The 61,865-nt window shown below is 43.5% G+C and overlaps 1 protein-coding gene and 1 pseudogene across 27 annotated transcripts; one reads left to right on the top strand and one right to left on the bottom strand.

Annotated features, from left to right (window-relative positions):
• Nucleotides 1-2,390: 2,390 nt before the first annotated feature.
• Nucleotides 2,391-26,554, bottom strand: LOC129017849 (polycomb protein SUZ12-like). Of its 27 annotated transcripts, none has more exons than XR_010124639.1 (7): nucleotides 25,488-25,649; nucleotides 24,503-24,674; nucleotides 22,309-22,355; nucleotides 22,155-22,219; nucleotides 17,077-17,176; nucleotides 8,989-9,098; nucleotides 2,391-7,302 (listed from the first exon to the last, which is right to left on the bottom strand). XR_010124639.1 is itself a non-coding variant. In XM_054458651.2 (4 exons), exons 1-4 carry the CDS (start codon nucleotides 25,412-25,414, stop codon nucleotides 9,040-9,042), a joined length of 456 nt encoding a protein of 151 aa, XP_054314626.2. In that variant the 5' UTR covers nucleotides 25,415-25,481; the 3' UTR covers nucleotides 2,391-9,039. The 27 variants fall into 27 exon arrangements, 9 of the variants coding, with proteins under 9 accessions (XP_054314626.2, XP_063512136.1, XP_054314636.2 ...); XR_010124640.1 differs by lacking the exon at nucleotides 24,503-24,674 and adding an exon at nucleotides 20,883-20,937; XR_010124638.1 differs by lacking the exons at nucleotides 24,503-24,674; nucleotides 25,488-25,649 and adding an exon at nucleotides 25,980-26,553.
• A 199-nt stretch (nucleotides 26,555-26,753) lies between these two features.
• On the top strand, nucleotides 26,754-61,331 carry LOC129017848 (U3 small nucleolar RNA-associated protein 6 homolog; annotated as a pseudogene).
• The last annotated feature ends 534 nt before the right edge of the window (nucleotides 61,332-61,865 follow it).

Here is a 61,865-nt window from a genome sequence, read left to right as displayed (position 1 = left end):
TTGAGAGAAGAGCTACTCTCACCCCAGAATGTGTTGCATCTTGCTTGTTGGAGTCTCTAAGGATTACCTTATCAAGAGGCACCTTTGCTTCATTCCTCAGTATTAAATGTACAATTGATACTGACTTAACCCATTGTGACCTGACTTCTATTTTTTTCCTTTTTTTTAAAAAAAAAACTCACCTGCTAAAACTTCTGGAGTGACCACTGTTGAGTTTCAATTGCCAACGTTTCCCTAGACCTCTCTTTCTGTAGTACCTGGCACGTCACCAATCTCATCTGCAATTCTCTCCTTTTGGCTTAATGCTCCCTTCTGCTGCTTCTCTTCTTCCTCTCTGCCTGCTCCATCTTCCTCCCTTCATCCTTAAATGGTTGTGCTCCTTACTAACCCCTGCCTAGGCTCTCTGTCCCTTGTCGTATCCTCTCAAGGTGGTCTGCTACTCCCAGGCTCTATCACACATATGCCGATGGCTCCTAGCGCTGCCCGTCCTTGTTAGCTCTGGGTACAGCTGCCCTTTGAAGCCCCTTCCACCAGGACATCACACAGGCACCTCAATCTCAGTAAGATCCAAATTGAACTCCTGAAGGTGAGGCGCGGTGGCTCATACCTGTAATCCCAGCACTTTGGGAGGCCAAGGCGGGTGGATCACTTGAGGTCAGGAGTTCAAGACCAGCCTGGCCAACATGGTGAAACCCTGTCTTTACTAAAAATACAAAAATTAGCTGGGTGTGGTGGTGTGTGCCCGTAGTCCCAGCTACTTGGGAGGCTGAGGCAGGAAAATCGCTGGAACCTGGGAGGCAGAAGTTGCAGTGAGCTGAGATCACACCACTGCACTCCAGGCTGGGCGACAGAGAGAGACTCCATCTCAAAACAAAAACAAAACAAAAACAAGAAACACCCAACAAACTGAATTCCTTAGAGGCATCACCTGGCCCCTACTGACTTCTTGACTTCTTCAGCCTCACACTGTCTCCTCATGGCTATAAAGTATAGCAATACCAGATTGTAGTGGGCTGGCCACTAAGGTGTTCCTTATCGCTAATTAAATCAGCCTAAAATGGGAGAAAACAGAATGCTTTTCAGATGCTTGGAATAGTAGCTTGGTGTTGTGTCACAGTGATTCCATCGCTTTATGTTCAGAAAGCCTTGGTCCACGCCCTATAAGAAACCTGGGATCCTCTTCCCAGGCAGCAGCACAGCACAGGAAAGGGGCTGCAAGCTCGACAACCTATAGGACCAGGCATCCTCTATGAGTGGAGGTGGGTAGTGGGGGAGTGGTGAAGTGGAGAACATATCCCCCAGCTAAAGGGAGGGGACAGTCCCTTCCCAACTTCAGCAAGGTATTGCCTGATGTGAATGTTGCCATCATTTCTGAATTTTCAAGGGAATGCAAAAACCTGGATTTTTCATATGAATCTTCCAATTGTTAGATGTTGGCAACTAATTCAAAATTTAAAATACACGATGTGAGCCGATTATTTTTTTGAAAACAAGTGTGAATCAAACAAAACATATCTGTGGGCCATATCCAACCCCTGGGTCACATGTCTGTGAACTATTGAGAGTACAAAGTGTGGAGGCTTTGGAGTCAGACAGACATGGGCTGAATATCGGCTCTGTTACCCTTTAGCTGTGTGTCTTTGGGCAAGCCACATAACCTAATTCCTTATCTATAAAGCAGGGATCACAATACTTACCTCACTGAATTATAATGAGGATAAGAGATCATATATGTAAAGTGGCTGGCACACAGCAGTTCCCTAACTAAAAACTAACTATTACTGATCAGCACTATTGACAGACCTACAAAAAGAATGCGTGTACATGGTCAGCACAGGAAAGTACGGTACAGGAACACCACCAAGGAAGTGCCACAACACTTCAGTCCCTAGAGGGCAGTTCTCAGCGGTGGCTTTCCTTGTGCCTGCTCTCCCTACCGCAAACCATCCTCCGTCCCTTGGCTCTGATTTGTGGCTCACCTAGCACCTTCCTGATCCCTGCTTCCATCTTCTATTTCCCTGGCACTGGAAATAGGCAGCCCTACATAAGCGATGTGGCCATTACAGCCTACGAATAGATACCCCCATGTTAGAAAACAGCCTTCTGATTTGCACCCCCGTCTTGCTTGAGTTTAGTTCTCTGGTGCACTAAAAAAAAGGCAGGCGCTCCAGGGCTTCACAGCTGGGCTTCTGAGCCTGGGACTGGAGGGAGGGCCTGACCAGAAGATATCCTTCCTGAGACCAAATGGAATCCCTAGACATTACCCTCTATGTCACCCCCAAACTGTGTCAGCCAGAAGGCGCTCCTGCAGGGTCTCCCAGAGATCAAGAGACCTGGGCCACTTTTCTTATTTGAGAATCCAGAGAAACTAAAGACTTGCCAAGACAGGCTTTCATAGCATATTTTAAATATTTATGTTTAATAAATTAACACATTGTAACACACAATATAATGCTACTTAACTGTATTAGTCACAGCATAATTACAGAATTAATATATACATATATATTTATACATACACATATATATTTTCTTGCCCCATGGGTCCCCATGAGTAAATATATTCATAGAGAACTATAGAAATTGGGACACCAGTTAAAACTGTGACTTTTTTTTTTTTGAGACAGAGTCTCGCTCTGTTGCCCAGATTGGAGTGCAGTGGCATGATCTCGGCTCACTGCAATGTCTGCCTCCTGGGTTCAAGCAATTCTCCTGCCTCAGCCTCCCAAATAGCTGGGTCTACAGGCACGTGCCACCAAGCCTGGTTAATTTTTGTATTTTTAGTAGAGACAATGTTTGACCATATTGGCCAGGCTGGTCTCAAACTCCTGGCCTCAAGTGATCTGCCTGCCTCCACCTCCCAAATTGCTGGAATTACAGGTGTGAACCACCACCTCCGGCCAAAACTGTGTGAAGTATGCTCTTCTTTCTTTGAAAGCATTGGTGGGGAGTTAATACGGGCGGACTTAAGGGGTTATAATCCTTGACAGAAGGGAAGAAGGCAGAAATGAAATAATATAATTCACCCAAAAGATAAGAAAGGAGAAGAAACAAAACAGGTAGGAAAAGAAGAAAAGATCTGGCAAGGCTGGGTGTGGTGGCTCATGCCTATAATCCTAGCACTTTGAGAGGCTGAGGTGGGATGATTCCTTGAGGCCAGGAGGTCAAGACCACCCTGGGAAACATAGTGAGACACTATCAAAAAATTTTTTAGTTAAAGGAAAGATTTAGCAAGATGGTAGACTTAACCACAACTATATCAGTAATTACATTAAATGTAACTGGACTAAACACTCCAACTAAAAGACCAATTTAGGGAGTGAGTCTCTGGGACTAATGTCTAAAATTGAAACGCTTTGTGAACATGAGGCCTTGGCTCAATTTCCTTCAGGGTGTCCTATGATGACTTCAGTACCCCCAACACAATAGGTGTCCTTGCTGTCTCTCAGAACTTGCCTTTCCCACTGTACAGAAAGCCCTTTATCATGTCTTCTCTCTGTTGTCCTGGAGACTCCTTTTTACCATCTCATGCTTCAAAATTCAGCTCCTCTGTGAATCCTTTGACTTTCTCTTGATGACACACACACACCTTCTCTCTGAAATTATTCATCCTACTGCATGCTTTTGTTATTGTTATTTGAGATTTGTTGTGCTGCTTCCCACTAGCCTGAGGACTCATAGAAGGAAGGAATTATGTAAATTCTTGTCTGTAACCTCAGCACCTAGCAGTGGGCCTGGCAGGCGGTAGATGCTAAATGAATAGATGGATAGATGCGAAGGCTCTATCAAAAGGAAAGTGTTTAAAATGAAACCAAGGGCAGGAGGCCAAAGACAGAAAGTGTTTTGTGAAACCTCCCCCATGCGGTAATGACATCTTTATGCACTTAATGCACCTCTAGCCCTGTACTTCTCTGAATTCTGGGTAGCATCCCTCTATAAGGCCCAACTTTTCCTCTCACTTGGGACAGCCTCACTTCTTTCTGGTGAAATCCCTCCTACCTTCAAGCTCAGTTCAACAGCAATCATCATCTCTGGCACCTGGACACAGCCACATAAAGCTCACGGCCATATATATTTTCTCATTTGACCCAAACATCCCCCCCATAGGTAGATATTATTACTTCATTTTTCACAGACAAGGAAATAGAGGCCCAGAAATTATTTCATTGATGAGAAAATTGAGGCCAGAAAGGGACTTGGTCAAAGTCTCACAGCAACGGGGACACAGTTGCAGCTTCTACTCAGTGCTGGGAACACCCTTAGTCGTGACAAGGATGCTGCTTTGACTTTTAGGGTTGCTATGTGAGAAGCAACATCTCAAAAAGGAAAATAGCTTTTCTCTCATGCTGTCTCCTTCCTTCCTCTCAGTGTCTAAAATCATGAAGAGGTCTTTGGAAGCTGTAAGTGGCCTCTTGCAAAAAGGAGGCATAGGTTTTGGGTGGAGGCTGTGATAAGACTGCTGTTTGGATGAAGAATCCCTGTTGCAATCTTCTCTGTCACAGTGGTTGTATAGACAGCCTCTCATAGGCATTATCCAACTGGGAGCAGAGAGAAACCCTTATGACTTCCAGGCACTTCCCCAAAGCCTCTCAAAATTTACTGAGTACATATCCTGGGGTTGGACAACACAGTTTTTAGTGCCAGTACTTACCATTCCCAAGCCCATGGCAGACATCAAGAATGAATCGCAGGACTCCTTCCCACAAAGCTGGAAAAATAGCCCATCTCAATGTAGCAATCCAGACAGATGCAATCAATTGACTGGAGTTGATGCATGTCATCAAAGTTATTTAACATTTTATCTTATTGCATGTCAAGCCCAGGGATAGGGAATACAGAGGTGAAAAAAATTTTCTCTGCCCTCTGGGGAGGGCATCTGGAGGCAGGACATGGGTAGGGGTTAAGAGGAGACAAACCTGGGAACACATATTTATAACCAGGTTAAGTTTAAAACCAGGGTTAAATGTATGAACCCAGTATTGTGGAAGTACATATTAGCCAATGACTAATTCTGCCTAGAAGTGGGACACAGAGGTGGGTTTTGAAGGATGAAAAGGAGCTGAATAGGCCAAGCAAAGTACGAAGGGTATTACTGGCAAAGAGACTAACATATACTAAGGCTTAGAATAACAGAAAGCACTAGAACAGGTAGGTGTAAGGAAAAGAAAACCTGTACCCAGAGTGAGAAAAACCATTTCCCTTCATCCCTCTATGCTGTAGTTACATCATCTGTAAAAATAATAATACCTGGCCGGGCGCAGTAGCTCACACCTGTAATCCCAGCACTTTGGGAGGCCGAGGTGGGCGGATCACTTGAGGTCAGCAGTTTGACACCAGCCTGACCAACATGGTGAAACCCTGTCTCTACTAAAAATACAAAATTAGCCAGGTGTCCCGGCACATGCCTGTAATCCCAGCTACTTGGGAAGCCGAGGCAGGAGAATCGCTTGAACCTGGGAGGCAGAGATTGCAGTGAGCCGAGATCACGCCATTGCACTCCAGACTGGGCAACAAGAGTGAAACTCCATCTCAAAGAAAAAACAATTGTAATACCTATCTCATAAGGCTGTAGTCAGGATTCAGTAAGATAATGTATGTAATGCCCTCAGTATGGTGCTGCCTGCTTCCATAAAAGTCAGCTCCTAGTGATGTCTCCGGAACATCAAGGAGCATGAAGCTGATATTCGGCAATTGAGCCAGAATACATTTGAAGGAGAGGAGTATCATCAGATTTTTAAAATGTTTATGTTTTCCATGATTAAAACATATGTTTATATCTGTTTATATCAGAAGGGTTGAAAACATTTTAAACAGAAGAAAAGAAAATCTTACCTAACCCTACTACCGCGCAGAGAGGACTTCTGTTAATATATTGGTGCCATGGTTTCCAGTCTTTACTCAGTGCAATTCTTTTCTATGCCTATGACCATGCCACATAAACAAGCTCTGTTTTTTCTACATACAAATTATTATGTAAGCAGTTTTCCATATTATTATAATCTCTTTGAACCTATCATTTTAATGACTCATATTCATGGAGTGGATAGACTATAATTTACTCAGCCATTTCGCTACTGTTGGACATGTAGGTTATCTTTTTTTTTTTTTTTACTCTTGTCAATATAATGTTATGGAGAATATCTTAGCACATAAGGCTTTTTCTCTGTACTTGAGACTATTTCCTTTAGAGACGTACATGTAGAATTAGAGGCTTCAAGGGTCTTGATTAAAGGCTACCAAATTTTTTCCTGAAAGGGTGTATTTACAGTCCTTCAGCAGTGTTTGTTTCACTGTAGCCCTACCAGCTTTGAGCTTTCTCATTTTAAACAAAATCATTGCTAATGTGTTGGCTGCAAAGAACAAGATCAAAGGCACAGTGTTTTTCTCACTATTCGGAAGCTGGAGAAGAACTCATTTGTGTGTCTCACATGCATGTTCTGTGTTACAACCTCTCAGTACTTGGTTTTTATCTGTTTACTGAGGGAGGGATCTTCAGGTTATTACCACATATAGTTAAAATAGTAACCCTTTGTCATATTTTATTTTATTTTTTGAGACAGAGTTTCGCTCTTGTTGCCCAAGCTGGAGTGCAATGGCGTGATCTCGGCTCACCTTAACCTCCGCCTCCCGGGTTCAAGCAATTCTCCTGTCTTAGCCTCCCGAGTAGCTGGGATTACAGGAATGTACCACTACGCCTGGCTAATTTTGTATTTTTAGTAGAGATGGGGTTTCTCCATGTTGAGGCTGGTCTTGAACTCCTGACTTCAGGTGATCCACCCGCCTCGGCCTCCCAAAGTGCTGGGATTACAGGCATGAGCCACTGTGCCCGGCCATATTTTAAAAGAAAGATTTTGTCCTACTTTGTTTGTCATTTGCCTTTGAATTAAGGCTTTATGTTCTGATGGAAATAAGTCTACAGATCTTTTCCTTTGCGATCTTCTTTCCTGTAGAAATTTCTTCTTTCCTGTAGAAATTTGACAGGCAGGACTTTTTAGCTCTCTCTGGGTAAGTCACCTTTCCCTCTGGACCTCAGTTTCCCTGTCTTTTAAACGGTTGGATGGGTGGAGATGTGATTTCTCAGCTTCCTTCTAGGTGGAGATTCTTGGGCTCTGGACTCCACAGTGCAGCTCAACATTGGCAACCCTCTCCACATGCTCTGGGGCTCCAGCTGCTGAATCTCCTCTCCTTGAGACTGAGAGTTCATTCAACGATCGTCTTTTGAGCATCTACCACAGGCCAGGCACTATTCTAGGTGCTGGGGATATGGTAGTGATGAAAACAAAGTCCCTGCCATCATGACCTCTAGTAAAGGGAGATGGACAACAAAGAAACCAGAAAGTTATAATTCAGATGGTGATAAACACTATGGAAAAAAATGAAACAGGGTAAAGGATTAGGGAGTGCCAGGAGGCAAGGAAGGAGGGAAGTTGCTTATATAGGAGGGTCAGGTGACATTTTAGTAGAGACTTGAAGGAAGTGAGGGAGCCGGCCAGGCGGATATCCAGGAGAAGAGCATTCTAGGTAAAAGTTACCGCAAGTGTAAAGGCCCTAAAGCAGGAGGCCAGCATGGCTTGAGCACAAGGAGGGGGACAAAGCAGGGGAGAGGGACAGAGAAGAGGTAGGTGGCTAAGGCCCTTATAAGGACTTGGCTCTCACTGAGCGAAATGGAAATCCCAGGATGGTTTTGAGCAGGCCAGTGACCTGATTGCAGCTGTTTTCAAGGAGTTAGAATAGACCTCTACCCTAGTGGGTACCGCAGGCTCTGGCTCTGGGATGAGCCACACCCTGTCCCATTCCTGATGAGGGACCTTGGCCTCTCCTAGCCTTAGTTCTTTATCTAAGAAATAATTCCAAGGATTTAGCCAAGTACCCCTCCCTCACTGCAGCTGACCTAACTGGGCCAAGCTTTTGTGTAAGTGGTAGGGAGGAGTTGGAAGGGGAGGGAGGAGAGTGGAGCCAATCCAGAGGCTTGAATGTTTAATGTGGAATTTCCTCTCTCTAGGGGACCACAGGTGGGGGGCAGCTTGCAGGGGGAGGTTATTCAGTTCACTAGTATCTAGCCAGCACCTACCCATCCTAAGTCTCATACTCCTGGCTCAGGGGAGGTGGGGTAGCTAACAAGCTCCAACAAGCCCAGGCACAGTCACAGTGGCCAGAATTGGAGCCATCCATCCTCCCAAGAATCAGGACTGTCAGGACCTGCCTCCAGAAACCCACTCAGCTGCTCTGTTCTCAGGGAAGGTGGCCTTTCCTGATTCTGCGCCCCCCACCTCCAGCCCCTGAATTAGCACCCCTGGAGTTTGAAACTATTTTCCACGGTTGGAATTTTATATCAATTAGTAGGATTCTTTGATTATTTTCCCTCTCCCATCATTCTAGAAACTAATGGGCCTGGTGAGGGCTTTGTCTATTTCCTTTACTGTTGTGGTCCCGGAGTCCTCCAGCACAGTGCCTGGCATGTAAGGGGCACTCAGTAAATGAGTTGAATGAATGAAAGATAGGGGAGTAAGGCAGGTAATGCTGTTCCTTTTTACAGGCAATAAAACAGAGGCCCAGACAGGGTCTGACCTCCTCAGCAGCAGAGCAGGTGACTGCCTTCTGGCCTAATTCCTATAATGGGAGCCAGCCAGGAGCATAGGTTCACACCCAAGGGCCTCCCAGGCACTCCCCAATCTTCTCCTCTAAGGGAACTGTAGAGCCAGGCCCTGCCTGACCCCAGAAACAAGACTAGTTTCCCAGGAAAAGATCCTAGGGCAGGAGTGGAGCAAGTGACAGCTTGTTTTTTATTTTATTTTTATATTTTTTGAGACAGGGTCTTGCTCTGTCACCCAGGCTGGAGTGCAGTGGTGCGATCTCAGCTCACTGCAACCTCTGCCTCCTGGGCTCAATTGATCCTCCCACCTCAGCCTCCCGAGTACCTGGGACTACAGGTATCTGCTACCATGCCCGGCTAATTTTTGTGTATTTTTTATAGAGACAGGGTTTTACCATGTTGCCCAGGTTGGTCTCGAACTCCTGGGCTCAAGCGATCCATGTGCCTCAGTCTCCCAAAGTGCTGGGATTACAGGTGTGAGCCACCACTCCCAGACGTTGACAGCCTGTTAATAACAATCATAGCACTTTGAATATACCAGACACTGTTTTTCCACAACTTTTTGAGACATGTTTTGTTAGAATCTCCATTTTACAGATGAAAAAACAGAGGCTCAGGGCAGTAAGCGGCATGCCGAAGGTAGTGGCAGAGCCTAGGTGTTTCAACCCAGGCAGCTGGGCTCAGCCCACTCCGATCCTCTCCAGCTGCCTCCCTGTTAGAGTCCAGAACATCAGCAGCATCAGGAGTCGTGCTCTTCCAGCTCTGCCTTGAGTACCCGATGACCTCATTTCCTCACGGTAGATAGTGATGGTTAATATTGGCTAGCCTGTAGAGTTATCGGGAGGCCAACGCACAAAAAGGGTTTAATACCGTGCCCAGCACATAGTAAGTGCTCAATACATGTTAATTGTTGATATTCTTGTTATTTGTGGTGTGTCTGGGCCGGGAGGGAGGGCTGCAGGGCGGTGTCTATGCACGACCTTGCTCATTGTTTTGCACAAAATAGCCACTTAATATTTGTTGAATGAATTGCTGGCACTATCTCTGGTATTTTCATTTTTATTTATTTATGTATTTATTTTTGATACGGAGCCTCATTCTGTCCCCCAGGCTGAAGTGCAGTGGTGTGATCTTGGCTCACTGCCACCTCCCGGGTTCAAGCAATTCTCATGCCTCAGCCTCCCTAGTAGCTGGGACTACGGCATGCGCCATCAAGTCTGGCTAATTAATATATATATATATTTTTAGCAGAGACGGGGTTTCACCAAGTTGGCCAGGCTGGTCTTGAACTCCTGACCTCAAATGATCCGCCCGCCTCGGCCTCCCAAAGTGTTGGGATTACAGGGGTGAGCCACCCTGCCTGGCCTATCTGTGGTATTTTTAGTGTGATATCTAGAACTTCATATACTTTTTTGGATTACTTTAATTGTAAGGCTGTATCCAAACTGATGAAATGCTCTCAGAGGTAACTATCTGGAGAAGTGACTTCACTGATGCATTAAAAAAAATGACTGGCATGGAATAAGGATTAAAATATATTAATCCAAAACATTTAAAATTGCATTAATGTTATAACAGCCTAAAGCAAAACTAATGAATCACATAAAAAATCTCCCACGCTGTTCTTAGTTTACATTGTGCTACATACTTTTGCATGCATATGCATACAACTTCTATTCTGTTTTTAAACTTTGCATTACATATACATTCTTCCATATTATATGATCTTCATAAAACTTGTCAGTTAAATGGCTGCATAAAAAAGCATGCGGTTCATGGACCATTATGCTGTTCCCTCATTCCTTTTGTTAATAATGGAATATAGCAAAGAACATCTTCCGTACTATTATTTATTTGTCAAGAATAGGGCCAGGCACGGTGGCTCAGGTCTGTAATCCCAGCACTTTGGAAGACCGAGGCAGGCCGATCTCTTGAGGTCAGGAGTTCGTGACCCGGGCTGGGCAGCCGCTGGGTGGGGTAGCTGGCGCGGGGTACCTGTTGACTTGGGAAGGGCCAGGATTGCGATCAATGGTGAGTTGGGGGTCGGAAGAGTAGGAAGGCCTAGTTCAGGGAGAGTAATTGGAAAACCACTCGCTCCGGTTTGGACATTCTTTAAAAAGCCGAGAATGACTCGGGGAGGCGGGGTGGTCTTTTGTGGAGGGGAGGATACACCGGTTGGCATTGCAGGCGGATTTCAGGCCGGAAAGTCTTGGTCAAGGAGCCCGATGCTGCCTCCCGGGACTTGGGGAGCAGCCCCTGGGCTACCGCCCAGGTGGGCTCTTGAAGGGGACGAAGAGCTCCCGTGGCGAGGATTATTGAATCCGGTTGCTGACTGCGCGCAGTAAACTCCTTAAAGATGGAGCGCTTAACGGGAGGGTGTGCGTGTGTGTTCCCGGGTTGTTACCTTCCACACCCACTTGTGCCCGCTTGCAAAACCTTTACTCCCTGCCTCCGGCCACCGCTGCCGGGGCCACACACCTTAAACTCACGTCTCTCTGAGGAGAGGAGACTGAGGTTGACTTTTCCCGTGTGCCTGTCTCATCCGACGGCTCGGGCTCATTGTGCACTGTGTTTTGGAAGTGTCTGATTGTAGGGTGGCATGTTTGGGGTTGTGCCTTGTAGGCCGCAGAATGTGTGTCACTTCTAACTCCAGACCTGCTTTAAAAACACACTTTAGGAGGCGGGTAGGGGGTACTTTTCTAACTATGTGCTCATACAAACTTTAGAGCAAACTTTCTCTTACTCTCCCCACCCTCCCCTTCCTTTTTCTAAATGGAAAATAATGTCCGGAGGGGTTGCTAGGTATAAGACTACACTTACAAAGTGTTTATGATTCCAGGTGCATGAAATCTTTAACATTACAGGTACATTTTTGCTTACAGTGCCATTTTTGGTATTCTTACATGGACATGTCACCCCCATTTTAGGAAAATTTGTATTCGGTTTGAAAAGGAATTGAAATCACGACATTATCCTACCTTCACCATTTACCCCTGATAAATTGTCCACGTTTATATTAGGATGAGTGGTGAGAAAGATAATTTTCCGTAGAGGATGTGTGTGTGCGTGCACGTGTACGAATAAACTGTAATTATGTTTGCCCACACTAGACTTTGAGATTTATTTGGGCTAATTTTGTAGTTGAATGCCTGTGTGTCACATCCCAGTACAGCTAGATGAAAACTTGCAGTGAATTTGGTATTTGAGAATTTAGCTTGAATGTATGTTGGCTGAATTTAAATAATATATGACCTTCATGACAGTTCTGCTTTCCCTAAGGAAAAATGCAGGGAATCATTAACGGAGTGGTTCTTAATGGAAAACCTGGATTGGAGGATACTTGTATTTCCCCCCACTCCCCCCTATTCAATGTCCTTATATTGGGAGAAGTCAATGGAAACCTTTTTAGGGGATCTTTGTTGCTTTAGAGTTTATCTGTTGCTATCTGGAATCAGTGATCGTCGAAAGAACATGCGATCCCAGGTGTGCAGAAAGCATCAGAAATAAGCTGTTTGCGTTTACTTCCCCGTAGGCTATATAGAGAAAATGAGGGAAAAAATAGGGATTTTGATTTTCTCCAGATAAAATGAGTTGAGGTTTTTAGTATGACTCAGTAGACCTTAAAGCGTTTATCTGTGGTTTCCGTACTGCCTATGATACATTATAAAAATTTACAAGTAAAGTTTGTTAAGAGGAAAGATTATGCTTATATTTTAGGGGAAGAGGGAATATTGAACTACATTTATAGAGTGATTTTGTTTCAGGTTTTTCTGAGGATTTTTTAAATACCCTGTGCCCACTTAATAGGAAAAACAGTTTGAGGTACTCTGAGTTTCTTACAACTATTTGTCTCTGATTAGTTTTCTCTTAAAATTTGACAAATGTTAAAAACATTGTCCTTCCTCCTTTGGTTATAGTGGAGTCTTCTGTTTTGCCAGGAAAGCTAACTTTTTTTTTCCATTTTTGTTCATCATTTACAAATTAGATGGTATATATTTTAGCAAACAGATCTCAAGAGCTGGATTTAATTAACAGCTTTTTAGGACATAAACATTAAAGGGTTAGATGGAAAAGATTGTTTTGACTGACTGGATAAATGACAGGGCTGTGTTTGATGTGCGTCCAGGAACTGGTCTGGAGCTGGTGCCCAACTTCTCAGTCCATCTTGAGAAGCCAAATAAAATATTTAACCTACGCCTTATTTTGTTTAAAAAAAAAAAAAAAAAAAGTTGATTCTTTGTTAAGACCTTCAGAAATGTTTGGCGTACCTTTAGACTAAGTGTTTAACAGTTCATTTAGATCTGGGTTCCCTAATAGAGGAAAAAAAATCACTTAAAAAAAGACAGATCCCACAGTGAATTTATATTTGGTTTGCAATACACTTGGGCTATAAGATGTTTTAAAATTATTGTTCTTTGCTTTAAGTTAATACCATATTAGTATTTTAAATTTATAGAGTACCTTTGATTTCAATATGCTGTATAAACTTTAGTTACTTGGTAATACCCTTATTGTGGAATTGCCCTTTTACTGAAAGGTATAAACATTTCTTGCATGGTGACACACACACACACACACACACACACTCTCTCTCTCTCTCACACACTCATACACTGTCTTTCTGAAGAAGAGGAAATATTTGAACCATGAGAGCTCTGCCCACAATTGATATCAGACCTTTCCACATATTATTCTTAAAACCACAATCAGTGAATTGTTTGGTATTTGTCAATGCTAAGAAGGTGGGACTAATTTAATAATTTGATCCCAAATTTTAGATTCCTCAGGCAATTGGGGGTTAGAATCCAATTTCATCCATCAGACTACTTCTGTTCTTTGTGACACATTAACATATGATTGTTAAAATGGGCTGCATGGTAACACTATCAACTTCAACTAATATTTCTAGAACAAATTGATTATAAAATGTATAATTTCTATATCATTATACCTATATGACTGTCAGATACAGGTTTTTCTTACAGTGGTTTGGATAGAAAAATATTCTTTACAGTAAAAACTGTAGGGTAATTTTTAGACCATTATTGTTTTTGAAAACCAAAGGCTGCAAAAAGCAGTTTAGTGTAATTTCTAATATTTTAAATTCTTAGGTATGGAGAAGTAGAATAAGATTACTCCTTCAGAACATTTATTTCAGACCTTTTTATAAATTTAATGTTTTTGTATGCTGCTTCTCATATTATTAATTTCAAAGCCCTTGGCAATAAGGAGGTTAACCTTGCCTATAATGTAAGGAAATTTAACTTTAAAAATTTCCCTTTATATATGCTAGCGTCTTAATCGTTTCACTACACATTTTATTAATTCAAGGCCTTAAAAATTATGGCTTTATTCTATTACACCGGTTTTTAAGTATGCCTACACATCATAATGACGTTATTTATTTATTTATTTATTTGAGATGAAGTTTCGCTCTAGGCTGGAGTGCAATGGCGCGATCTCAGCTTACTGCAACCTGTGCCTCCCGGGTTCAAGTGATTCTCCTGCCTCAGCCTCCCGAGTTGCTGGGACTACAGGCGCATGGCGCCATGCCTGGCTAATTTTTTGTATTTTGAGTAGAGATGGGGTTTCACCGTGTTAGCCAGGATGGTCTCTGTCTCCTGACCTCGTGATCCCCCAGCCTCGGCCTCCCAAAATGCTGGAATTACAGGCGTGAGCCACCACGCCCAGCCAAGAAATTTTTTCAAATGCAAAGTTCTCTAGCCACTTTGTATTTACCACTAGATGTCTCACTAACTTCAGGAAACCTGATAGCTTTTGACCACATTAGAGTAACTTGGCTCTCGAGTTAACTTTTTGTAGAATAGTATAATCAGGTTAAGTTGAAACCTGTCTTTCTTTAGTCTTCCAATATAATTATAGGAACCTTTTTGGTTAAACCATTGTTCCATGTTTACATTATTATGATTATGTAAATATCCATAGTTGGGTCACATGGGTACAAGAATATTTTCTTTCTTGACAGCTTGTTTTTTCTGAAGTTAGTAGCTACTTTTCCCTTTTGTTTAGTTTCCTATTTCTCTCCTAGCTAGAAATGAGAAATTACATGTCATAATCCTCAAACTCTCCTACAGAACTAAAGATCTTTTCTCCATATATTCAGTTGTCAGTATTCCATTGGCTTTCTTTTTGGAGATACCCCTCCTGGGGGTCTGTGTTCTCTTTCTTCAGTCTGGCGTAATGGTTCTCTAAGACCTGCTGTGCAGTTGTCCTGGGACTTGCCTTTATTGTTATGTTGGCAATTTCGTTTGTCTCTTCTAGGTTCAGTGACTTCCTATTTTTTGTTTACTCTTCTGATTTGGTGAACTCTATCTTCTGTTGTCATTTTGAGAAATAATACAAAGATGGGAAGAAAGTTTAGATCTTATCAGAAAATATATTTTGATTTCTTATCTGTTGGTATGGTTCAAGTACAGGCTTCTAGATTAAATAGCACTTTATCTCCAAATGTTGAATACATTGCTCCATTATCTTCTAGGTTTAGATCCGAACTATTGAGTAGAAATATAATGTAAGCCACAAATGGGAGCTCATCTGTAATTTTAAATTTCCTAGTATCCACATTAAGATAAATAAAAAGAAACAGATGACGTTAAGCATAATAAACTGGGCATGGTGGCTTGCACCTGTAATCCAACTACTCGGGAGGCTGAGGTGAGAGGATAACTTGAGGCCGGGAGTTTGTGACCATACTGGGCAACATCGCGAGACCCGTAATATAATATATTATGCATAATAAGCATAATATATTTTAATTCAATATATCAAAAATATTTTCAACATGGCAGTATAAAAATAATGAGCTACTTACATATTTATGTATATATACATATTTACTATGTCTTTGAAAAATCAGTGGTTTTCTCATTTTATGTTAAGAAAAAATCAGTGGTTTTTTTTGCAGCTTGCCTCAATGTGGACTAGCCATATTTGAAGTACTCAAAGGTCCCATGTGGTTGGTGGATGCCATTTTGGACAGTGTAGGTTCAGAGTACTGCTGATGGCATCCTGATTTTGATCTGTCATGACTCTTGTTTTCCACTGGAAGTTTCTTTATTCCTCTGTCGCTTGTTATTTTCCTTTAAAAAAATTGTAGCCCCCCTAGTGGGTATGAAGTTGTATCTCGTCATGGTTTGGAAGTGCATTTCCCTCATGACTAATGATGTTGAACATCTTTGCATGTGCTTATTATGTTTTATCTTATGGTTAATATTAATTGGCTACCAGAGGCTTCTCTCTTGCTTGTGCCTGAGGTCATTCTGCAAAACCCTTGCCTTTAATTGGCTAAGTATACAAACAAAAGTCTAATAATTAAATTTTAGCCCAAAATCCTGAGTATACACATTATACTTTGGTCTATACGGTAACATTATATTCCCCTATAGAAGTTGCCATCTACCCCTCTCAACAAAACATGCTGAAACTTGTTTATAAATCATGTATTTGTTAGTGAAGTCAAAGTTTTAATAGAAGCTAATAGAGCCCTCTATTTAACTTTCAATTATAAAAGGCTTTACTTTTTATGTGGCCATGTATGTTATATTACATGAGGTTTCATTAAAGTGAGAGCATGTACTTCTCTGTGTATAAGAAAAGGTAATATTTCTGATTAACTTCTGACCCAGGAATATTTGGACAGAATGTTTGTGACACGTACACTTAAATAATACAATATATTTCATAATTTTGAGTAATTCAGAGTTAGGCTGTCTTCCAGAAGGTCCATAATTAGCAATTTCTTATTATGGTTTAATGTAGAGCTTCCCAACCTTTTCATATCATGGTACACATAAAAAATATTATGGCACACTGGACTACACAGGTGAAGTTGCTTAAGCCACTGGTGCATTGCCCTGAGGACTGAGGTAATCAATATATGTATCTCAGCATACCTGTAAACCAGGCTTACTAGTTGGACAACTGGTTTAATGTGACTTAAAAAAAAATCTTTGGTTTGGGTAATTCAGCTACTTAATTACTGGATTCTGGCTCTGGAATTACATGCCAGTAGATATATACCAAGATAGATCGGGTAGGTGTATTTGAAAATTGGTACATGCATACTGAACAATATTTTAGTTCATATCTTTTCATTTGCAAGCAACAGAGACCAAGTTCAAATCGGCTTTTTAAAAAGGGAATGTACTGATTTGCATAATGAAAAGCCCAGGGGTGGGCATTTTTTACGGCACAGCTAGATCCCGGGGCTCAAGTGTACCTTCCATGTTCCTTATTTGAAAGCTTTAGTCCTTACTTAAGTGGTTTAGGCTTTTCTCTATACTAGGTGAATTTTTCTGATATTGCTAATTTATTGAATGAGCAATACTTTAGACTAAAACTTTGACCTCTTAATGTCATTGAAATAGAGCTAGGATTCTACTGACATCATTATGTTATTATATTATCTTTTTGCATGGGTTGATGCCATGTTACTAATTGGCTGTGGTAGAGCCTTTACTTACTTGCAGGTATATCCACAGACAAGTACAGTAATGCTTTTCCCTGCGCTGCTTGTCTGCAGGAGGTGAAGTGAAATCTGCAAGAGTCCTGCTCGTTCAAGGCCTGCATACAGGAAAGAAGCAGGGGAAAAGCGTTACAAACAGCTTTTGTTCTACAGCATTTTAAAATATAACAGGTAGGTCAGATTTTTGGTCTGTCAGCCTTGACACTATCCCTTGAAAAGTAGGTCATGTCATTGAAATGTATTTAAAATGTGACTGTGATAAAAGTTGTTTTTTTTTTTTTGAGACGGAGTCTCGCTCTGTCTCCCAGTCTAGAGTGCAGTGGTGGGATCTCGGCTCACTGCAAGCTCTGCCTCCCAGATTCACACCATTCTCCTGCCTCAGCCTCCCGAGTAGCTGGGACTACAGGCGCCCACCACCACGCCCAGCTAATTTTTAAACTTTTTTTTTTATTTTTAGTAGAGACGGGATTTCACTGTGTTAGCCAGGATGGCTCGATCTCCTGACCTCGTGATATGTCCGCCTCGGCCTCCCAAAGTGCTGGGATTACAGGCGTGAGCCACTGTGCCTGGCCGTGATAAAAGTTTTCAAGATTCTTTTTCTTGGAAAGAAGTTATTTAATAAACTCCCTTAGTGTTATTAGACACTAGCTACCAAAATAGCCTTTTTACTAACTAGAATTATAGCCCAGCTTGAGAGTGGCAGATGTGATAAAAATATACTAAAATTGTTTTTAAAAATTTTACTTTCAAGATTTTTAAAAACTTTATATTCAATCCTGTGGATTAACTCATGTATTTTGCATAATCTAGCCAGGCTCTGAAGCATATTTGTAACTTTAGAGTATAAAAAGAACAAAAGAAAAATTTTACGCCCACTGCCTTATAACTACCAACATGCTTATGCAGCCGTTTTCATTTTTAGGTATATTGAAAAGTTTGATTCAGTTACAATCAGTGTATAGAATCACAAGAAGATCCATAAGAAACAAGGTGCTGGATTTCTCCGTTGTGTTCGTCTTCTTTCCAGTGCCATCAACCACCTCAAAGACACTGGTTGTGAGTAGATACTAGTGCTTTTCAAATTATATATATATGTGTGTGTGTGTGTATATGTATGTGTGCATGTATGTGTGCATATACATATGTACATGTACTATATATGTATTCTCAAATATATGTAAATAATATATATATTTGAGTACGTTGGTAGGGGTTCAAACTTAACTTCTTGTGTATGTCTGAAACATTGATAAAAATTCCTGGTCTAAGTTTATTTTGTAGACTTAAAAAAAATGAAATGTTTTAAATATGTGAAACTTACAGCTAAATGAGAGCTGATGCTTCATTTCCAGTTAATTTAAAAGTATTAAGAAATGACTGATATCTAGAATGGCAAAAAAAAAAAAAAAGGTGTCAGGATGTATATACCTTTTAAAATTTCGTAGTACCCTTTTCTGGTTTTGGTGGATTTGTGGACAAAATATTTTTATTTAGGTGATTGGGGTCTTTAAGGCGGCAGTTATAGGGCAATTACAAAGGGATTATTATAAACATTATTTTGAGTGTACGACAGCTCTATGAACTACTTAACTGTAGCTCAGTTTATCACCAACCTGGGTGTTTAAATTAGCCCAAGATCAAGACATTAGAAGTGGTTTTCATAATGGATTTATAAGGTGACTTAGCATAACCAGGTGACGGTCTTTTGGGTGGGTCTTTCCATTGGAACATAAATGGGAATTCCTTTTTCAACAGGTTTTTTTGTGTGTGTGTTTGTTTCTATAGAATTCTTGTTTATATAATGTAAAAAATACTGTTAGTCTTTGTAATGGGATTTTAGCCCAAATGCATATGCTAAACAAACTCACATAAGAGCTAAAGAAATTAATAAACAAAAAAAGAGCAAATTTAACATTGAATGTTAAATATATTAAGAGCTTGTCTCTTTTAATGTAGTATGATACCACAGCATAGGTATATATTGACCTTGTAAAAAAGAAAAAGGCAGAAAACTGAGCTAGAATTTCTTAGTCCAAGGTATTTAAAGGCATCTGAGAAGTTCTTGTATTTCTGGGCTGACAGGGTAACCAACAGGAGAGAAAGGAAACGAGTTGCATATAAAAACGAACTGTTTGCTTACTCAGCAAACTGAAAAATTATAGGTCAAACATCTGACATTATCCCTAGTTCAATTTAGCCAACGTTTATTGAAGACTTAATGTGCTACTGTTCTAAACCCTGGCTGTATAAAGGAGAAAAAGGCATGAATCCTGTCCTCTGAGAAGGAAGGGCAAAGGCCTGCTGGCAAAGGGAGCATGCCGCATTGGAAGGACTGAATAGGAGAGGAGTTGCTCTGCAGAATCCACTGTATAGCCAACTTAGGAGCACCCATTTATTTTGCAAAGAGAAAATGTTTATATTTTTGGTTGGATAACCAGGGACTATAGTTTAGGGGCATGGATTTTTCTTTGTGTTTCTTGTGACTGTTTCATTGTATTAATTTATTTGACTTTTTTGATGTGCAGTAATATTGAATTTATCAAATATTTATTGAGCACCTACCTGATGCAATGTTCTACCAGGTTGGAGTGGAAAATACAAAGACTAAGATATGGTTTCCTCCTTTTATCAATTCATAAATAAGTAGACAGATGGCATACAGTTGTAAAAGTATTCAGCTATAAGTACTGTAATCAAAGTAAAACCAGCGTGCTTTGGGTGACATTGTTCCTTACTGTAACTTTCAGGGTCAGGCCAGTGTTATATCTCTTTTACAGATGAGGCATCTGAGAGAATAAATGAGTTGCTCCTGAATGAATTAGTAGCAGAACTGATGCAAACCCAGATTCTACAGTTTATCCTTGGCTTCTTCTTAATACTTTTTTGTGTGCATGTCATTTGAAATGGTTAGTTAAAAAATAATAATGACAACTAACATTTGTTGACCATTTATGTGCCAGGCACTATGCTGTGAGTTTTGCATAATTATCTGATTTAATCCTTAAAAAATATGAGGATTCACATATTGCCATATGTGAGAAAACCAAGGCTGACGGATAAATTCCTTAAGACCAACAACTATTAAGACTCAGACTAAAGTGGTCTAAAACTTTTGGAGAGAAAGTGACTGCATGTTGGCAATGTAGTACACCAGTGTTTCATGGTTTTTGAAATCTGAATTCTTTAAATGATAGGTTTGATTTCTAATGGATTGTGGAAATTTATTGTCACTTTATAGAGGTTAGAATCTCTGATACCAGCTAATGTTTTCATTGCTTTCTTAGTTGATTGCAAATAGATCAGAGGTTGGATTTATGCAAACCTGGGCCAAAGGACAGTTAGAAGACAGTAGGTAAGTGTGAATTTAAAGTTACATGAATTTTGGTTTCATTCAAACTGACCTAAAGTCTAAATACCTTTTAAATCAAAGTATGTTAACTGTAGCTTCATAGTGTTGGCCTGAATTAAATGAATCAGGTAAAATGTTACAGTGAATCCAGGATCCAGGTTAACTTAATTTTAAAAACTTTAATGTAAAAAAAAAAGTGTCATGAAGAACTGTTGATCCTTTAGGAAATAATTCTTTCAAAGTATCCTAACATAGTAGAGCACTGAGTTCAGACTTTATAGATGTTATTAGAGTTTACTGAAAATAATTCTCAAACTAGTTTTTTTAGTAAGAAGACAACATTCTATTGAACTTGTTTTAATGTTTAATGCTTTACAGCTTTAAAATCTATGCTAATTGAAAAAAACAGAATGAGCAATGGTAGTGTAATGGTGGAAAAAGGGAGAAACTGTTACCTTACTCATGAGGCACTTAGTAGCCTTATATGGTATTTAGGTGTCTTGAATTGACCTGGAGGAAAAGGCTTCATATAAAATTTGCTGAGACTTTTCTTAAGAATTGATAGAGATTTGATCAAGATGCATAGTATGGAAGGACACTGTTCATCTTGGAGGCTTCTTGAATTAAAGAAGAAAATGTGGCCGGGCACAGTGGCTCATGCCTGTAATCCCAGCACTTTGGGAGGCTGAGGTGGGTGGATCACCTGAGGTCAGGAGTTCGAGACCAGCCTGGCCAACATGGGGAAACCCCGTCTCTACTAAAAATACAAAACTTAGCCAGGTGTGGTGGCAGGTGCCTTTAATCCCAGCTACTTGGGAAGCTGAGGCAGGAGAATCATTTAAACCCAGGAGGCAGAGGTCGCAGTGAGCCGAGATTGCACCATTACACTCCAGCCTGGGGGACAAGAGTGAGACTTCTCTCAAAAAAAAAAAAACAAAAACACAACAACAACAACAATAAAAAAAAAAAAATAAGGAGGCTGAGGCAGGAGAATGGCATGAACCCAGGAGGCGGAGCTTGCAGTGAGCCGAGATCGCGCCACTGCACTCCAACCTGGACGACAGAGACTCTGTTTCAAAAAAACGAACAAACAAACTAACAAAAAGAGAAATAACCCATGGCACAGAGTAAAAATATAATCAGTACAATCACTTTATTCACTTCACTACTAAAATCAGTTCTTTTTTTTTTTCTTTGAGGTAGAGTCTCGCTCTGTTGCCCAGGCTGGAGTGCAACGGCGCAATCTCGGCTCACTGCAACCTCCACCTCCCGGGCTCAAGCAATTCTCTTGCCTCAGCCTCCCAAGTAACTGGGATTACAGGCACACACCACCACGCCCGGCTAATTTTTGTTTTAGTAGAGACAGGGTTTTGCCATGTTGGCCAAACTGGTCTCGAACTCCTGACCTCAAGTGATCCGCCCAACTTGGCCTCCCAAAGTGCTGGGATTATAGGCATGAGCCACCACACCCAGCCTCATTCCTATTACAGGAGAAAAAAAAAAAAAACAAAAAACTAATAACAACCTGAGACTTACAAAGATTATACTATTGAAAACCACTCTGCAACGAATTCAACCAGTCACTCTCTCACTTCAGTTTTCATATTAAATCTTTAGTTAGAAATAGTACTTATTTTTGTTTGTTTTTTTTTTAATTTTGAGAAACAGTACTTTAAAATAAAACTAACATGGTTTGATCAGCTTGAAATAAGATTCATAAAATGTACCTTTTGATGTTTGTTCTGGAGTTTCGATGAGACATGTAAGTAAGAGTTCTGTGCAAAAATATTGGCTACAAAAAGAGTTTTAAAAATGTTAAAACTGAATACAGATGCAGTTATAAGAGAGAAATAATATTGATGAATTTTGTTGACTACTTACTGCTATGAGATTCCGAGTTCGAAGAAATCTATAGATCTGTGTTGGCTCTAGGTAATAGGAAACAAAATCCAAACATGATCTAAACTTACTTGTCAGAAAAATATCAACCGAGACCATGTTATAATCAATATAAACTTATCATCTGCTATGGAAATCATGCACTAAATATTTATATCGCACTAAATATTTACATCAAGAAAGTTAGTATGCACAGTAAGATCAAAAGGTATTCAATCAATGGCATACATTCACAAAGTTCATCTACGCTTTTTATACTGAAGGTTCTCCACAATATTTTTCTTAAGCCTTTCTAAGATAGTTATTGTTACCGAGCAGAACTCAAGAGAAGTAGTTGTACTCATTTAACTTAGCTAATTTAAACTATTTATAACCAATTTTCTTCCAAAAAGCAGCTGTAATAGGTAGCTGGAGTCAACAAAAGAACTACTGATTGATACCAAACAAGATGAAAATTTCACTTTTTAAATGGTCACTTAAAAAATTTGTAGTCAGCCGGCCAGGCGCGGTGGCTCATGCCTGTATTCCCAGCACTTTGGGAGGCTGAGGTGGGCAGATCACCTGAGGTCGGGAGTTCGAGACCAGCCTGACCAACATGGAGAAACCCTGTCTCCACTAAAAATACAAAAATAGCCAGGCATAGTAACCTATAAATAGCCATGCCTGTAACCCCAGCTATTTGGGAGGCTGAGGCAGGAGAATCACTTGAACCTGGGAGGCGGAGGTTGCCGTGAGCCAAGATCGCGTCATTGCACTCCAGCCTGGGCAACAAAGAGCGAAACTCCGTCTCAAAAAAAAAAAAAAAAAAAAAAATTGTAGTCAGCCAAAACAGAATCCTAATACATCCTAACACAGATATGATGACATCCTAATACAGATCCAGACATTCCTAATACAGGTATGATGAAAGTCAGTCAAGATTTTTTTTTTTCTTTTTTTGAAAAGGGGTCTTGATATGTTGCTCAGGCTGGTCCCAAACTCGTGGGCTCAACAGATCCTCCTGCCTCAGCCTCCAGAGTAGCTAGGATTACAGGTGGGATCCACTGCACTCAAAAGTCAGTCAATATTGAAATAAATCTCGGACACAAACTGCAGCAAAAATTCTCAATAAATATTCCTAATTATAATTTAAAGTTGTTATCTATTTTGTTCAACATAAATATTACCTCAATACATTTTTTACACAACTGACAGATTCACAAAACAGTCTTTCTAACCGCTTAAAATGAGTTGAATTAAATTTCAAATTAGTTAAAATGTAATTTGTTATACAAGACTTAAGTCGATGAAAAATACGTATACTATTATATCAGTTACATTAAAGACCTATTAGTATCACTTTAGGTCATTATACAGCAGTATCAGAATAAACCAAATAGAAATAACTATGTGAATAATTACATTCAAGTATTTAAACTTTCCAGTAAACAACTTCAAGTTGTTTTATGACCAGATCTAGCTCTTAATGACACTTGACTTCCCTGAGGTAGACTCATCACAACGCAAACAGTTAAAACTTTCTTGGAGGATGTGTCTTCTCTTAACATTCAGAAAGAACTTTTAAAATTTCCACCTAAATCTTCAATTAGTTAGTTTTATTTTAAATTAACTAAAGGGAGATGAGATACTTTAGAAGGGGTACAAACAAGTATCATTATTGTCACCACTGCCCTTCAGTTCTCCATCCTATTTTCAATTAAAGCCTCTCCAGATATTTCAAAGTATATTAAGAAATATAATATGTGAATAATGTGAATCTCTCTGAAGCGGGTTCAATATTCGTTTCGATAAAAACTGAAATTCCTTCTATTAAGTTCCAATTAGAATTTCATGAAGCACTAATGAGAGAGAATGAAGGAAGGGTATTAAACAACGTAATACGTCTTTCTAAGCACAGCTGATACCATGCCCTTAACATACGCCACAGTGAAATTATAAATAAGGACACTGGGCGGTAGAGCCAAGTTTATTCAAGTTTCTGTAAGATTATTTAGCTATTAAAGATCACCCAAATTATAACACACAAAAGCAAAAAAGGAAACCAATCAGGATATAACATTCCCTAAAGAACAATCAGGATTATTTATAGTCACGATGTTTTTAATAAATTCTATTGTTTGTTTCCAGACACCTCGCTCTCCTTTCCAAATAAGTCAGTTTCACCTTCCAGACAGACCTTAGAAACAGAAATTGACGCAAGAAAATGTTCTGTAAGCCGAGGAGAAAAAGCAGAATTCCGGGGTCGTCTCCAGAGAAGATGCTTGACCACTCTCTGGCTCAGTTTACATATCCACAAAATGGGTGGACAGATTTGAAGGGTTTTAAGCATCCAAAGGTGCCATATGAACCTGCAGCACCAAGTTAGCGCGAAGGCATTTCAGACTAAGGACAATTTCTTCGGTTCCACTGCACTCATCCCTTCACTGGCTTCATTTTGCCCCTCAAAAGCTACAACCGAAACCCCTGTATTTCTAGAGTCCGAAAGGCAGGAAAGAAAACAAGAACCAGTCTCGGGATGTGACTGCCGCTCAGTTCAACTGCTACCTCCTCATCTAAAAGCCGCCTGCTCTGAACGTGGGGCCCCAGTCCTGAGCCTCTTGCGTCAATCGGATTTTGGGGGAGTCAAGAACCTACCCGAACCCTCTTTTCCAGCTCTCCCAAGGCCCTAGACTCCGGATCCCCTGGAGACGTAATCTCCGAAAGGGGGACATCCCCTCAATTCCTCCCTCCACTACCACACAAGTGGACTCCCGAGGAGGAAGGGGGCCCAGCAGACTGTCCCATCCCCGGTGTTGGCAGAGTGGGTCTTCCTGCCTTCAAAGCCTCGCACACACTCACTCTCAAAGGCCTGGAGGAAAAGCTCGTGGTCAGCCTGGACGTGCTCCATTTTCGGCTTCTTCACCGGTAACGCCGCGGAGGAGGAGGAGGCCGAGTAACTGCCACCGCCTCCACAGCCCCCGCCGCCGGATTTGCCGCCCGAAGCCGTCGCCGCCGCCACCGCCGCCGAACCCCCGAAGCCGCCTGCCCCGGACCCCGCGCTGGGCCCCGAGCCGCCCCCTCCCCCACCGCCGTGCTTCTGAGGCGCCATCGCGGTTCCTGCCTCCTCCCCCCGCCAGCTACCCGCCGGGCGGCCCCGGAGAGTGAGCGCCTGCAATACCAACCGCTCGCCCCAGCAGGCTCCGGCGGACCGAGTGGGGAAGGAGGAGAGAGGGGAGGAGAGGGGAAGGGAAGGGAGGAGGAGAGGAGGGAAGGAGGGAGGAAAAAAAAGGTGTCTCCTCAGAGCCCCGCTCCGCTTCGGAGGTCGCTCACCTTACCCTGGCCTCTCTCCGCCCACTTCCCCCCCCCGGCGCTCTGATTGGCCGGCGGGAGCGCGCGCCGCCGGGCCGCCCACCCCTTTGGCCCGCGGATTCCCCCGTCAGTCACGCGGAGGCGCGGCTTGGTTGGCCCGTGCGCGCTGCCGATCGCGGGCCCGGCCGCCTCTTTGAAATGAATTCGCGGGAAAATTAGGGGTCGGAGCGGCCTTCCTGCTGGCCCCGGTGCATTGTGGGGAGAGAAGGACCCGGCGAGCGGTTTAGGGAGTCTAGATCCTTAGTTTTTTGCCCCCAAACACCGTAAGAGTGGTCAGAGAGGTAAAATGGTTGAGAAGTACTTACACTCTTCTTTTCTTGAGGATCTATACCTTTTCAGCTCAGAAAGCTGAGAAGGAATCCGGTGTTTCGCGAGTCTTGCTTTTTTTTTTTTTTTGAGACGGAGCCTCCCTCTGTCGCCCAGGCTGGAGTGCAGTGGCGCGATTTCGTCTCCCTACAACCTGCGCCTCCCAGGTTCAAGCGATTCTCCTGCCTCAGCCTCCTGAGTAGCTGGGATTACAGGCGCGTGCCAGCACGCCCAGTTAATTTTTTTGCATTTTTAGTAGAAACGGGGTTTCACCATGTTAGCCAGGATGGTCTCGAACTCCTGACTTCAGGTGATCCGCCCGCCTGGGCCTCCTAAAGCGCTGGGATTACAGGCATGAGCCACCGCGACCGGCTTTCAAAAATGTTTAATTGTACAATAGCCTCCTCCTTTGCTTTTTTTTGTTGTTGTTCTTGGTGTTGGGAAGTCAGGACGTGGGATGGGAACACAATGAAAATAGACAATATTCTGAAGAAAATGCATCTCGTGTCCCTTTCAGGCTTGGGTAGCCCACCTCTCCATACCTGGAGGCGCTTTTCCCGATCGCTGTCCAAGTCTAGCGGCGCGCGCGCATTTAACCCCCACTCCCGTCTAGCCCCGCCCCTCAACTCCTGTCCGCTAGAGTCGTCCGGCCCAAGACCAGGGCGGGTTCTCGGTGCAATCCCACAATCGGCCACAGGGAGGGGACGGTGGCTGTAGAAGCCGAAGGGCCTTCCCCTAAGTAGGGGGCGGCGGAAGCGGAAAAGGCGGGACTTGGGGAGCACGTTACGTCCGGACGCGTCGGTGGTAGGGCTGGATCTCCGAACCTGAAACCGGGAGCTTCTTGCTCGTGTTTGCTGTTGAGAAGCTACCGGCCGGGTTGTAGACTTCGGACCTAATGGCAGAGATAATTCAGGAACGCATAGAAGATCGGCTCCCGGAATTGGAACAGCTGGAGCGCATTGGACTGTTCAGTCGTGCGGAGATTAAGTGAGAGAGGGTTGGGGAGAGGGAAGAGCTGAGACGGCCTGAGGGGAGGTTGGGAGTGTGTGGCAGGGGCTAGGTGTGGGGACGCTCGACCTGTGTTTACTTTACCTAAACGTGGCGGAAGCCCATTTCTCGTTTTCGGTGATGTCCAGAATTAATTTCTCATTCGTTGCAAGGTAATCCGTCCGTCTACTTACCCATCAGACATTTTAACAGCCCTTCATGGAGCCGGGTCTTAGGGCTGTAAAGGTGATAAAGCCAGGATTCCTGCTCCTTAGGAGCTAATTGGGCAGAGTGTGGTGGAGGAGACAGACAAATTAAATATTTTGATAACAGTGTATTGTAAGTTGATTGTAGTACCTTGTACTGCTGTAGGGATGGGAACAGAGTGCTGTGGGAGCCCAGGGGGAGTGGATAAATTCCTAACTAGACTTGAAGGTGGGGACCATTGAAATCAATTTCATATGCTACTCCAGAGCCTAACTACAGCGCCTGGCACATAGTAGACATTCAGTAGCGTGTTAAAATTATGTTAAATAGTTTTTAATGGTTTCTGTGACTGTTAATTTGTTTTGCAACGTCTGAATGTAGTAATGTGACTCAGAGCTTCAAAGTAAGCATTCGTTAATGAAACACAGAACATAGCAGTGTGGACGCTTAGAAAGTGCTCAGTTAAGGTTAATGTTACCATTACTAAAGACACCTGTCTTGCACGTCTTGCATTAAATTCTCCTAATATATACTTGTCATATGTTCATTCCTTAGCTAAGGACTCTGAATCTTCTCCCATAAGTCCTTCGTAGTAATAAGTCTTTTTAAAGGCAGACGCAATTTAGATTTTTAAAAAAATTTACATGTTGAGAACTCAGAAATAAGAGGAATTTCGGAAAGAAATTTATTATTAAAATTTAAGTGACCTGAACTTGGAGTAAAAGAAGTCTTTATTAATACCAGCCAGGCGCTGTGACTCACACCTGTAATCCCAGCACTTTGGGAGGCCGAGGTGGGCGGATCACGAGGTCAGGAGTTCGAGACCAGCCTGGCCAATATGGTGAAACCCTGTCTCTACTAAAAATGCAAAAATTAGCTGAGCATGGTGGTGGGCGCCTGTAGTCCCAGCTACTCAGGAGGCTGAGGCAGGAGACTCGCTTGAACCTGGGAGGCCGAGGTTGTAGTGAGCCGAGATCATGCCACTGCACTCCAGCCTGGGCGACAGAGCGAGAAAAAAACAAACAAAAAAAACCAGCATACATAAATGGTATAAAGTTCTTAATTGTATTTGCTTTGCTGGTGGGAGTGTCATTGGTTTTGGGAGTTGATTAAGATGATTTTTCTGAAAGTTTAAAAATGCATCCTGATACGCTTAAGAACACAAAAGTAATTGTGTAAGAGAATACTTTATATTTTTTTGAGATGGAGTCTCGCTCTGTCGCCAGGCCGGAGTGCAGTGGCGCGATCTCGGCTTACTGCAACCTCCGCCTTCCAGGTTCAAGCAATTTTCCTGCCTCAGTCTCCCGAGTAGCTGGGACTACAGGCACGCACCACCACGCCCAGCTAATTTTTGTATTTTTAGTAGAGATGGGGTTTTACCGTGTTGGCCAGGGTGGTCTCAGTCTCTTGACCTCTTGATCTACCCACCTCAGCCTCCCAAAGTGCTGGGATTCCAGGCGTGAGCCAATGTGCCCGGCCACAATACTTTCTTATGAAAGATAACTGTAGGAATTTTGTATTTTGAAAAACCTGTTTTAAATATATTCATAATAAACTTAAACATTTAATTTTTGCAGTTTTCAAGTGAAGTTTAAATGGCTTTCTCCTCAGGGCTATCATTAAGAAGGCTTCCGATCTAGAGTACAAAATCCAGAGAAGAACCCTTTTCAAGGAAGACTTTATCAATTATGTTCAAGTAAGTGTGTAATTAATAATTTCTTTCTTTTTTTTTTGGTGAGATGGCATCTCACTCTGTCACCCAGGTTGGAGTGCAGTGGTGTGAATGGTGTGATCTCTGCTCACTGCAACCTCTGCCCTCCAGGCTCAAGCGATTCTCCTACCTCAGCCTCCTGGGTAGCTGGGACCATAGGTGCATGCCACCATGCCTGGCTAATTTTTTGTACTTTTTGGTAGAGACTGGGTTTTGCCACGTTGCCCAGGCTGATCTCAAGGGATCCACCCACCTTGGCCTCTCAAAGTGCTGGGCTTACAGGTGTGAACCACAATGCCCGGCCAATAATTAATAATTTCATTACTTCTTTTTTGAGGCAGGGGCTCACCTTTCACCCAGGTTGAAGTGCAGTGGTGCCATCACGGCTCAGTGTAGCTTCCACCTCCTGGGCTGAAGCCATCCTCCCACAGCCTCTGGAGTAGCTGGGACTACAGGTGTGTGCCAGTATGGCTGGCTAGTTTTTGTGTTTTTTGTAGAGACAGGGTTTCGGCATGTTGCCCACGCCCAAAATGCTGGGATTACAAGTGTTTGTGAGCCACTGGGCCCAGCCTTACTTTTTTTATTTTTGTTTTTGAGACAAGAGTCTTGCTCTGTCACCCAGGCTGGAGTGCAGTGGTGCGATCTTGGCTCACTGCAACCACCGCCTCCCGGGTTCTAGTGATTCTCAAGTCTCAGCCTCCTCAGTAACTGGGATTACAGGTGTATGGCACCACACCCAGCTACTTTTAGTAGAGACTGGGTTTTGCCATGTTGGCCAGGCTGGTCTCGAACTCCTGGCCTCAAGCAATCCACCTGCATCGGCCTCTCAAATTGAGTGCTATGATTACAGGCATGAGGCATCATGCTCGGCCCTAGCCTTACTTTTTAATCCCTTCACAAATTGATTGATTGGTTGATTAATTGAAATAGAGTCTCTCTGTGTCACCCAGGCTGGAGTGCAGTTGCGCAGTCTCTGCTCACCGCAACCTCCACCTCCTGGGTTCAAGTGATTCTCCTGCCTCAGCCTCCCATCCCTTCACAAATTTAAAATCAGTTCTAGAATGATGAGCTTAACATCAAGTTTCACTCTTGTTGCCCAGGCTGGAGTGCAGTGGTGTGATCTCAGCTCACTGCAGCCTCCGCCTCCTGGGTTCAAGCAGTTATCTGCCTCAGCCTCCTGAGTAGCTGGGATTACAGGCGCCCACCACCACGCCAGGATAATTTTTGTAGAGAGAGTGTTTCACCATCTTGACCAGGCTGGTCTCGTACTCCTGACCTGGTGATCCACCCGCCTCGGCCTCCCAAAGTGCTGGAATTACAGGCATTAGCCACCACACCCGGCCAACATCAATTTTTTAAAAAATTAAAAAAAGAATTCCAGAAACGTTCATTAGATAGATATTTCTGAACAGGAGTAGCATTGGGAGTAGCATTACTCCACTAAGACTGTAGTCCTGGCCAAACTGAACTTACTTTTCCCCTCCTCTTTCTATCTTGTCGTTTTCTTTCTTTTTTTTTTCTACTGGGTTCGTAGATCAGAGATTGTCAGAGACATAGTGTGTATCAGGACTTCAGCAAGAGATTTGCCTCTTGGTGAGCAAGATACAGGAGAGTGAATGTGATGATTGTAGAGAATTGAAAAGTTACTACTTATCTGTCGTCTGTCCACTTGGAAAGAGGTGTGCTGCAAGATTTCTTCATCTTGTAAATGCATGGAAGATTTGAATAAAGAAAAATTATCTCAGACCAATTTTCCAATGGGGGAGAATAGCTAATATGTTGGATGACGGAATCAGGATTCAGAAAGAACCAATAACAAGATCACATGTTTATAAGACTAGAAGTTTTGGTTGGGCGTGGTGGCTCATGCTGTAATACCAGCACTTTGGGAGGCTGAGGCGGGAGGATCACCTGTGGTCAGGAGTTCGAGACCAGCCTGGCCAACATGGTGAAACCCCCATCTCTACTAAAAACACAAAAATTAGCCGGGTGTGGTGGTGGGTGCCTGTAATCCGAGCTACTCAGGAGGCTGAGGCAGGAGAATCGCTTGAACCCAGGAGGTGGAGGTTGCAGTGAGCCAAGATTGTGCCATTGCACTCCCAGCCTGGGAGACAAGAGCGAAACTCCACCTAAAAAAAAAAAAAAAAAAAAGACTAGAAGTTTTGAGCTTAGATTTAAAAAGACAAAAGACAGCTGAACAAATAATATATGAACCTTGGCTAAGCCATTGTTTTTGGAAGAGGTCCTATGAGTAGATTGCTCACTCAGAATGAGCCAAGACCATATTATGTCAAAGATAGAATTTTTTTTTTTTTCCAAATAATACACTCACTCTTGCCCAGGCTGGAGTGCAATGGTGCGACACCCATTGCAGCCTCGAACTTATAGGCTTTAGGTGATCCTCCTGCCTCAGCCTCCCAAGTAGGTAGGACTACAGGCTTGTGCCAGATGGCTGGCTAATTTTCTTATTTTTTGTAGAGCTAGGGTCTCCTTATGTTGCCCAGGCTGGTCTTGAACTCCTGGACTCAAGTGAGCCTCCTGCGTTGACCTACCAGAGTTTTGGGAATTACACACTTGAGCCAGTGTGCCCAGCCAAAAGATTTCTTAAAGCTAAATTAGACTGTGAAAGCACAAACCATGAGAGAAAAGACGGATTGATTTGATTGTGTTCAAAATACAAATTTCTGGAGGGGCATGGCGGCTCATGTGTGAGACAGGCAGATCGCTTGAGCTCAGGAGTTCAAGACCAGCCTAGGCAACATGGCAAACCCCATCTCTACAAAAAATACAAAAATTAGCTGGGCATGGTGGTGCACACCTGTAGTCCCAGCTACTCTGGAGGTTGAGTGGGAGGATCAGTTGAACCTGGGAGGTGGAAGCTTAGTGAGCCATGATGGCGCCATTGCACTTCAGTCTGGGTGATAGAGACCCTGTCTCAAAAAAAAAAAAAAAAAAAATTTCTGTGCAAAAAAGACACTACAAATAATGTGAAAATACAAGCCACAAAATGTGAGAAAATATTTGCAACACATAATTAGAACTACATATACACATATATAAAGAACTGTAAATAGAGAAGAAAATGAAAACTAAAAAGAAAAATGGGCAAATCATGTGAACGTGAAAGTCACAAAGGGGAAACATCACTTGTAGTTAAACTTATGAAAAGACATCAGCCTTATCAGTAATTAGTTAAAGATTAAAACCAGGTGTAGGGGCCGAGCGCGGTAGTTCATGCCTGTAATCCTAGCATTTTGGGAGGCCGAGGCGGGTGGATTACTTGAGGTCGGGAGTTGGAGATCAGCCTGGTCAACATGGTGGAACCCCATCTCTACTAAAAATACAAAAATTAGCCAGGCACAGTAGCACGTACCTGTAATCCCAGCTACTGGGGAGGCTGAGGCAGGAAAACTGCTTGAATCGGGAGGCGGAGGTTGCAGTGAGCCTAGGTTGTGCCACTGCACTTCAGCCTGGGTGACAGAGCGAGACTCCATCTCAAAAAAACAAACAATAAAAGAAAAACCAGGTGTAGGACTGCTTTATATTCATCATAAGAGCAAACCTTTTTTTTTTTTTTTTTTCTTTTTTGAGATGGAGTCTCACTCCGTCACCCAGGCTGGAGTGCAATGGCATGATCTCGGCTGACTGTAACCTCTAGCTCCTGATGAGCCTCCCAAGTAGCTGGGATTACAGGCACACACCACCACCCTCGGTGAATAGGGATATGGCTAAAGGGATAATGTTGAGTAAAAATATGGATTGATGGGCCGGGCACGGTGGCTCATGCGTATAATCCCAGCACTTTGGAAGGCCAAGGTGGGTGGATCACTTGAGGTCGGGAGTTCAAGACCAGCCTAGCCAACATGGTGAAACCCCATCTCTACTAAAAATACAAAAATTAGCTGGGCATGGTGGCAGGCGCCTGTAATCCAAGCTACTCGGGAGGCTGAGGCAGGAGAATCTCTTAAAGCCAGGAGGCAGAGGTTGCAGTGAGCCGAGATTATGCCACTGCACCACTGCACTCCAGCCTGGGCGACAGAGGGAGACCCCGTCTCAAAAAAAAAAAACAAAAAAAACCTATGGATTGATGGATGTAGCATGATACCATTTATGTAAAATTTACAAGCGTTCAAGACATCATTATAATAAAGTCCAAAGTCATGTTTGGGAATGATAACAAAGTCAAGGTAATTGCTGCCTCTGGAGAGGGAGAAGAGTAGAATCAGAGATAGGTACATAGGTAGCTTCATTTTTATATGAACTGTTTTATTTCTAAAAAAGATTTGAAGCAAATGTAGTGCAATGTAGGTTTTGATGTAGCTGCACTGTAGCTGCATGGGGTGTTTTATATGCTTGAAGTATTTCATGGAATAATTTTTAAGTGAAGCGTGTAATTATAAGCTTGTTAATTCTGTTTAAGTTTTATAGCTAAGTAAATGTTAAGTGAGTTCTAGACATTTATTGTAAATCATGTGATAGCACATTATTTTTTATTTTATATTCTTGATTTTTGTTTTATGACTTTAACTAAATTTCCAGTATTTAAAAGGTTTTAGATTTTCTAGCTTCTCATTTTTTTGTATGTTTTTCTTTCATAGTATGAAATTCATCTTTTGGAGCTGATCCAGAGAAGAACAGTAAGTAGAAGATTTTCTAGAAGTTGGAGAAAAATACAGAACTAAGCAGTATGGCTGTATAGTTAGGACTTGTGTTTGGGAGACAGTGTTGATAAAACTGTGGTGATATGCCTACAATGGATATTTGTAATTATTTGTTTGCTTCATCAGTACCATTAAGTGGTCAAGTAGGAATGCTGTTTTGGACAAATGTGATTAAGTTGAGGCTCTGTTTTTTTATGTCCCCCTTTAGCACATTGGATATTCATTTAAGAAGGATGAGATTGAGAATTCTGTTGTACACCGGGTACAAGGTGTTTTCCAACGTGCCTCAGCAAAATGGAACGTGAGTGATCAAGGCATCCTTAACTTTATGAGATGTGAAGATAAGTATTATACATATTGTATTAGGGATTCAAATGCAGTTTTCTATTTTTATCTTGGGTATCTTTATACTTACTCTAATGATGGTATCATTACTCAAAACATTTTTTGAGCCACTTAACAAACCAGTAAGAAAATTGATCTTATTACCTTATAGTTATTCTATGAGGACAGTGCTGAAAACAGTGTATTTGATACATTACTAAGGATTGGAAATTTGGGAGATATTTGTATATATTTGTAAGTACACTGAAGACTTAGAGCTAGAAGATAAATGGTTATGTAGGGGCAATACCTCAGAAACTTGATTTTTTTTTCTTTTCCTTCTTTTTTTTTTTGAGATAAGGTCTCACTGTGTTGCCCAGGCTAGAGTACAGTAGGGTGATCTTGGTTCACTGCAACCTCTGCCTCCCAGGCTCAAATGATTCTCCCACCTCAGCCTCCCCAGTAGCTGGGATCACAGGCACATGCCACCATGCCTGGCTAATTTTTGTGTTTTTGGTAGACATAGGATTTCGTCATGCTGCTTAGGCTGGTCTCGAACTCCTGGGATCAAGTGATCTGCCCACCTCAGCCTCCCAAAGTGCTGGGATTACAGGAGTGTTTGGAATTGGATATATTATATGAGAAGTATTTTGGATTCTTGGGAATGACAAATTTTATATTGCTACCCCAGATTGAGATCCTTTAAGAACTGCATTAAACCAACTGGATAGATAACAAAGTTTTTTTGGAGCATTGTGAGTGGGAGTTGGGGGAAAGGTTGAATTATCATAGTTAAGAGATCTGAGGCCTTTGTGAGGAAGAGCCAGATAGGATGAGAGGTGACTGTATTTTCTGAAATCTGCTTCTTTTTTTTTTTTTGGTGGGGGATGGAGTTTTGCTCTGTCGCCCAGGCTAGAGTGCAGTGGTGTGATCTTGGCTCACTGCAACCTCTGCCTCCCAGATTGAAGCAATTTTCCTGCCTCAGCCTCCCCAGTACCTGGGACTTCAGGCACACACCACCACGCCTGGCTAATTTTTGTATTTTTAGTAGACAGGTTTTCACCATCTTGGCCAGGCTGGTCTCGAACTCCTGACCTCAGGTGATCCACCTGCCTCAGCCTCCAAAAGTGCTGGGGTTACAGGCCTGAGCCATTGTGCCTGGCTTTTTTTTTTTTTTTTGAGGTGGAGTCTTGCTCTGTCACCCAGGCTAGAGTGCAGTGGCACACAATCTCGGCAGCTCACTGCAACCTTCGCCTCCTAGGTTCAAGTGATTCTTCTGCCTCAGCCTCCCTAGTAGCTGGGATTACAGGCACATACCACCACACCTGGCTAATTTTTTTTTTTTTTTGAGATGGAGCCTCCCTCTGTTGCCCAGGCTGGAGTGCAGTGGCCTGATCTCGGCCTCCCGGCTTCAAGCGATTCTCCTGTCAGCCTCCTGAGTAGCTGGGATTACAGGGGTCTGCCACCACATCTGGCTAATTTTTTTGTATTTTTAGTAGAGACGGGGTTTCACCATATTGGCCAGGCTGGTTTTGAACTCCTGACCTCAAGTGATCAATCCGCCTTGGCCTCCCAATAATCTTTGTAATTTTAGTTTAGGTGGGGTTTCACCATGTTGGCCAGGCTGGTTTCAATCTCCTGACCTCAAGTGATCCGCCCACTTCGGCCTCACAAAGTGCTGGGATTACAGGTGTGAGCCACCGCATCCAACCTGAAATTTGCTTGTTTTTAGCAAAATTAATTAATGCAAAGGTGTATTATATGTAAAGGTCAAATTTGGGCAGCTTACTACATTGCTTTTCTTGCAGGACGATGTTCAACTTTGGCTCTCGACTATGTGGTTTTTTGTAAGAAGTGGGTGAGTAAAGCCATGCATGTCTTGCTTCCTCTAACCGTCTTTTTGTTAATCTGCCCTTTAAGCTTCATGCCAGATGTTTTTTCCTGAAGTGTAGGGTTAACATGAAAAAAGAACCCAAGAAGGCGGAACATCAATATAACATTGGATATCTGAATGACTATGGTTTCCAATTCAATTGAAAAGAATATAATTTTTACGTGTATTTGTTCAATACAGTTGATTTTTTAAAAAGATATTTGAAGTGTTTAGTGGTTTAATTAAGGTAGAAAGTTATGAGGGTCTGTGTTCGTTTATATATCCCTGGCAATAGCATGTCATGCTCCATTGGATTTTACAGTTGGTAAAGTTAGGGTACATATTACTTAGAGAGTAAGATCAATGATTTATCTGTGCAGGAAGTAGAAATATTTTCCTTTTTTACAGGCTACTAAAACTCAACTTAGCAAGGTATTCTCTGCCATGTTGGCGATTCATTCCAACAAGCCAGGTATGGTGAAATCTTTGTCAATTTTTCTACATTTTATTTAGACTCAAGCCATTTTGGATTTTATTTCGCTTGATGAATCTAAGAGAAATTATTTTGAGGACTTGAGCTTAGGCAGTTGGCCTCAGCAGTTTTTCTTACTGAATAGCTGCCTCGTAGTTCACCCCTGCCTGCTATATACTAGTTACTGTCCTAGGTGTTGTATCTGCAGGCAAGAAGGACTGTATTTCTTTTTTTTTGAGACGGAGTCTCGCTCTGTCGCCCAGGCTGGAGGGCAGTGGTGTGATCTCGGCTCACTGCAGCTTCTGCCTCCCAGGTTCAAGCAATTCTCCTGCCTCAGCCTCCTGAGTATCTGGGATTACAGGTGCCCACCACCACGCCCAGCTAATTTTTGTATTTTTAGTAGAGACGGGGTTTCACCATGTTGACCAGGCTGGTCTCGAACCCCTGACCTCGTGATCCACCCGCCTTGGCCTTCCAAAGTGTTGGGATTACAGGCGTGAGCCACCGCTCCTGGCCAGACTGTATTTCTTTTTAGATGATGGCAAAATAAACTTTTGAATCCTTTGTGGGACATTTTATTTGGAGGCAGTCAAATCTGAGGAATTTTAGAAGCTTAAAGGGGAAAATATCAATATAAATTTTAGAAGAGTGCTGGTACAGAGTAGACTCATGTTTTGTAAGAGAAATATTTCTCTTGTGAATAATGTATAAATGGTCTAGTTGATAGTGGAGGGGCCTCAGTACCTATTCTCAGGGTATTAGGCTTAATCAGATATCTTATACCACACAAGACTCAAATAGACTACATTTGGCACCAGTTTACTCAGAAATATAGCAGGATAGCCTTAGGTATGTTCCTTCTGCAGAATGCTCTTAGCAGAATGGAGGTAGCCTCTGGTTCCTAAGGTGACTGTTCAGGTATGATGAGATGAGATCATATCAGTAGGTAGGGGATCCACTCTGGTTTAGAAGCCCCATGGATGGGCGTGGCTTCTACAGATCCTAGAAAGGTCATGCTCAATTTTAGGAGTCACATGTTCACGGAAGCCCAAAGCAATTGCTTGCCACCATTGCTGACCCTTCTATTCCAGGTGTGGTTACCAACCAGGCGTCATTTTTAACAAAAGCAATCTTGATAAGATAGGTGACCTTTATTAAGTGTCTAGGGAAATAGCTAGAATGTTAACTCAGGGTTAATTTCCCATGTAGAAGGACAAAGGGTTTTAGAGAAAATTATGAATTATAATTTATTTTATTTTTTATTTTTTTGAGACAGAGTCTTGCCTCTGTTGCCCGGGCTGAAGTGCAGTGGTGCGATATCAGCTCACTGCAACCTCTGTCTCCTGGGTTCAAGGGATTCTCATGCCTCAGCCTTCTAAGTAGCTGGGATTACAGATGTGCACCACCACGCCTGGCTAATTTTTGTATTTTTAGTAGAGATGGAGTTTCGCCATGTTGGCCAGACTGGTCTCGAACTCCCAGCCTCAAACGATCTGCGCACCTCAGCCTCCCAAAGTGCTGGGATTACAGGAGTAAGCCACTGTGCCTGGCCCTATAATTTCTCTAAATATTGAGAAAAGAGCAAAAAATAATTTTATTTGTTGTAAGATCAGCAGTTTTTTCTGGCCTTTTTTTTTTTTGACATGGAGTCTTGCTCTGTCGCCCAGGCTGGGGTGTAGTGGTGCGATCTCAGCTCACTGCAACCTCTGCCTCCCAGGCTAAAGTGATTCTTCTGCCTCAGTCTCCGTAATAGCTGGGACTATAGGAGGGTGCCACCACGCCTGGCTAATTTTTTGTATTTTTTAGTAGAAACGAGGATTCACCATGTTGGCCAGGCTGGTCTCAAACTCCTGACATCAAGTGATCTGCCTGCCTCGGCCTCCCAAAGTGCTGGAATTACAGGTGTGAGCCACTGTGCCTGGCCTTTTTCTGGCATTTTACTACCTTTAAAATTTGTATGTGGGCCAGGCACGGTGGCTTATGCCTATAATCCCAGCACTTTGGGAAGCCGAGGCAGGCAGATCATTTGAGATCTGGAGTTTGAGACCAGCCTGAGCAACATGGTGAAAACCCATCTCTACAAAGCTACAAAATTTAGATGGGCGTGATGGCGTATGCATGTGGTCCCAGCTACTTGAGGGGCTAAGGTGGGATGTTGGTAGGTGAAGACTGCAGTGAGCTGCATTTGTGCCACTGCAGCCTGAGCAGCAGAGCAAGACCCTGTCTCAAAAAAGAAAAAAATTGTATGTGACTTACAATAATGTCCTTAGATCTGATGAAAACAGTAACAGACACTTAGGTACTCATTCTCTAAATTGAACATTTGTTGTCATTTACTCATTTGCTTCAGAATACTGTTTCTAATTTTAGATAATGTAACCAAGCTTTGCAGTTAGAAACTGTCTGTCCAAACTGCTTCCCCTTTTGTTAAAGGTTTCTTTAAAAAATTGCTTGAGTGGGCCGGGCGCAGTGGCTCATGCCTGTAATCCTAGCACTTTGGGAGGCCGAGGCGGGCGGATCACGAGGTCAGGAGATCAAGAGATCAAGACCATCCTGGCTAACATGGTGAAACCCCGTCTCTACTAAAAATACGAAAAAAAATTAGCCAGGCATGGTGGCGGGTGCCTGTAGTACCAGCTACTCGGGAGACTGAGGCAGGAGAATGGCATGAACCTGGGAGGCGGAGCTTGCAGTGAGCCGAGATTGCGTCACTGCACTCCAGCCTGGGCGACAGAGTGAGACTCTGTCTCAAAAAAAAAAAAAAAAAAATTGTGTGAATATTAATATTGGATCATTTGGTTCTTTTCTTGTCTGGCTTGATTAATTTATTGAAATGCAATCTGATGGTTTTTCACTTACAGCTTTGTGGATTATGGCAGCCAAATGGGAAATGGAAGATCGATTGTCTTCAGAAAGCGCAAGGCAACTATTTCTTCGGGCACTGCGCTTTCATCCAGAGTGCCCAAAACTTTATAAAGAAGTAAGTGTGTATGCACATAGGATGAGACGGTGATGTCTCAGTTTGGTCCTCTGGAGACATATTTTTTTTTTCCTTGATTCAAGCAATTCTTACGCCTCAGCCTCCCAAGTAGCTAGGATTACAGGTGCCCGCCACCATACCTGGCTATTTTTTTTGTATTTTTAGTAGAGATGGGGTTTTGCCATGTTGGCCAGGCTGGTCTCACTTTTTTTTTTTTTTTTTTGAGACAGAGTCTCACTCTGTTGCCCAGGCTGGTCTCACTTTTTTTTTTTTTTTTTTTGAGACAGAGTCTCACTCTGTTGCCCAGGCTGGAGTGCAGTGGCAGGGTCTCAGCTCACTGCAACCTCTGCCTCCTGAGTTCACACCATTCTCCTGCCTCAGCCTCCCGAGTAGCTGGGACTACAGGTGCCTGCCACCATGCCCGGCTAAATTTTTGTATTTTTTAGTAGGGATGGGGTTTTATCGTGTTAGCCAGGATGGTCTCGACTTCCTGACCTGGTCATCCGCCCGCCTCCACCTCCCAAAGTGCTGGGATTACAGGCGTGAGCCACTGCGCCCGGCCCATGTATTCTTTATTAAATAAAAAAGGCTTCAATTTATGGAGGCTAGGAATAAGTGTGGAGGTGTGGGTAAGGAAAAACATCTTTTTTTTTTTTTTTTTTTGGGACGGAGTCTTATTCTGTTGCCCAGGCTGGAGTGTAGTGGCCCGGTCTTGGCTCATTGCAACCTCTACCTCCTGGGTTCAAGCAATTCTCCTGCCTCAGCCTCCTGAGTAGCTGAGATCCCACGTCCAGCTAATTTTTGTATTTTTAGTAGAGATGGGGTTTCGCCCTGTTGGGCAGGCTGGTCTCGAACTCCCGAGCTCAGGTGATCTGCCTGCCTCAGCCTCCAAAAGTGGTGGGATTACAGGTGTGAACCACCATGCCCAGCCAGGGAAAAACATCTTTTTATTTTTTGTCCAGTGGTAGGTGTTGACACTGCAGCTTCTAAGTTAGTTGAGAGGTTGTAACCCCTGCCTCCTTCCTGTGGTTGGAAGGAATAGGGAACTAGACTAACATTTTTTTAGTTGAGAGCCAGATTTAACCTCTTTATACTTTTGTTTTTATTTTTTTTTCTTGTTCCCTTTGTTCCCTTGGTTCTCCAAAGAAGCCGTCTTCGGGCTTCTTTGCCTTGTCTCCCTCTTTTCTCCATGTTCTTTCTGTCTCCTTTTCTTGAGATAGATACCTGGTAGTACTTCCTTTCTCTCTTCGGGGACTTACTCCCGTATGGATGGTGCCCTAGAACATTTGAGGGCCAAGCTTTAGATGAAAATCCCAAATAATAGAAAGGATGTATTGGAAGCTGCACTGTTTTCTGAGTCATTTGTCAGGATAAAAGAGAAACTGCTATTTAATTCCTTTTTTTTTTTTTTTTTTTTTTTTTTTTTGAAATGGAGTCTCACTCTGTCGCTCAGGCAGGAGTGCAATGGTGTGTTCTTGGCTCACTGCAACCTCCGCCCCCGGGGTTCAAACGATTCTCCTGCCTCAGCCCCCGAAGTAGCTGGGATTATAGGTGTGCACCACCATGCCCCGCTAATTTTTGTATTTTTAGTAGAGATGGGGTTTCACCATGTTGGGCTGGCTGGTCTCGAACTCCTGACCTCAAGTGATCCGCCTGCCTGGCCTCCCAAAGTGTTGGGATTACAGGCATGAGCCACCGTGCCCAGCCTGCTATTTAATTCTTAAATGAAAGTTCAGGCTGGGTGTGGTGGCTCATGCCTTTAATCCCAGCACTTTGGGAGGCTGAGACAGGAGGATCACTTGAGGTCAGTTGTTTGAGGCCAGGCAGCAATGTAGCAAGACCCTGTCTCTACGAAAAATAAAAATAAAAAAATTATCTGAGTGTGATGGAATGCACCTCTAATCCTAGCTACTCAGGAAGCTGAGGCAAGGGGATCACTTGAGTGCAGGAATTCATGGCCGAAATGAGCTGTGATCACCAGTGCACTCCAGCTTGGGTGACAGAGCAAGACCCTGTCTCAAAAAAATTTAAAAAAGCATCTCCAAAGATTTTCAGTTTATTTATCTTCTGTGTAGTACTTTAGGATGGAGCTGATGCATGCTGAAAAACTGAGGAAGGAGAAGGAAGAATTTGGAAAAGCCAGTATGGGTGTGGTAAGGTTCTAATTATTTTATTCTCACTTGCTAACAATGTATAACATTTCGAGCCTGCTTAGGAGTAAGAGAAAATATTTGGAATATATTTTTCTTTTTTTTTTCTTTTTTTTTGAGATGGAGTCTCGTTCTGTCACACAGGCTGGAGTGCAGTGGCACCATCTTGGCTCACTGCAACGTCTGCCTCCGGGTTCAAGCTTTAATGTTTAATGTTGTTACATTTTGAAACTTCCACATGAGTTAGTGTTACTTATAAATGGACTTAGTTAGGAAAATGAAGCTTTATGCTATAAAAATAGATATTTGGACTAATTAATGTGGTTCTCAAAAATGTTACTTACGGAATAGCCAAATGCTATTCTTTAATGCTGTATGATCTCATAAAGTGATATATTAATGGATTCAAGGAGCTTGAGAAATGTTGTGAAATGTGTGGTTTCCTGGCCTTCTTTCTTTCCCTTTTTATATAGTTTTTTATGTGACAGAATAATTAAAAGATTTAGAATGTTAGAGCTGAGAAGAAACTTTGCTATTGTCTGTTATTGTGGTTTCCAGCTTAGAACTTTTTTCTCAGACGGAGTGTTGCTCCTTGTCACCCAGGCTGGAGTGCACTGGCACGATCTCGGCTCACTGTAACCTCCGCCTCCCGGGTTCAAGTGATTCTCCTGCCTCCGAAGTAGCTGGGATTACAGGTGCCCGCTACCACTCCCGGCTAATTTTTGTATTTCTAGTAGAGATGGGGTTTTGCCATGTTGGCCAGGCTGGTCATGAACTCCTGATCTCAAGTGATCCACCCGCCTCGGCTTCCCAAAGTGCTGGGATTATAGGCATGAGTCACCACGCCAGGCTAGGACTTTTTTATTCAAATAAAATGTTACAGAGAAGCGCAGACAAGACATGTAAAATGTGACCTGTTTTGGTCCAAATTGAGAGTGAGGCCTTAAGCCATGTGATCTTGCCACCACTCTTGGAGCCTGAGAGGACACAGTTGGAAGGTCAGTGATCTTGTTCAAGCTGCACACTTTACAAGTGAGGGAACTGGCCCGGAGAGAGAGACATGATTTACCAGTGGTCATATGGCACAGGTAGTCTAGGATTGTTAATTTTCATCCTAGTGCTTTTCCTCCTTGTACTACCTGTTAAGTTACATTTGATATAACACTCTTTAGGAGAATCCTGATTATTCTGAAGAAATTCTTAAGGGCGAGTTGGCACGGATCATCTACAAAAATTCTGTAAGCATAATTAAAGGTAGGTATCTTTTGAACATTATTTTTGGTAGGAAAGTGAAACATTGTTTTCCTAATGAAGATCTTTAGCTAGTTTTGAAATTTTCCATTAGAATGTATATAAAACTCTGTAGGAATAATGTCCTGTTTCTTTCAGAAAATACTTATTTTTCCTAGGCTATAATTGAACATTTCAGTAACTTATTTATTTATTTTTTGAGATGGAGTCTTGATCTGTTGCCCAGGCTGGAGTGCATTGGCGTGATCTCGGCTCACCACAACCTCTGCTTCCTGGGTTCAAGTGATTCTCCTGCCTCAGCCTCCCAAGTCGCTGGGACTATAGGTGTGTGCCACCCTGCCCAGCTAATTTTTGTATTTTTAGTAGAGACGTAGTTTCACTATGTTGGCTAGGCTGGTCTCGTACTCCTGACCTTGTGACCTGCCCTCCTCAGCCTCCCAAAGTGTTGGGATTACAGGTGTGAGCCACCACGCCCGGCATAAGTCTCTTTTTAAAATTTATATTCTACTCCCATTTTTTTTTTCCTTAAATTTCAATAGGTTTGGGCCGGGTATGGTGGCTCATGCCTGTAATCCCAGCACTTTGGGAGGCCGAGGCAGGTGGATCACCTGAGGTCAGGAGTTCGTGACCAGCCTGGCCAACATGGTGAAACCCCATTTCTACTAAAAATACAAAAATTAGCTGGGTGTGGTGGTGGGCGCCTGTAATCCCAGCTACTTGGGAGGCTGAGGCAGGAGAATTGCTTGAACCCGGGAGGTGGAGGTTGCAGTGAGCTGAGATAGCACCTGGGCAACAGAGCGAGACTTCATCTCAAAAAAATAAAAATGTCAATAGGTTTTTGGGGAACAGGTTTAGTGGTGATTTCTGAGATTTTGGTGCACCCGTCAACGAGCAGTGTACACTGTACCCAGTGTGTAGTCATTTATCCTTCCATTTTTTTTTTGAGACAGGGTCTTACTCTGTCACCCACGCAGGAGTGCAGTGGTACAATCATGGCTCACTGTAGCCTCGACTTCATGGGCTCAGGTGATTCTCCCATTTCAGCCTCCTGAGTAGCTGGGCATGGACCTCTATGCCTGGCTAGTTTTTGTACTTGTAGTAGAGATGAGGTTTCACCATGTTGTCCGGGCTAGTCTTGAACTCCTGAGCTCAAGTGATCCTCCTGCCTTGGCCTCCCAAAGTGATGGCATAACTGGTGTGAGCCATTGCACCCATCCTCAGTAAGTTCTCATGGAGTAACTAAATCATGTGGGGAGTTGAAAATTAGTTCTTTTTTTATGAATACTCCAAAGATATTAACAATAGCTTTGCTTGAGTAGGGGGACACGGGGGTGAGGGGACTATGGGATGACTTTTCTTCTATTTTGTTCTATTTCTCATTTCAAAAAACAAAAAGATTAACTCCAGTACATGAAGAGAATGCTACTTTTAAAGTAAAGTGATTCTTATTGGCAATAAACTTCCCCTCCCCTGCTTTTTAAATTTAGGTGCAGAATTTCACATGTCACTGCTTTCAATTGCACAGCTATTTGACTTTGCCAAAGATCTACGAAAAGAGATTTATGATGAGTAAGTAAAGTTAGTATAAAGGTGAATATATCTATTTCTGATCTTGAGATTAAGGGTTTGAGGTTGGATATTTAGTAGAAGAGAAAGAAGATACCACACTAAATCCCTGGAATAAAAGCTAATATTGGCCGGGTGCAGTGGCTCACACCTGTAATCCCAGCACTTTGGGAGGCTGAGGTGGGTGGATCACCAGAGGTCAGGAGTTCGAGACCAGCCTGACCAACATGGTGAAACCCCGTCTCTACTAAAAATACAAAATTAGCTGGGCGTGGTAGTGCATGCCTGTAATCCCAGCTACTTGGGAGGCTGAGCCAGGAGACTCGCTTGAACCTGGGAGGCGGAGGTTGCAGTGAGCCAAGATCCCACAATTGCACTCCAGCCTGGGCGACAAGCAAAGCTCCATCTCCAAAAAAAAAAAAAAAAATTAATATCATATTATGTTAAAAAAAAAATTTCCTGGCCCAGTGCAGTAGCTCACACTTTGGGATCCCAGTATTTTGGGAGGCCAAGGCAGGTGGATCCCTTGAGCTCAGGGGTTTGAGACCACCCTAGGCAACACGGTGAAACCCTGTCTCTACAAAAAATAAGCTAGGTGTGGTGGTGCGTGCCTGTGGTCCTACCTACTCTGGAGGCTGAGGTGGGAGGATCACCTGAGTCTGGGAGGTTGAGGCTGTGAACTGTGATCTTGCCACTCCACTCCTGTCTGGGTCACAGAGTGAGACCATGTCTCAGAAAAAAAGTATCTTCCTGATTGAGTTATTTGATTCACTTACTGGGGGAAATAGTTTATTCAATAAAAAAAAAATCTAGCCAGGCGCGGTGGCTCAAGCCTGTAATCCCAGCACTTTGGGAGGCCGAGATGCGCGGATCACCTGAGGTCGGGAGTTTGAGACCAGCCTGACCAACATGGAGAAACCACGTTTCTACTAAAAATACAAAATTAGCCAGGCATGGTGGCGCATACCTGTAATCCCAGCTACTCGGGAGGCTGAGGCAGGAGAATCACTTGAAGCCGGGAGGCGGAGGTTGCAGTGAGCCAAGATTGCGCCATTGCACTCCAGCCTGGGAAACAAGAGCGAAACTCCATCTCAAAAAAAAAAAAAATCTAAAGCTTATATAAAATTCTAAATTCTATTTTCCTGGCATTTATCCATAAAATGAGAGTTATACTCATATGTTTATAGTTGAGTGCTGGTAATTTTATTCTTTTTATTTCTTTATTATATTTTTATTTATTTATGTTTTTAATTATAGAGATGAGGTCTCACTATGTTGCCCAGGTTGATCTTGAATTCCTGAGCTCAAGTGATCCTCCTGCCTTAGCCTCCCAAAGTGCAAGGATTACAGGTGTGAGCCATTACACCTGGCTGGTAATTTTATTCTTTAATGTCTGATTATATGGTTTAACAATTATTTGTAAGCTTCGGCAACATGGTGAGACCTGTTTTTACAAAAAATAACAATAAAATTAGTTGGGTATGGTGTCATGTGCCTGTAGTCCCAGCTACCTGTGGGGCTGAGGTGGGAGGATCCCTTGAGCCTGTGAAGTTGAGGCTGCTGTGAGCTGTTATTGCGTCACCGCACCCCAGACTGGGTGACAGAGTGAGACCCTGTCTCAAAAAAAAAAAAAAAATTATTTTTAGCCTAACTTGTGGGTACTTCCATTCTTTGGTAGCACCTCTTCCTTTGACAGGAGGGGAAATGGAACTTGAATCAATCTGTTGTTTGGATATTTTCAGGGTTTTGAGAGAGGAGTAGGTTGTGCTTTTTCTCTATCATTTAGAAAATGAAGAACCCTGGGCTGGGCGTGGTGACTTACGCCTGTAATCTCAGCACTTTGGGAGGCTGAGGTGGGCGGATCACCTGAGGTCAAGAGATTGAGATCATCCTGGCCAACATGGTGAAACCCCGTCTCTACTAAAAATACAAAAATCAGCTTGGTGTGGTGGTGTGCACCTGTAATCCCAGCTACTCAGGAGGCTGAGGCAGGACAATCGCTTGAACCTGGGAGGTGGAGGTTGCAGTGAGCTGAGATCACGCCACTGCACTCCATCCTGGTGACAGAGAAGACTCTCTCCAAAAAAAAAAACAGATGCAGTGGCTCATGCCTGTAATCCCAGCACTTGGGAAGGCCGGGCTGGGCGGATCACCTGAGGTCAGGAGTTTGAGACCAGTCTGGCCAACATGGTGAAACCCCGCCTCTACTAAAAATACAAAAATTAGCTGGGTGTGGTGTCACATGCCTGTAATCCCAGGTACTCGGGAGGCTGAGGCAGGAGAATCGCTTGAACCCAGGAGGCGGAGGTTATAGTGAGCTGAGATCGTACCACTGCACTTCAGCTTGGGCAACAAGAGATAAACTCTGTCTTAAAAAACACACACACACACAAACGAAAATGAAGAGCTCAGCTATAATAAAGTTCTTTAGGCTGGGCACAGGGGCTGTAATCCCAACACTTTGGGACGGACTATTGCTTGAGCGCCCAGGAGTTGGAGACCATCCTGGGCAACATGGCAAAACTCTGTACAATAAAACTACCAAAATTAGCTGGGTGTGGTGGCATGCACTTGTAGTACCAGCTACATGGGAGGCTGAGGTGGGAGGATCACCTGAGCCTGGGAGGTGGAGGCTGCAGTGAGCCATGATGGCACCACTGCACTCCAGCCTGGGTGACAGACCCTATCTCAAAAATAAAAAAAAGTTCTTCAGGTCTCTTGGAGTCTTGTGTTGTCACAGATAACTGCTGATTTGACTTTGAGAGCTAACTTGAAAGTTAATATTTGTGAATGATACCTGAAATATTCTGAAACTCAATAAATGTGGGACAGCTCTGGCCAGGTGCAGTGGCTCACACCTGTACACCTATAATCCCACGCAGCACTTTGGGAGCCCAAGGCAGGAGGATCACTTGAGGTCAAGAGTTTGAGACCAGTCTGGCCAACATGGTGAAAACTCATCTCTCCCAAAGAAATACAAAAATTAGCCGGGCGTGGTGGTATGCGTCTGTAATTCCAGCTACTTGGAAGGCTGAGGCAGGAGAATTGCTTGAATCCGGGAGATGGGGGTTGCAGTGAGGTGAGATCGCGCCACTGCACTCCAGCCTTGGTGACAGTGAGATTCTGGCTCAAAAAAAAAAAAAAAAGTGAAAAAGTGGGACAATTCTGATCCATTGACAAAATTTCTACAATTAGTGAAGATATTTTGGAGAGCCTGTTGGGAAATAGTTTTGTGTTTTTTTTTTTTTTTTTGAGACAGAGTCTCGCTCTGTCGCCCATGCTGGAGTGATGCGATCTCGACTCACTGCAACTTCTGCCTCATGGGTTCAAGCAATTCTTCTGTCTCAGCCTCTCTAGTAGCTGGGACTGCAGTCACATGCCATCATGCCTGGCTTATTTTTGTATTTTTAGTAGAGATGGGGTTTCACCATATTGGTCAGGCTGGTCTCGAACTCCCGACCTCAGGTGATCCACCCACCTCAGACTCCCAAAGTGCTGGTCTCCCAATGGCGTAAGCCACCGGGTCCGGCCTGGGAAATAGTTTTTATGGTACTGCAGTTGTTACAGGGATGTCCTGTGTAGATTTTTTAAGCACAAGTAACTGTTTCTCTGATATTCCGAGTTAGTTTCTTGTTGTGGGATAGATACCAGTAAATTGTATTTTTCAGCCTTCAGGCTCTACACGCAGATGATCCTCTCACTTGGGATTATATGGCAAGGCGAGAATTAGAGATTGAGTCACAGACAGAAGAGCAGCCTGCAACGAAACAAGCCAAAGCAGTGGAGGTCGGCCGGAAGGAGAAGAGGTGCTGTGCTGTATACGAAGAGTGAAGACTCTGCCAACAGGTGAACTTCACCAAACCGTGGTGTGATATAGAAGGAATAGTATCCCTGAGTGTGCAACTTAAGCTCCCATTCCCATTGCCAAAATCAATATTGGGGATGTCTCTGTAACGTAGTATACAATGTGCCTGGCTTTCTTTTTTTTTTTTTTTGGGAGGCAGAGTCTTGTTCTGTCACCCAGGCTGGAGTTCAGTGGCTCGATTTCGGCTCACTGCAACCTCCATCTCCCGGGTTCAAGCAATTCTCTTGCCTCAGCCTCCCAAATAACTGGGACTATAGGTGCCCACCACCATGCCCAGCTAATTTTTTTGTATTTTAGTAGAGATGGGGTTTCACTGTGTTGCCCAGACTGGTCTTGAACTCCTGAGCTCAGGCGATCCACTTGCCTTGGTCTCCCAAAGTGCTAGGGTTGCAGGATTACAGGTGTGAGCCACTGTGCCTGGGTTTTTTTTTTTGTTGTTGTTGTTTTTTTTTTTTGAGACAGAGTCTCACTCTGTTGCCCAGGCTGGAGTGTAATGGCATGATCTCGGCTCACTGCAACCTCCGCCTCCCAGGTTCAAGCGATTCTCCTGCCTCACCCTCCTGAGTAGCTGGGATTACAGGCGTGTGCCACGATGCCTGACTAATTTTTGTATTTTTAGTACAGACAGAGTTTCACCATGTTGGCCAGGCTGGTCTTGAACTCCTGACCTCAGGTGGTTTGCCCACTTTGACGTCCTAAAGTGCTGGGATTACACGCATGAGCCACCCCATTTGGCCGTGCCTGGCTTTCTAACTTGGTCTTGGCTTTCTAACTTGGTCTTTCTCTGATGGTAATGGAGCTTTTATGACCTTCCTCCATAGTAGTGGTATTTATGTTCATTTATTTTGGGGGAAACTTAGGAAATAATTCCTAAGATTCTTTAATTATTATTTCTTAATTATCTTAGTTTTTTTTTTGAGACAGGATCCTGCTGTGTCACCCAGGCTGGAGTGCAGAGGCACAATTTCAGCTCACTCCAACCTCTGCCTCCTGGGTTGAAGCAATCCTCCCGCCTCAACCCCCTGAGTAGTTGGGTCTACAGACGCATGCCACCACGCCAGGCCAATTTTAATGTATTTTTTGTAGAGATGGAGTTTCGCCATGTTGCCCAGGCTGGTCTTGAACTGCTGGAATCAAGTGATCTGCATGCCTTGGCCTCCCAGCTTGCTAGGATTACCGACGTCCTTAATTATCTTTTTTTTTTTTCTTTTTGAGACAGAGTCTCACTCTGTTGCCCAGGCTGGAGTACAGTGACACGATCTCGGGTTACTACAACCTCTTCCTCCCAGGTTTAAGCAATTCTCCTGCCTCAGCCTCCTGAGTAGCTGGGATTACAGGTGCATGCCACCATGCCCCATGGATTTTTGTATTTTTAGTAGAGATGAGGTTTCACCACGTTGGCCAGGCTGGTCTTGAACTCCTGACTTCAGGTGATCCGCCTGCCTCAGCCTCCCAAAGTGATGGGATTACAGATGTGAACCACTGCCCCGCCCTTAATTATCTTTGGAAAGTGATTTAATTTTTATTTTGTAATAATGTAGAATAAAGGCAGAGGGGATGTATAACCTGGATAAGGCTTTCAATTTTTATATTTAAGCTGTTACTCAGTTGTTTTCCCCCAATATTTGAGGTGTTTGGTTGGCTGTAGTCAGCGTAACACTTTTTAAAATCAGGCTGATTTAAACTCTTCTTCAGAGGAGAGTTTTCCCCTTGAAGAAAAGATGTATGATGACTGTTTTTTCCTTCTCTTTTAATAACTTTGATGTGATGAATGTTGAACTAAGTGAACTGATCAACATAATCTTTCTGACTTTTCCAGAGGCCATGTGGAAGTGTTACATCACCTTTTGCTGGAAAGATTTACTAAGAAGTCAAATAGTGGGTTCCTTAGAGGGAAGGTGAGGTTGTTACATGGTTACAGTGGTTGACTAGATAGTGACTGCCTTCTGAAAGAACAGAAGCACAGCTCTTTTGGTGTCTGGCACAGTTTCTGAGAACTTTTATGCTCAGCCACTCTCTCTGTCCTTGTGGGCGACGTGTCATTCTAAAGGTCTGAGTCTGGTTTGCTGCCAGATTAGGAGGGGCTCTCATGTAACTGGGCTCTGTTTGGTGCAGCTGCCCATTGCATCTATTCATAAGTGAAACCACCATGCAGGAGCAAGTCAGCTTCTTTGAATTTTAAGAAATGTGCAAAACAGCTTTTGTTCATGTCAGAGGCCAGAGGCCCCTGCTGGGATCTTTGTAATGAACTGAGGGATTTTTCTGTTTTCAGAGGTTGGAAAGAACCATGACTGTATTCAGGAAGGCACATGAACTGAAGCTTCTGTCAGAATGCCAATACAAGCAGTTGGTAAGAACATGGAGAAAATATTCTGTGCCAGTTACAAATACCTTATTTCAGTTGTTTTGTGCCAGTCATGTTTTAAATATATATAGTCTTAAGATGAAGGCCACTTGGGAGTTTGGTATGTGAAGTGTGTTTATATGTGTTTGCCAGTATTTGGCATATGCAAAAAATGAAATCTGTACTAGCAAAGGGAGGAATATTATATAGTGAAAAACACTTAGAACAAGAGTCATGATTTGGGTTTATTTTGTTTGTCTACCCATTCCTTTTTTTTTTTTTTTTTTTTGAGACGGAGTCTCACTCTGTTGCCCAGGCTGGAGCGCAGTGGCGCGATCTCAGCTCACTGCATCCTCTGCCTCTTGGGTTCAAGTGATTCTTGTGCCTTAGCCTCCCAAGTAGCTGGGATCACAGGTGCATGCCACCACGCCCAGCTAATTTTTGTATTTTTGGTAGAGACGGGGTTTCACCATCTTGGCTGGGCTGGTCTCTAACTCCTGACCTCAAGTGATCTGCCTGCCTCGGCCTCCCAAAGTGCTGGGACTAAGGCATGAGCCATCATGCCTGGCCAAATTTTTGTATTTTTAGTAGGGACAGAGTTTCACTATGTTGGCCAGGCTGGTCTTGAGCTCCTGACCTCAAGCGATCTGACTGCCTCAGCCTCCCAAAGTGCTGAGATTACAGGCGTGATCCACTGCTCCTGGCCGTGCCTGGCTTTCTAACTTGGTCTTTCAGGCGTGAGCCACTGTGCCCAGCCTAGATGATACATCTTGTCAGAAGAAACATATCAAACCGTTTCGTCTCTTAGACTGAAGACTCTGTGGGTGGTAGGGAATGCACCTGATTTGCTCACCATTGAATCGAGCATATATAGTGTGCAATAAAAATGCTTGCTGAATATACTGATTATATACTGTCATTTAATTTTTCACAAATTTGTACAATTGGATTGGTTTTAGGTTTTTTTTTTTCTCTTTTTCAAATAATGTAGATATAAGCATTTTGAACAGGTAAGATTTCCTTTTATTCATGTATTTTTTGGCCCATATTTGTTAATGTAAAAGTCCCAAATTGAAGCGTTGAGCACTTTCATGACTCTTGCTACAAACTGTCAAATTGAATTTCAGAAAAATTGCATTAGTTTATGTTAATGTCCAACTCTGTTTGAATGAATATACCTGTTTCCTTGACACTCCACAAATACTGATTTTGTGTTTATTGATTTTTAAAAATTTTTTGGAGACAGAGTCTTGCTCTGTCACCCAGCCTGGAGTGTAGTGGCATGATCTTGGCCTACTGGAACTTCCTCCTCCCAGGTTTGAGTGATTCTCCCAACTCATCCTCCTGAGTAGCTGGGATTACAGGCGTGCGCCAACACACCTAGCTAATTTTTGTATTTTTAGTAGAAACAAGGTTTCACCATGTTGGCTAAGCTGGTCTCGAGCTCTTGACCTCAGGTGATCTGCCTGCCTTGGCCTCCCAAAGTGCTGGGATTACAGGCGTGAGCCACTGAGCCCAGCCTATTTGTTAATTTTCATCCTCTGTTTGGTGAGCATGTGTTCTGGCATAGTGAACTGTTTTGTTTTTATTTATTTATTATTTTTTTGAGATGGAGTTTCGCTCTTGTTGCCCAGGCTGGAGTGCAATGGCATGATCTTGGCTCACCTCAACCTCCGCCTCCTGGGTTCAAGCGATGCTCCTGACTCAGCCTCCCGAGTAGCTGGAATTACAAGCATGCACCACCACGCCTGGCTAATTTTGTATTTTTAGTAGTGACAGGGTTTCTCCATGTTGATCAGGCTGGTCTTGAACTCCCGACCTTAGGTGATCTGCCTGCCTCAGCCTCCCAAAGTGCTGGGATTACAGGCGTGAGCCACCGCGCCTGGCTGTGAACTGTTTTATTAAAAACTTATACACCGGGCATGGTGGCTCACGCCTGTAATCCCAGCACTTTGGGAGTCTGAGGTGGGTGGATCATCTGAGGTCAGGAGTTTAAGACCAGCCTGGCCAACATGGTGAAACCCCATTTCTACTAAAATACAAAAAATTAGCCAGGTGTGGCAATGGGCACCTGTCGTCCCAGCTACTCGGGAGGCTGAGGCAGGAGAATTGCTTGAACCCGGGAGGCGGAGGTTGCAGTGAGCCGAGGTCATTGCGCCACTGTACTCCAGGCTGGGTTACAGAGCAAAACTCTGTCTCCAAAAAAAAGAAAAACAAAAGCAAAAAAACCTAACTTACAGTCTAACTTACAGTCTAAATTCTTTACGTCTTCCCTGTTTTTGGATAACCCTCATGGGTAGGAGCAGTGAAAACAGGAGAAATTCTAAATTGTTCACTTTGTGCCTGTTTAACAGCCATGGAAAATTTGTTTTGATACCTATAAATTATCACATAGCTCATTTCTTTTTTTTTTTTTTTTTTTGAGATGGAGTCTTGCTCTGTTGCTGAGGTTGGAGTGCAGTGGTGTGATCTCAGCTCACTGCAATCTCCGCCTCCTGGGTTCAAGCAATTCTTCTGCCTCAGCCTTCCGAGTAGCTGGGATTACAGATGCATACCACCACACCCAGCTAATTTTTGTATTTTTAGTAGAGACGGGGTTTCACCATGTTGGCCAGGATGGTCTTGATCTCCTGAGCTCGTGATCTGCCTGCCTTGGCCTCCCAAAGTGCTGGGGTTACAGGTGTGAGCCACCACACCCGGCCTCTTTTTTATTTTAAATTGTAGTGGAAAGGTTGGTGAAATTCTTGCCTCAAATGAGGCATAGATTTACATTTACATAGATTGTTTGGGTTTCAGTAATTAATTTTGCAGTCATCCTTCATCTTGTCTAGATTGTTTCGTTGCTGTGTCGTAACTTCCTGAGGGAAGCTCTGGAAGTGGCAGTAGCTGGAACTGAATTGTTTAGAGACTCTGGGACAATGTGGCAGCTGAAGCTGCGGGTGCTGATCGAGTCAAAGAGCCCTGACGTAGCCATGCTTTTTGAAGAAGCCTTTGTGCACCTGAAACCCCAGGTCAGTGAGCTGCATCTTTTGTATTCATTATATTTGGGAAACCTTTTAAGACTAGCCAAGGCTCATTTGGAATGTACTTGTCTATTGAGAGCCCACTCTAGAGTGGCATTTGCTGTTAAGTGGTGATGGTTCATAGGTTAAGAGTAGAAGAATTTGCTTCTATTTAATATCCTTTATTTGAAAGTTAACCAAATTATATAAAACTTCCTATTCTATTTAGATATCTTATAAAGTTAGAAATACCAGTAGAATACTAATGTCACTTACTGAATATAAGCCCAACTTTTTTTTTTTTTTTTTTTTTAAGATGGAGTCTCGCTCTGTTGTCCAGGCTGGAGTGCAGTGGCGTGATCTCAGCTCACTGCAGTCTCTGCCTCCCGGGTTCAGGCAATTCTCCTGCCTCAGCCTCCCGAGTAGCTGGGACTACAGGCGCACGCCATCACACCCGACTAATATTTTCTATTTTAGTAGAGACAGGATTTCTCCATGTTGGCCAGGCTGGTCTAGAACTCCTAGTCTCAAGTGATCTGCCTGCCTTGGCCTCCCAAAGTGCTGAGATTACAGGCGTGAGCCACGGCGTATGGCCAGATTCACTTTGCAGTGCATTTTTTATATTAGTAGGTAAAACGTATTCCAGAAGATAAAGTAGGAAAAAAACTACTGCTCATTTGGTGGTGTTTTTTCCTTTTTTTTGAGATGAAGTCTTGTTCTGTTGCCCAGGCTGGAGTGCAGTGGTGCAAACTTGGCTCACTACAACCTCCACCTCCCAGGTTCAAGCGATTCTCCTGTCTCAGCTTCCCAAGTAGCTGGGATTAGAAGTGCCCACCACCATGCCCAGCTAATTTTTGTATTTTTAGTAGAGACAGGGTTTTGCTATGTTGGCCAGGCTGGTCTTGAACTCCTGGCCTCAAGTGATCCACCTGCCTCCATCTTTAAAGTGCTGGGATTACAAATGTGCGCCACCATGCCTCGCCTTTGCTGCTCATTTGTATGTACCTCTGGGACATGAATGAAGATCAGATAGTTCAGCCTAGATTAATTAGTTCTTGTGTTGTGGGTCTTAGACAGCAGAGACATGACCTGGGTAGCTGTGGGTCTAACTGTGTGGGCTGTTAATTGCTTACTTAACTAAAAGATGATTGATGATAACTACATGAAATATTTCCCAATAGAAAGGAACTAAAATTCACAGAAGAGTGTTGCTCTGAGTGACTTGGTCAGAAGGCTGGCTGTGTTCTGGAGTGCCATTCCTGCTGGGCAATGAGAATTCTGTCACAATGAGGACTGTTTGGGAATGAATCCCTATTTTACATGTTGATTATCTTAGGAGGAACCTGGCTTTTTAACTAGTTTTCAGAGCATAGGACTAAACTGTCATTTTACAGCATAAAAAAATTGATACATAATATTTTACATATTTATAGGGTACATGCGATGTTTTGTTATATGCTGTTCTCTAACTAACATTTTTTAAACTGGGACTAGGTTTGTCTGCCATTGTGGATTTCCTGGGCAGAGTGGAGTGAAGGTGCCAAAAGCCAAGAAGACACTGAGGCAGTCTTTAAGGTATAGGCTCCGTGTTCCAAGTCTTGTGGTGTGGGGAATGGCAGAAGCTTCCCTCATTGGTCAGCTCTAGTGTTGCAGGTGCGCCTAAAGCACTATGGAGCGGCCTCAGGTGGTTCTGGGAAAATCTGTTTTGATATCTATGTTTTCTCACATAGCTTCTTTCTTTTTTCTTTTAAATTGTAGAAAGCTCTCTTAGCTGTCATAGGTGCCGACTCAGTAACCCTGAAGAATAAGTACCTGGATTGGGCTTATCGAGGTGGTGGCTACAAAAAGGCCAGAGCTGTGTTTAAAAGGTACTCATAGACATTCATAGTTGTTACTAGTCCCTCTACCCCATACTCAGCCGCTCATACCCAGATTATTTGAATCACAAATAGCATCTGAGGGAGTAATCCAATACACTTTTTCTTTTTTTTTTTCTTTTTTTTTAAGATGGAGTCTTGCTCTGTTGCCCAGGCTGGAGTGCAGTGGCACAATCTCGGCTCACTGCAATCTCCGCCTCCTGCGTTCAAGTGATTCTCTGGCCTCGGCTTCCCGAGTAGCTAGGATTACAGGCGCCTGCCACCACACCTGGCTAATTTTTAAATTTTAGATTTTAAAGACAAGGTTTCACCATGTTGGCCAGGCTGGTCTCAAACTCCTAACCTCAGGTGATCTACCTGCCTCAGCCTCCCAAAGTGCAGAGATTACAGGCATGAGGCACCACACCTGACCCAATACACTGTTTAATTTTCCTTTTTTTTTTTTTGTTTTGTTTTTTTGTTTTTTGTTTTTTTTTTTTGAGACAGTTTCACTCTTGTCACCCAGGCTGGAGTACAGTGGTGAGATCTTAGCTCACTGCAATATCCACTTCCTGGGTTTAAGTGATTCTCCTGCCTTAGCCTCCTGAGTAGCTGGGATTGCAGATGTGCGACACCACGCCCGGCTAATTTTGTAATTTAGTAGAGACAGGGTTTCATCATGTTGGCCAGGCTGGTCTCGAACTGCTGATCTCAAGTGATTTGCTTGTCTTGGCGTCAGAGTGCTGGGATTACAGGCATGAGCCAGTGCATTTGGCCTCCAATGAACATTTTCCAAAAGTAATGTTTCCTTTTCTTTTTTGAGACAGGTTCTCGCTCTGTCACCCAGGTTAGAGTGTAGTGGCACAATCATGGCTCACCGAAGCCTTGACCTTCTGGGCTCAAGCAGTCCTCCCACCTCAGCCTCCCAAATGTCTGGGTCTACAGGCATGTACCACCTTGTCCAGCTAACTTAAAACATTTTTTTTTTTTTGTAGAGACTGAGTCTCACAGCATTGTTCAGCCTGGTCTCGAACTTCTGGGCTCAAGCAGTCCTCCTGCCTCAGCCTCCCAAAGTGCTAGGATTATAAGTGTAAGCCACCATGCTTGGCCTTCTTTTTCTTTTTTTTTGAACAATAAAAGCAGTTCATTGTGGTGGGGGAAAACATAACCATGATAATTTATTACATCATCAAAGGAAAAATTACTGTTAACATATAATTTTAAAATTTGTTTTTATGTAGTTGAGATTATAGTATAACTGTAATTTTATTTATGATTTAAAAAAATCTTTTTTTTTTTTTGAGATGGAGTCTCATTGTGTTGCCCAGGCTGGAGTGCAGTGGTACAGTCTCGGCTCACTGCAACTTCTGCCTCCCGGGTTCAAACGATTCTCCTGCCTCAGCCTCCTGAGTAGCTGGGATTACAGGCATGTGCCACGACGCCCAGCTAATTTTTTATATTTTTAGTAGATAAGGGTTTTTGCCATGTTGGCCAGGCTGGTCTCAAACTCCTGACCTCTGGTGACCTGCCTGCCTCGGCCTCCCAAAGTGTTGGGATTACAGGTGTGAGCCACTGTGCCCGGCCTAAGTATTTTTTTTTTCTTTGAGACAGAGTCTTGCTCTGTTGCCCAGGCTGAGTGTAGTGGTGCCATCTTGGCTCACTGCAAACTCTGCCTTCCTGGTTCAAGCGATGCTTGTGCCTTAGCTTCCCAAGTAGCTGGGACTACAGGTGTGCACCACCACGCCCAGCTAATTTTTTTGTATTTTTGGTAGAGACAGGGTTTCACCATCTTGGCCAGGCTGGTCTTGAACTGCTGACCTCATGAACCACCCGCCTGGGCCTCCCAGAGTGCTGTGATTACAGGCGAGAGCCACCACACCTGGCCTAATTTACTATTTTTAAAAACAGTGTATGGGAACGTAATGAAGAGAAATGTCCAGAAGTGGTGTGTTTGCAACTGTGCTTTAATCTGAAAGCCTCCAGTCAGTGACCAAGAAAATTTTGTTCTCCAAAAATTAGTGTTATGTATGACAAGACAAATGAGTTTGTTATGCAAAGTATGGCTGGGCGTGGTGGCTCAACCCACCCTTATAATCCCAGCACTTTGGGAGGCCGAGGCAGGTGGATCTCCTGAGCCCAGGAGTTTGAGACCAGCCTAGGCAACATGGTGAAACCCCATCTCTACCAAAAATAGAGAAAAAAAAAATAAGCTGGGCATGGTGGTGCATACTTGTAGTCCCAGCTACTTGGGAGGCTGAGGTGGGAGGATCGCTTGAGCCCAGGAGGCAGAGGTTGTAGTGAGCCGAGGTCGTGCCACTGCACTCCAGCCTGGGTGACAGAATGAGATCTCGTCTCAAAAAAATAAAATAAAAAAACCCCAAAACCAAAGTATTTATTTGATAAACAACAAATCATGATTATTAAAAAAATCAATAAAAAGGAAATATCACAGTAATTTCTAACCAGTGTCCTATATTGAAGAATTGTAATTTTAGGTACTCAGTAAAATGAAAAAGAAATCTTTTATTTATCTGAACCTCTACTGAGCTGAGAAGTCTCAATCTGGGAACTGGGGAAAACATAGATGTTGCTTAGTTTGGCCTTGTGCCATCTGCAGAAATCCTCTGTGCCTACTTCTAGTCGCAGGGATCTCACTACCTCAGAAGGATCCCCTGCGTTAGCCCCTGGCTAGTTTTGTTTGTTAGAAAAGTCTTCAGTGTAGGCCAGGTGCAGTGGCTCACGCCTGTAATCCTAGCACTTCGGGAGGCTGAGGTGGGTGGATCACCTGAGGTCAGGAATTTGAGACCAGCCTGGCCAACATGGCAAAACCCCATCTCTACTAAAAATACAAAAATTAGCCTGGCACGGTGGTGCACACCTGTAATCCCAGCTACTAGGAAGGCTGAGACGTGAGAATCACTTGAACCCGGGAGGCAGAGGTTGCAGTGAGCCAAGATCTCACCACTGCACTCTGGCCTAGGTGACACAGCCAGACTCCGTCTCAAAAAAAAAAAAAAAAAAAGGAAAGTCCTCAGTGTGCTGAGCTGAAATACACCCATTTAGTCCTGGTCTGCTCTGTGGTCTGACACTCTTTCAAATATTGGAAATTAGCCATCTTATCATCTCTCTAGCTTTTTGTTTTCCAGGTTAAACAGTCAACAGGCAGTTGCATATACATGTGTAGAATCAGAGGGAGAGGGATACTGGAGGTGTGAATTTGGGAATTGTTGAGGTCTCAGTAGGTGTTAGAGCATTGAGAGAGGTTGAGGGTGTTTAGTGAGGGCACATGGAGAGAGAAGGGGGTCGAGGACAGAACTTTGGGGAGCAATGGCAGTGAAAAGATAGGTGGAAGGATCTGGCCACAAAGGCAGGCTGTGGCAGCAGAGGAGAAGGAAGACCAGGTGGGTGAAGGTGCCTTTCAAGCCAAATCTAATAATAATAAGATTTTTAAGGAAGAAGGAGTGGCCATCTTTGATAGAGACAGGTCAAGTAAGATGAAGGCTAAAAGGGTATTTTGGGATGTGGAAATTAGGAAGTGCTCACATGATGTCATGATTGGGGAGAGGGAACAGGTACATTGTGGGCTGAAACGGGATATGTGTGGCCACCTGAGCTGCTGCCTTTGTCATCATTGCTTCTCTTGACTGGGGCAATGGTGACTTCTGGCCAGCTCCTCTCAGAATGTCAGACTGAGAAGAGACAGTGATGGGAGAGAAAAGGAAGGAACGGGAGAAGGACAAAGGTCGACAGAGGCTGTTGAGAAATATAGGTACTAAGGGCTTGTTAGGAGGAACAAAAGAGTAACTTTTATTCTGACTTTTCTTTCAAACAGTATCGTTCATCAAGAAAGAAACCACAACTGACCACAGCCAAAATCTTGAATGATGAGAGAGTATATGTGTGTGGATCAAGTGTCTGGATGATCGTTTCAGATGTGTATTTGCTTTCCCTCCTTCATTCTCCTCTCCATGCAAGCAGTCAGTTGGCTCTCTGTCATTGCCTGAGTGGAGTCATGTGGCAGAGTCTAAAGGAGCCAAGAAATCTTTCTGGCTTTTGTTTTACAAAATGGATTTACTGATTTGTTTTTTGGTAAGGGGGCAAAGGAGTTTTGGGCCAACAGACTGTGCATCTTGAAGAAATCTGGAAGAAAAGAATTTTCCCCAGGACCCCCCGACCCCCAGCAAAAAAAATATCTTAGGTCGTGGGATATGGTAGAGAAGAGAGAGAGATTGGGAGATGCTAAGGGCAGGTGGAACAGGAGCGCTGCTTCTTGGAGTGTCCCTGGGGAGCTAGGTCCTCAGAGAGTGATAGATGTTAGTGCTTTTAGGCAGTTGGGACTGTCTTGCAATGCCTAGGCCTTGGCTGGGCGCGGTGGCTCAAGCCTGTAATGCCAGCACTTTGGGAGGCTGAGGTGGGTGGAGATCACTTGAGGTCAGGAGTTCAAGACCAGCCTGGCCAGCATGGCGAAACCCCGTTTCTACTACAAATACAGAAATTAGCTGGGTGTGGTGGTGGGCGCCTGTAATCCCAGCTACTCAGGAGGCTGAGGCAGGAGAAATGTTTGAACCCAGGAGGCAAAGGTTGCAGTGAGCAGTGAGCCAAGATCACACCACTGCACTCCAGCCTGGACGACAGAACAAGGCTCTGTTTCAAAAAAAAAGATACCCTAAGCATTCTAAGAAGCTGATGGACCCAGAGGGCCCAGGGAAGACTTCTGAAGATGGACAGTGGATGACCTGATGCCCACCCCCACTTGCCTTCCTGGCATAACTCCAAGTAAGTGCGGAGAACCCAGAAGGCCTGGATGGAAGCTCAGGGGCAGAAATTAGGATAGTTAGAAGGACAGAATTGCTTCTTGTGAACCCCCAAGATGCAAGAGATGCCAAGTTGCAGAAGCCTGGACATGAGTGTTGCAGCTGGGGTCCTGGGGGCATCATCAACTAGATCAAGATGATGTATTTGAGGTATCGTCATTGGTTGATTAATACCAGAGTGCTAATAATTTTTGTTTTTATTTTCTATTTTGATGAAAAACTTGCAATTTTTGTACTGTAGTGGAACCAACAGGATTGTGCTGTTCACAGTTTGTATAGGTAGTTTTATGGTTTTTTTTTTTTTTGAGACAGAGTCTCGCTCTGTTGCCCAGGCTGGAGTGCAGTGGTGGGTTCTCAGCTCAATGCAACCTCTGCATCCCAGGTTCAAGCGATTCTCCTGCCTCAGCCTCCCAAGTAGCTGGGACTACAGGTGCCCCCCCGCCACGCCCGGCTAATTTTTGTATTTTTAGTAGAGACGGGGTTTCACCATATCAGCCAGGCTGGTCTTGAACTCCTGACCCCAGGCGATCTGCCCGCCTTGGCCTCCCAAAGTGCTGGGATTACAGGTGTGAGCCACCGCACCCAGCCAATTTTTGTATTTTTAGTAGAGACTGGGTTTTGCCATGTTGGCCAAGCTGGTCTTGAACTCCTGGCCTCAGGTGATCTGCCCGCCTTGGCCTCCCAAAGTGCTGGGATTACAGGCATAAGCCACTGCATCCTGCCAGTTTTATGTGTTTTTGATGGCTCCCACTTGTTTCTGTCTGTTTTATGGCTTTTTTCCTGTTGGGAAATTCTGGGGCAATGTAGCCCTTCATCCCAGTCCCAGCTTAGCTTGGTGCTGTGTTTCCAGTAGGGATGGTGGTCATAAGACCTCCGGAGGTTATGATGGGCAGTGCTTCCCCAAGTTTTACTCTCCACACTTGTGTGCCTGGGCTAAGACGGGCCTTTCCAGAGAGGCTTTCTTCGCCTTCTCACAAGCAGACTGTGTAGAGGCTGCAGAGACCAGGCTCTCTGTGTCCAGAAGCAACTGGCTGGATTCAGCAAAGCCCTGCTGCCTTGAGGAAATCTGAGACTGTTTCCTTGGGAGATGGAAGTAAACTCACCGGCTAAGTAAATATCTTGGCACTGCACTGCCCTTGGTTTTCCGGAGTTTGCATTCTTGGGCCCAACTTTTCACAGGGTGGTTGGAACATGGAGAAAGAGAAAAAATAACCCTGGCTGTGGCCCATCTGGATTCTGCCTCCTAGTTTTCCCAGATTTTCCACCCAAATAAATGAGAATGATGGAATGGAGGACTGTGTGTGTGTGCGCGCACTCCTGAGTGTGGCAGGCCAAGGAGAAGAACCATCGGGTGGAGGGAAGAGAAGTTGGAGGGTGGAATAGGAAGGCAGGAGGCAGGGCTGGCTCCCACGTTGTTGACTTAGCAAGTCTGGCTGCAAAGCCGAGGCCTTTGGAAAGAACGGCCTCCCTGCTTTGGGCAGTTTTCCAGGACTGAGCTAGATCCTGCCTTGTTTATGGGCAGGACAGTTCAGTTGGATTCCTGCGCACCAAGGTTTGGAGAATGTCACCAGGATCTGCCCTTTGTGATGGCTCATGGAGTAAAGTATGACCATGGTTTTAAAAGAAGATACTTCCTCCCACCTGACAGGGTTTTCTAGTCCTTCTCGCCTTCGAGTCAGAAAGAGAAATTTCCCCCGGAGGCACGCTCCACGTTGTAACCTTTGCAAGGTGCAGTTGGTTTTCCTTTTATTTTCTTTTTTTCTGGTTAGGTGGTTTTTATTTCAAAAGCAGTCTCCTCTGACACCCTCTCATTAGCTGTTGA

Source organism: Pongo pygmaeus, chromosome 19, assembly GCF_028885625.2.
Source record: "Pongo pygmaeus isolate AG05252 chromosome 19, NHGRI_mPonPyg2-v2.0_pri, whole genome shotgun sequence".
Taxonomy (NCBI): Eukaryota; Metazoa; Chordata; class Mammalia; order Primates; family Hominidae; genus Pongo; species Pongo pygmaeus.
The sequence above is the reverse complement of the archived record's forward strand: the minus strand, read 5'-3'. Positions and strand labels throughout refer to the sequence as shown.

Coding starts and splice junctions, on each gene's coding strand:
- LOC129017849 (XM_063656066.1), bottom strand. CDS start 25,414: ATGGCGCCTCAGAAGCACGGCGGTGGGGGAGGGGGCGGCTCGGGGCCC. Junction 17,177..22,308: donor GAACTCGGAATCTCATAGCA/GTAAGTAGTCAA, acceptor TCCTGTATGCAG/GCCTTGAACGAGCAGGACTC. Junction 4,709..17,076: donor GTCTGTGGATATACCTGCAA/GTAAGTAAAGGC, acceptor CTATTTTTCCAG/CTTTGTGGGAAGGAGTCCTG.